The 72,089-nt window shown below is 45.2% G+C and overlaps 1 protein-coding gene across 2 annotated transcripts; it reads right to left on the bottom strand.

Moving 5' to 3' along the window:
* Positions 1 to 3,278: 3,278 nt before the first annotated feature.
* Positions 3,279 to 45,904, bottom strand: LOC132394652 (butyrophilin subfamily 3 member A3-like). Of its 2 annotated transcripts, none has more exons than XM_059971010.1 (9): positions 45,191 to 45,904; positions 40,928 to 41,016; positions 27,821 to 28,168; positions 23,080 to 23,364; positions 20,626 to 20,745; positions 15,497 to 15,529; positions 11,307 to 11,333; positions 9,580 to 9,606; positions 3,279 to 3,898 (listed from the first exon to the last, which is right to left on the bottom strand). In XM_059971010.1, exons 2-9 carry the CDS (start codon positions 40,983 to 40,985, stop codon positions 3,342 to 3,344), a joined length of 1,455 nt encoding a protein of 484 aa, XP_059826993.1. In that variant the 5' UTR covers positions 40,986 to 41,016; positions 45,191 to 45,904; the 3' UTR covers positions 3,279 to 3,341. The 2 variants fall into 2 exon arrangements, with proteins under 2 accessions (XP_059826993.1, XP_059826992.1); XM_059971009.1 differs by lacking the exon at positions 45,191 to 45,904 and adding an exon at positions 44,895 to 45,031.
* Positions 45,905 to 72,089: the final 26,185 nt, after the last annotated feature.

Genomic DNA, 72,089 nt, shown 5'->3' on the forward strand with positions numbered 1-72,089 from the left:
ACCCCATCTTTTATTCTGTCTTCCTCCCTCCTTTCTATTCCTGATGATGATTTAGTCCAAAATGTCACCCATCTACTCCCATCCACAGATGGTGCCAGCATTTTGTGTGTATTGCTCAACGAACTCCCATATTTACATATTTATAAGACCATAAAGCTATAAGACATAGGAACAGAAGTAGGCCATTTGGCCCATTGAGTCTACTCCACCATTCAATCAAGGGTGATCCTTGTTTCCCCCTCCTCAGCCCTATTCCCCAGCCTTCTCCCTGTAATCTTTGATGCCATGTCCAGTCAGGAACCTATTAATCTCTGCCTTAAATACACCCAGGACCTGGCCTCCACAGATGCATGTGATAACAAATTCCACAAATTCACAAATTTCTCCGCATCTGTATCTTAAATGTACGTCCTTCTATCATGAGGCTGTGCCCTCTTGTCCTACACTCCTGAATGATGGAAAACATCCTTTTCATATCTACTGTCTAGGCCTTTCAACATTCGAAATGTTTCAATGAGATCCCCTTTCATCCTTCAAAATTCCAGCAAGTACAGACTGAGATCCATCAAATATTCCTTCTATGATAACCCTTTCATGCCTGGTATCATCCTTGTGAACATCCTCTGGACCCTGTCCAATACCAGCACATATTTTCGTTGATGAGGAGCCCAAGGCTGTTCACAATACTCAAGGTGAGGCCTTACCAGTGCCTTATAAAGTCTCAGCAACATATCCCTGCTCTTGTATTCCAGACCTCTTGAAATAAATGCTAAAATTGCAATGCCTTCCTCACTACTGACACAACCTGCAAGTTAACCTTTAGGTGTTCAGCTCAAGGACTCCCAAGTCCCTCTGCCTCTTAGATTTTTGGATTTTCCCCCCAATTAGAAAATAGTCTGCACATTTATTTCTACTACTAAAGTGCATGACCATGCATTTTCCAACATTGTATTTCATTTGCCACTTTCTTCCCCATTCTCCTAATCAGACTAAGTCCTCCTGCAGCCTATCGGTTTCCTCAACACAACCTGCTTCACCTGCAATCTTCGTATTATCTGTAAACTTGGCAGCAAGCTATCCATTCAATCATCTAAATCATTGATATACAGCATAAAAAGAAGTGGTCCTAACACCGACCCCTGTGGAATTCTGCTAGCCTCTGGCAGCCAACCAGAACAGGATCCTTTTATTCCCACTCGCTGCCTCCCACCAATCAGCCAATGCTCTAACCATGTTAGTAACTTTTCAGTAATACCATGGGCTCTTAACTTGGTAAGCAGCCTCAGGTGTGGCAACATGCCAAAGACTTTCTGAAAGTCCAAAAATACAACATCCACTGCATTCCTTTATCCATCCTACTTGCAATCTCCTCCACGAATTCCAACAGGTTCGTCAGGCAAGATTTTTGTCCTATCTTGCCCTGTGTCACAAAATACTCCATAAACTCATCCTTAACATTGAGTCCAACATCTTCCCAACCGCTGAGGTCAGGTTTACTGCTGCCTTCCTCCTTTCGTAAAGAGTGGAGTGACATTTGTAATTTTCCAGCCATCTGGCACCACGCAAGAGTCCAATGATTTATGAAAGGTCATTGCTAATGCCTCCACAATCTCTAACACTACCTCTTTCAGAACCCTAGGGTGCAATTCATCTGCTCCAGGTGACTCATGTACCCTCAGGTATTCCAGAATTTGACCATATTCTTCCTTGTAATAGTAACTGCACTGACTTCTCTTCCTTCACACACTACAACACCTGGCACACTGCCAGTGTGTTCCACAGTGATGATTGATGCAAAATCCTCAATTAGTTCATCTGACATTTCCTTGTCCCCCGTAATTATTTCTATGGCCTCATTTTCCAGCAGTCCTATACCCTCTCTCATTTCTCTTTTATTTTTTTACATACTTGACAAAGCTTTTACTACCAACTTTGATATTGTTTGCTGGCCTGCTTTCACATTTCATCTTTCCACTTCTAATGATTCTTTTAGTTACACTGTAGGTTTTTAAAAGATTCCCAATCTATCTTCTGGCTAATTTTTGCTTTGTGGTATGCCCCTTCTTTTGATTTTACATTAGCTTTGACTTCCCATGTCAGCCACGGTTGTACAATTTTGCAATTTGTGTATCTCTTTGTTTTTGGAATACATCTGTCCTGCACCTTCCTCATTTTTCCCATAAACTCAAGCTATGCTATGCCGTCATCCCTGCCAGCAGCTCCTTCTAATTTACTTTGGCCAACACCTCACTCATACCACTGGAATTTCCCTTACTCCACAGAAATACTGCTACATCAGACTTTACTTTCTCCCTATCAAATTTCAAGTTGAACTTAATCATATTTTGATCACTGGCTCCTAACGGTTCTTTTACCTTAAGCTCCCTAACTGCCTCTGGTTCATTACATAGCACCCAATCCAGTATGTCTGATCCCTTCATAGGCTCAATGACAAACTGCTCTAAAAAGCCATCTTGTAAGCATTCAACAACCTCACTCTCTTGAGATCCATTACCAACCTAATTTTCCCAGTACACCTGCAGGTTTAAATCTCTCATGACTATCATAATATTGTCCTTTTGACATGCCTTTTTTTAATTTCCCGTTGAAATCTGTATTCAACATCCCAGCTACTGTTGGAAGGCCTGCATAGAATTGTCGTCAGGGTCCTTTAACCCTTGCAGTTTCTCAACTCATCCCACAAGGATTCAACATCTTCCAATCCTTTGTCACATCTTTCTACTGATTTGATGCCATTCTTTACCAGAAGAGCCACACCATCCCCTCTGCCTACCTTCCTATCCCTCTGATGCAGCGTGTAACCTTGGACATTCAGCTCCCAACTGCAACCACGATTCAGTCATGGCCACAACTTCATACCCGACAACCTGTAATAGTGCAACAAGATCATTCACCCTATTTCTTACTCTCGCTTCATTAAGATCTAACACTTTGAGTACCGTATTTGCTACCCTTTTTGATTCTGCTCCCCTAATGCACTGATACTCACCCTGCTGACTGCAGTTTTGTCCTATCATCTGCCTGCCCTTCCTGACAGTCTGACTGCATGTTATCTTTGCTTTCTTACCATCTGTCCTAACCTGAGTCCCTTCATTCTGGTTCCCACCCCCTTGCTAAATCAGTTTAAACCCTCCCCAACAGCTCTAACAAACCCACCCACGAAAATATTGCCCCCCTCTCAGGTTCATGTGCAACCCATCACTTCTGATCAGGTCATACCTCCCCCAGAAGAGATCCCAATGATCCAAGAACCCGAGCCCTGCCCCTGCCCCAGCTTCTCAGCCAAACATACTTGATCCATATTGCACAGACCTGCTGTGTTAAATGACATTATTTTTAGAATGATTACTGGGTTTTGTTTCCTGCTTGGAACAGATTTTCAGCCATCTCTTCTGATGTGTTGTGTGAAAGAAAGGATAAAGCTTCTCAGAGAATTTCTCATTGAATGTGTAGAGGAAAGACTTGGTGTTTGCATCGTAAAATGAAACTACCCCTGTATCATAATCAAGATAAACTCCTATCTTCCTGGGAATCTCTTGATAAGAGATATTCGATTTATCATTATCGTTTGCATGGATTTCTTTCTCATTTTGCCCAATGGTCCAGAATTTATTCTTTGGTTTTAATGTAAGGTCACCCTTTCTATTTGCACTCTCTCCAGCAATTCCCAGAGACCACTTGTGATTTCCCGCAACTTCTACCTCCCAATAATGTTTCCCTGACGTGAATCCATCTGATCCCAACACACATTCCCAGGCTGTAAACCTCTCCTCATTTTCAGGAACATCTGTCTGGGAGTTCGTCAGTCTCACACTCTTCTGATCCTTTGATATCTCCAGTTGTCGATGTGCTGTTTCTGTGTCCAGTTTTATAGAGGCTGCAAGAAATAGGAAAAGTTGATAACAGTTATAATGTAGGTTCTAAGCTGAGAGTAACCAGCATCAACATTCAATTAAAATATCAAATTCAAAGCAAATTTATTATCAAATTACATATTTGTCACAGTAGTATAGCAATTAGTTCACCACTATGACAGCTCAGGGCATTACGGAGTTCAGCGTTCAATTCCAGCGCCATCTGGGAGCAGTTTGTACGTTCTCCCCATTAACCAGTTAGTAGCTTAATTGGTCGTCTTAAAAGTTGTCCTGTAATTAGGCTAGAGTACTAGATGGATGGGTTGCACCTGTACTGAAATGGGAATATCCTGGCCAGGTTTGCTAATGCTACTCAGGATGATTTATACCAGTTGTGCAGGGGGCTGGGAACCAGAGCACCAGGTCAGTAAGTGAAGGATCAGACAGGAAACTCGATGTCAGGGAAGCAAGAACATGATAGGTGAAGTCAGTGGGTAGGGGAGTAGCAGGAAATAAGGAGGTGGGAGGTGATAGGTGATAATGGTAAATGGCTGGAGAAGAAGGAATCTGATAGAGAATAGAGCGGAACTTGTGAGAAAGGGAAGGAAGAGGGAACCCAGGAGGAGTGAAAGGCAGGTGAGGAGAATAAATGAATAATTTAAATCTATTTATGTGGCCAGCATAGGAAATTGACGATGAGGGAAGGGGAATGGGGAACAAATTACCAGAAGTTGGAGAAATTGATAATCATGCCATCAGGTTGGAGCTAAATCGATGGAATATGAGGTGTTGCTCCTTCAACCTGAGAGCGATTGATCTCATCGGAGCAGAAGAGGAGGCCATGGACTGACATGTGGGAATAGGAATTAAAACAGTTGGCCACCTGGAAATCCCACTTTTGACAGATGGTGTGGACATGCTTGTTGCTTCACCTGAAAGGACTGTTTGCAGTTCCTCATTGTGATACTCAGACTGTGTCAGTCTCCAGCAGAGCAATCCAAATCAGTCCCAGTCCCCTTCATACTATTACTTTGTAGTCCTGATACATTTTTGGATTAAAATATACTTTATTCATATTGAAAATGACTTACAAAAATAAAATATACTGACTTTCTAGGGTTGTTTAGAGAGACTTTTGCAAGTGAGGAAAGTGGAAGGATATGTCATTATGTTGGCTCAGGAGATTCGTTCAGTTGGTCACTCCATCACTAATTTAATTGGCTCTGCACAACATTGTGGTGGAAGCTGGTTCCTGTGCTGTACTGTTCTATGTCCTACGCAATCCTCAGAGATACAAACTACCTACGTGCAAGAGAGTGGGCGGATACTTGCCTGGTCAGCTTGGACCAGGAGAACACCTTTGCCAGGGTACACACATGAATGGGATGGGTAAATTCTCCAAAACAGGCTTGAGGAGGGAATCAGGAATTGGACCCAACTGTTCTACACTGATAGTCTGAGAAAGAGGAACCTGGAGTGATAGAAAGGCAGCGTTCTAGGATCTCACTTCTCAGGATGAGTGGCCTGACACTGACATAGATGGTCACCAACAGGAAATGATAGGAGAGGTGGGCTTAGACTGATGAGGCATTATGCATTCCTGCTCCTTGCAAGGGAAAAAATGGACACAGTCTGGCAGTTGGAGACAAAGCTCAGTAATAATTTGGAAAGAGGTGACATTTGATATGTTGCTAAGCAGCTGAGATCCAAAGAGACTGTGCAGCAACATGATCAGTGAATGAGATCAATAGAAACAAGAATGCAATCTGGAAGGAATGGAGGGCAACAAGAGTCGGGCAGAGAGAGGATGACGGATGCTGAGGCACATTTGTGGGTGGGTCTCACTCTCACTGCAGGGGAAATCCCAGAGTTATTAAGAGCTGGTGTTGCAGCTTTTCATTTCTGGCTCCCGGGCAATATTACATTCCTGCAGCTGCCATCAACTGGCCATTCATTCCAGCTGGAACATTTAGATGGTGCATATCCTGTTTCCTTTTGTACCAACTGTGTCTGAAGCCCCTTCAGCAGCACTAAATCAGAAACTACGAAGTACCCATCATGGGGGTTGAGAGGGATCTTTTCAAATACATATTCTGCTGCTTATGGATCAAAATGGATCATCAAGATGGTGCCAATATTCAGCGACTCTTTGTGTGCACCTCCAATTGGAATTGTCAAATTTTCCCATTGAAGACAGCTGAAATCCACTGCCAGAGGTACTTCAGTAATCACACCATTTTAAGACACGTAAACATTCTGTCAAGACTCATAATTGGTGGATCCCAGAATGCAGAGCCAGGTCAAGAGTGAATTTCCCCTTTCAGAAAATAGACTGCAGAAGCCGAGCAGGTCTACCCAGATAGGATTAAAATGCAGAGCTTTAGCGCTCCCCTGCTGCCTATCCTGCTGGTGAAAGTACAGTTTCTGGAAAATAAAACTGAAGACCTCAGAGCAAGGTTACTGTACCAGAGGGACATCAGGGAACGACTGCTGTGTACTCTACGTCACAGAAACATGGCTACCACTCTCCATTTTAGATGCAGCTTCACCATTCTCTGCAAAGACAGGACTGTTCTGCCATTTAAAAGCAGCGGCGGTGGAATATGCTTTATGATTAACTCATTGTGGTGCACAAAGGTGGTAGTTCTATCCCAGTACTGCTCACCCAACCTGGAACATGTGGCTGTCAAATATCATCATTTTAATCTGCTGAGGGAATTTTCTACGACAATTCTGGTAGTTGTGTACATTCCACTTCAGGCCAATGTCAGGGAATGACTGGAGGAGCTAAGCTCTATATTCCTAGTGTCCAAGAACAGCAGGGTGAACTGGTAATGACAATTTCCAAGTGGCTCTCACACCTACTGTGATGAAGTGCTTTGAGAGATTGATCATAACTGGAATCAACTCCTGCTTAAGCAGGGACCTGGACCCACTGAGAGTTGCCAATTTCCATAATCAGTCTACAGTAGATGCAATCTCACTGGTTCTCCATTCAGCCTTAGGTCATCTGAACAACAGTAGTACTTACGTCAGGCTGCTGTTTATTGATTGCAACAAAAGCATATCCTTCATTCTAATCAACAAGCTCCAAACCCTGGACCTTCCTCTGCAACTACATCCTTGACGAAAAGCCTGTGCAGATTGGAAATAACATTGTCCTCCTCGTGGACAATCAACAGCGTTGGTGCACCTTAAGGACGTGTGCTTAGCCCACTGTTCTACTCTCTCTGCAACCGTTAATGTGTATCTAGGCACAGCACAAACAACATCTGTAAATTTGCTGATGACACAACTATTTCCTATGGTGATGAGGAGAAGCACAGGAGTGAGACAGATCAGCTGGTTGAGTGGTGTTACAACAATAACCTTGCACTCATTGTCAGTAAGGCTAAGGAATTGATTTAGACTTCAGGAAGAGGAAGTTGAGAGAATACCCACCATTGAGGAATCAGTAGGGGGAAGGGTGAGCGGTTTCGAGTTCCTGTGTGTCTATTTTTCGGAAGGTCCAGCCTGGGCCTGACAGCTTGATGTAATTACAAATAAGGCAAATAAGGCCGTGCCTCAGTGGCTCCAATGACTACAGACCGGTGGCATTGACCTCCACATCACGAAGACCCTGGAGAGACTTGTTCTAGAGCAGCTCCAGCCTATGGTTAGGCCACACTTAGACCCCTCCAGTTCGCCTACCAGCCCCGACTAGGATTTGAGGATGCCATCGCCTACCTGCTGAACCGTGTCTATGCCCACCTGGACAAGCCTGCGAGCACTGTGAGGGTCATGTTTTTTGACTTCTCCAGTGCGTTCAACACCATCCGCCCTGCTCCGCTGGGTGAGAAGCTGACAGGGATGCAGGTGGATGCTTCCCTGGTGTCATGGATTATTGATTACCTGACTGGCAGACCCCAGTACGTGCGCTTGCAACACTGTGTGTCAGACAGAGTGGTCAGCAGCACTGGGGCTCCACAGGGGACTGTCCTGTCTCCCTTTCTCTTCACCATCTACACCTCGGACTTCAACTACAACACAGAGTCTTGGCATCTTCAGAAGTTTTCTGAAGACTCTGCCATAGTTGGATGCATCAGCAAGGGAGATGAGGCTGAGTACAGGGCTACGGTGGGAAACTTTGTTACATGGTGTGAGCAGAATCATCTGCAGCTTAATATGAAAAAGGCTAAGGAGCTGGTGGTGGACCTGAGGAGGTCTAAGGCACCGGTCACCCCTGTTTCCATCCAAAGTGTCAGTGTGGACATGGTGGAGGATTACAAGTACCTGGGGATACGAATTGACAATAAACTGGACTGGTCAAAGAACACTGAGGCTGTCTGTAAGAAGGGTCAGAGCCGTTTCTATTTCCTGAGGAGATGGAGGTCCTTTAACATCTGCCGGACGATGCTGAGGATGTTCTACTAGTCTGTGGTGGCCAGTGCTATCATGTTTGCTGTTGTGTGCTGGGGCAGCAGGCTGAGGGTAGCAGACATCAACAGAATCAACAAACTCATTCGCAAGGCCAGTGGTGTTGTGGGGGTGGAACTGGACTCTCTGACAGTGGTGTCTGAAAAGAGGATTTTACTTTACAACTTTACAACTCCTCCCTCGAAGTGTCAGACACTCTGAGCCAATAGGCTGCTCCTGGACTAAATTCCACTTGGAATAATTTACTTATTATTATTTAATTACTTCTGGTTTTATTTTGCTATATTTCTTCACCATTCTTGGTTGGTGCAACTATAACGAAACCCAATTTCCCTCGGGATCAATAAAGTATGTCTGTCTGTCTGTCTGACAATGACTATCTTTCTTTTGTTTGATGAGACTTGGTATGTTCCCAAAGACACTGGCAAATTTCAATAGTGGTATTGTGGAAAATATTCAGACTGGTTGCATCACTGTCTGGTAGAGGGGCCACTGCAGAGGATGGGAAAAATGCTGCAGAAATTTGTAAACTCAGTCAGCTCCATCATGGGCACCAGCCTCCTCACCATCACGGAGATATAAAGGTGATGCAGTTGTGCTGCTGAACTGGCTCCGTGGCTGTGGATTCACTTTCGGAGACTCTACCTGTGATTTGTTTACGTTTTTACTGTTTGCAGAATTTGATCTTTTCTCACACATTGGGTGTTTGATGGTCTTTGTTCTGTGCGGTTTCTTTCAGTGGGTTTCATTGTGTTTCTTCGTTTTGTGGCTGCCTGCAAGTAGTTGACTCTCAAGGTTGTATATCATGTACATACTTTGATAATAATGTACTTTGAATTTTGAAAAGGTACCATCCATCATAGGAAGCACAACGTCCCGGGACATTTCCTCTTCTCATTGCTGCCGTCAGAGGAGGAGGAGCAGGAGCCTGAAGACACACACCCAACATTCAGGGACAGCTTCTTCCCCACTGCCATCAGATTTCTGAATGGACAGTGAACCTATGAGCACAACCTCAACTATTTTCCCTCTCTGTTTGCACTACTTATTTAATTTGTCAAAATATATACATATACTTATATATATATATATATATATATATATATATATATATATGTATACATATATATATATTTATATGTTCTTTATTATGATGGATTGGAATGTACTGCTGCCACAAGACCACAGTTTCTCAACATACGCCGCAGATGTAGACAAACCTGACTCTGATTCTGATGCGACCTCAGATGGAGCCAAAATACCCATCGAAATCAATCAAAGATCTTACCTGGATTTTTACACATGATCTCCCAATCTGGAAACAAAAACAGCCAGTTAGTATGGAAAAACTTTCCCTGTACATTGAATTACCATGCAATTCTCCTCATAATGTTCAAGCTTCATTTGAATTGGAAGTTTATGATTAGCTTTATTTGTCACATGTACATCGAAACATGAAATCAAAGTGAAATGCACCTCTGCATCAGCGACCAACACAGTCTGATGTACTGGGCACAGCTCGCAAGCATCGTTATGCTCCGGTGCCAGTGTAGCATGCCCACAACTAATTCATCATTTTACATCAAAACATACAGTGAAATACATCATTTGAGTTAAGGGGCAACACTGATTCGATTTGATGTAAAGGACACATTTCATTGTGTGTTTTTGATGTACATGTGACAAGTAAAGCTAATCTTCATTTTTCTTTGAGAGAGCAACGATCAAATTTGAAATTGGATTTAGCTGGGTCGCCCCCGAGGTAGGTCATGTTGTAACTAGGTTGAAGGGTGTAGAACAGACTGCATAATTACACTAACTGGGGGCACGTAAAGTTGAAGTCTCACCCGAAGCTGATTTCCAAAGTAAACAACCCCAGCACAGACACTGTTCTAAAAAATCAGAAGTTGTATGGGTGCACAGGGACTGAAATATAATCTGATTCCAGGAATGAAAGGGTCAACACATGAGGACTGTTTGATGGCTCTGAGGCTGTATTTGCAGGAGTTTGGAAGAATGGGTGTGTTGGAGGGGGTGGGGGAGAAAGAAGCTCAATGAAATCTCTAACATCTTGAAAGGCTCACATAAAGGGCAGAAGGAGAGGATGTTTCCTATAGTGGGGGTGGGGTCTGGGACAAGTGGGCACAGTCTCAGAATAGAAGGACATCCCCCCCAGAAGAGAGACGATGAGGAATTTCTTCAGCAGGATTGTGGTGAATCTGTGGATTTCATTGCCACAGACGACTGTGGAGGCTAGGTCTTTGGGTATTTTTAAATGAAGGATCATAGAATTCCTGATCAGTCAGGGTGAAATGTTGCACAGAGATAGTAGGGTTAAAATGGATAATAAATCATCCATGATGGAGTGGTGGATCAGACCAAAGGGCCAAATGGTCTCTTTATGTTCTTACATCATATTGTTGTTATTTTCAACATTTCAGTTTTATTCACAAACATCCTCCATTACTACATTCAAATTCATTTATTTATCACATGTACATTGACACATACAGTGAAATGCTCCACTTGTGTTAACAACCAGCACTTCCTGGGGATATGTTGGGGGCACCCCACCAGTGTCACTGCACATTCCAGGGCCAACATAATTTGACCAAAATGTTCAGAAGAACACATGCAACAAGAATATTAGCACCAACACCAACTCCAGCAACACCACCTCCACTAACAACAACAACAGTAACAGTAAAGCCAGGCCATTGCTCCCTCGTTCCCATTCACCCACTCACTCACAGTCAGTCCTCCAGCCTCAGGACATGTCTGGCCTCCAGCTTCCAGAGGGCTCATTGACTCAGACATCTATCATACGATAACACTGAGATGGTCTTCCTTGGTGATATCCCTCCAATCTACTTCCCACCCTCTCTAACTATGCCCTGCCGCTGTTTGTTCTGACTCTCACCATTCTGCAGCTTAGAGGAGTTTAAACTGATGGTGCACAGGGAATCTACATTCCTCAACTTTTTCATAACATTTCTGTTAAATATTATGACTTACCTGACTCAACAAGAGGTTTCCAGTGGCCTAAAAAAATTAAGAAAAATATACTTTAATAATCTTATTGGTGCAAAGTTATTGGTCATTTTCTATGATAGCCCAAGGTCAGGGTGGGTAACCTCACTTCCCTGGCAGAGGAGGTGAACATAAGTGAAAGACTCAGGCTCAACGTTCAGACTCCATTTCAATGCAATGCCGTGGGGTGCTGGGCTGATGGAGAAGTGATCTTTTCATAGAAATGTTAAATGGAGGCCCAGACTGCACTTTCTCAGTTGGAGCGAAACATAACAGGGTCATTCTCTTTGTTTGTTGGTCAGTTGATATCCTGCAGTCGATGTCTCCACAGAGTTCTCTGTGTCTACAGCGTAGAAGCAGGCCCTTCAGCTCATCTAGTCCACAAAACGTCAGTCAGCCTAATCCCATCAACCTGCACTCCATATCCCTCCCATCCGTGTACTTACCTAAACTGCTCTATAAACTGCAATATAAAACCATAAGTAATTATATAATAATAAGTTAATCATGTCAAGCGGGAATAAGTCCAGGACCAGCCTATTGGCTCAGGGTGTCTGACCTACAAAGTTGTGCTGAACATGTCCCAACCTTAGAAATTACTGGGCTCTCTTTTTTTTTAAACACCATGTACCTATCCAAAAGTCTCTTAAAAGACCTTATGATATCCGCCTCCACCACCGTTGCTGGCAGCCCATTCCACACACTCAATACTCTCTAAGTAAAAAACTTACCCCTGACATCTCCTCTATACCTACTCCCCTGCACTTTAAACCTGTGTCCTCTTGTGGCAATCATTTCAGCCCTGGGAAAAGGCCTCTGACTATCCACATGATCAATGCCTCTCATTATCTTATACACTTCTATCAGGTCACCTCTCATCCTCTGTCGCTCCAAGGAGAAAAGGCCGAGTTCACTCAACCTGTTTTCATAAGGCATGCTCCCCAATTCAGGCAACATCCTTGTAAATCTCCTCTGCATCTTTTCTATGGCTTCCCTATCCTTCCTGTAGTGAGGCGACTAGAACTGAGCACAGTACTCCAAGTGGGGTCTTACTAGGGTCCTATATAGCTGCAACATTACCGCTTGCCAATACATCACATGCCTTCTTAACCCCAGAGTCAACCTGTGCAGCTGCTTTGAGCATCCTATGAACTCAGACCCCAAGATCCCTCTGATCCTCCACACTACTAAGAGTCTTACCATTAATACTATATTCTGCCATTATATTTGACCTACCAAAATGAACCAGTTCACACTTAGCTGGGTTGAACTCCATCTGCCACTTCTCAGTCAGTTTTGCATCCTATCATTGTCCCTCTGTAAACTCTGACAGCACTCCACACTATCCACAACACCCCCAACCTTTATGTCATCAGCAAACTTACTAACCCCTCCCTACACTTCCTCATCCAGGTCATTTATAAAAAATCATGAAGACTAAGGGTCCCAGAACAGATCCCTGAGGCATTCCACTGGTCACCAACCGCCATGCAGAATGGGACCTGTCTACAACCACTCTTTGCCTTCTGTGGGCAAGTCAATTTCGGATCCACAAAGCAATGTCCCCTTGGATCCCATGCCTCATTACTTTCTCAGTAAACCTTGCATGGGCTACCTTATGAAATGCCTTGCTGAAATCCATATACACTACATCTACAGTTTTTCCTTCATCAATGTGTTTAGTCACATCCTCAAAAAGCTTGTTGAGCTGACGCTATCAATGTCCCGCTGTATCTGTGCTGTAGTACTCTGTGATTCTTTTTATGACTCTGGAGGCATGGGAAATGAACATCAGGTTGTTCTTCCTTTATTCCCCATTTTGAAAAGTTGCAAGTCACTTATATTATGTAAATTCAAGCAAAAACAGTTTGTGTTTGCTGTGTGATTAAATTGAATGTCACATCTTTGTACAGTTGGAAAGAGCCTTTCCCCATGCAATATTTCACAAGGAAACAGATCTTGAAACCAAGGTTGGTACTTACAGATCCACACTGATGTTACAGAGTTGGATTAAATAATAATCAGGCAGCCTACAGAGAAGAAGTCATCAGCCTGACACAGTGGTATCAAGAAAACAACTTCTCCCTCAATGTTGCGGACTGCTTGAAGAATGGAGACAGGGTAAACCCTATAGACGTAAACGGATCTGGAGTTGAGAGCCTGAACAGCTTTAATTTCCTTGGCATACACCTCGGCACTGCCAGGTGTGCTGGTAGGGGCAGACATATTGGAAGCATTAAAGAAACTGTGAGATAGGCACATGGATGAAAGAAAAAAATGAGAGTTAAGTGGGAGAGAAGGGTTGTATTTATCTTGAAATAGGGAAATGGTTGGCACAACATTGTGGGCTGAATGGCCTGTACTGTTCTACCGCAGGTTCTATGTTCTAATCAAATTCAGATGATCAGAGAACTAAACGACTCACCGCTATATTTGAGGTGATGGAGAAATGCATTATTCTGGGATACAGATCTCCTTATCCTTTACAAACAGAGGCTGTGTGTTTAAGTAATCTTACGAATCTCCCTCCACTTTTTAGCTTTTCAGCAAACCTTTTAGCTAACCACCAAGCTTTTTAGCTGGATGTTGTAGGAGAATAGGGCTTTGTCATGTTTTGTTACTGTAAAGAGTTGACATTGCATGTGTGGGATTGGAGTGTAGAGCTGGTATTTTTCTTGTCATTTACCTTTCCTATGCTTGCTTATAATTTTATATAATCACCAATGTGTAATTGGAAGCCACATAATACAACAAAAATTAGTGGGAAGTTAGAGGATTTGGAAACTTTTAAAAACCAAAAGGCGGCAACTAAAAAAATCATAAAGAAGGAAACAATAGAATAAGAAGGTAAGCTAACATAATATTGAAGAGGATACTTCAGACAGATAAAGTGTAAAAGAGAAGCAAAAGTAGATATCGAACCGCTGGAAAGTGATGCTGGAGAGGTAGTAATGGGGCAAGGAAATTGTGGATGAACTGATGAAGTATTTTGCATCAGTCTTCTCTGTGGAAGACACCAGCAGTGTGCCAGAAGTTCCAGAAAGTCGGGGAACAGAAGTGTGTGAAGTTGCCATTACTGGGCAGAAGGTTCTTGGGAAACTGAAGGTAGATAAGTCGCTTAAACCGATGGTATACATCCCAGGGCTCTGAAAGGGGTGGCTGAAGATATTGTGAAGGCACATATAATGATCTTTCAAGAATCAGTAGGTGAGGCCACATTTGGAGTATTGTGAGCACTTTTGAGCCTCATAACTAAGAGATGATGTGCTGCCATTGGAAAGGGTTCAAACAGGTTCACAAAAATGATTCCGGATCGGAAAGGCTTGTCAGATGAGAAACATTTGATGGCTCTGGGCCTCTACTCACTGGAATTCAGAAAAATGAGGAAAGACCTTATTGAAACCTATCGAATTTTGAAAGGCCTGGACAGAGTGGATGTGGTGAGGATGTTTCCTATGATGGGGAGCCTAAAGACCAGAGGACACAGCCTCAGAATAGAGGGATATCCATTTAGAACAGAGATGAGGAGAAATTTCTTTAGCCAGAGAGTGGTGAATCTGTGGAATTCATTGCCACAAGTGGCTGAGGAGGCCAAGTCACTGAGAATATTTAAGACAGAGGTTGTTAGATTCCAGATTAGTCAGGGCATGAGAGAATACAGGGAGAAGACAGGAGATTTGGGCTGAGAGGGAAAATGGATCAGCCATGATGAAATGGTGGAGCAGACTTGATGGGCCAAATAGCCTAATTCTTCTCCTATATCTTATGGTCTAAATGCTTTGTCAATTTTCAGTACATCATTTAACAACCCTGTACTGCAGCTTCAGCCGCTGGTGCCTTACTGAAACCTGTCAATATTGCAAGGCTGAGGTAGACCAGATGTGTCCAATAGTGGAGGAGTCTATTTTTTGGAGGGCACAGCCTCAAAAAAATTAAGGACGTCCCTTTAGAACAGAGATGAGGAGGAATTCCTTTAGCCAGGATACAGGGAGAAGGCAGGAGAATGGGGTTGAGAAGGATAATAAAATAGCCAAGATGGAATGGTGCAGCAGACTCGATGGCCTGAATGGCCTAATGTCTTACTATACCTTATGGTCTCTTTACAAGGCACATCTACAAGAGCTGGGAGTTTATTCATTGTTATAGCGCATTTATTTCGGTTATTATACACTCACCATACTGTTTGACGGATTCGTCATCTTCTAGACCTAGAAAATTCAACAAGGGAATTGTAGTTAATATAAACACCAGCATCTCTCATTAACATCTATTTTTGCATATAATTATGAATGAATAGAGTGAATTCTGCATTTCAAAACTGAACGAGTAATTGCACCAGCGAATGCAAACTCCAGTACTACAGAAGGAATGTCAGGTCCATAACTGTTGCTGTATCCAAAGCTATCAGTCATTATTTGATATCCCATGGAGTGAATCCTATTGGCTGACAACTGACTTTTGGGATGACGGGAATCCGGGGAGGAACACAAACTAGATTAACGAGCTCTACTCCTGTTAGCCTTTAGTTCACAGGACCAGGCACCGTCTGGCAACACTGAGCATTAACTTGATCTACAGGCTTTGGGGACAGTGGGCAGAGTTTCCAGTGTGAAGGTGTCACCTTATATCCAGAAACACCACACCTGGTCAGTTTTGTAATGTGGCCAGGGACAGATCCATTTGCCATAAGGAGATGTCATTCTTGCCAATCAAGTAAGTTCGTCCCCTCACGATTGTTTGCACATTTCCACTTGCGGATCCAATTTTTTTAAACTTATTTTTATTTACTTAGAGATACAGCACAGAATAGGCTCTTCCTGCCCTTCGAGGAGTGCTGCCAGCAATCCTCAATTTAACCCGAGCCTAATCACAGGATAATTTACAACGACCAATCAATCTACTAACGGGTAATGCAGCACCGAAAGGAAACCCACACATTCCCCAGGGAGGACACAGAACACCGGACTGGACTCCGATGCCCCGAGCTGTAACAGCATTGCGCTAATCACTACTGTCCTAATATGGCATCCTGGTCCTTCGTGCCTTGACCACTTTGATCAGTGACCATGCTGCCAAGTGATTCCTGAAGGGAGAGGCCCTCTACCCAGGGTTTGTTTTGTACAATTACTATTTTCAGTGCTTCTTCCATACATATTGAACATTGAGCAGCGTAGTTCCATTGGCTGAGAAGGTCACTGATGGGTGATGTCCATGTCCACATTGAACCCAATGCTACTGGATATTACAGGATCAGTAGTCAATGCTCGGACTCCAGTACTACCTGCTCCCATAAGTATTGGTCTCATTGTTGGGGCAGTTCTGCTAGCAGGACAGTAAGTACCTAAGGACAACAGCAGTCAACTCCAGAATATTGCCTACAAGGGCTGCCTTGGTCAGTATAACAGATTAGCTTTGTTTATCACCTGTACACTAAAACACACAGTGAGATACATTGTCTATATCAATGACCAATACAGTCTGTGAAAAGCTGGGGGCAGCCCGCAAGTGATGCCGTGCTAACACAGCACGACTAGAACTCACTCATCCTGACCCTAACAGCTCATGTTTGGAATGTGGGAAAAAAATCAGAATACTGTATTTCACAGGGAGAATGTACAGAGAGTGGCAGGAACTGTACCCCAACCCTCCAATGGCATGCACTAGAATACAAAGTCGAGGATGTAATGCTGAGGTTTTACACAGCATTGCTCACACCAACCCGGGAATACTGAGAGCAGCTTTGAGCTGCTTTTCTAAGAAAAGATGTGTTGGCATTGAAGAGGGTCAAGAGGATTTTCACGAGTGATTCCAGGAATGAAAGGGTTAATGTGTGGGGATAGTTTGATGGCTCTGGGCCTGTACTGACTGGTGTTTTGAAGAATGAGGCGGGCTCTTATTGAAAGCTATTGAGTATTGCTAGATAGACCGGATGTTTCCAATAGTGGTGGAGACTAGAATGAGAGGACAGCCTCAAAATAGAAGGATGTTCCTTACAACAGAGATGAGGAGGAATTTCTTTAACTGGGAGTAGTGTCTCTGTGGAATTCATTGCCACCGATGGCTGTGGAGACTGTCATTGGGTATATTTACAGGACAGGTTGATAGATTCTTGATTAGTCAGGGCATCAAAGGGTACAGAGAGAAGGCAGGAGAACGTGGTTGAGAGGGATAATAAATTAGACATGATGGCTTGGTAGAAGGGCTATGTGGCCTAAATTTGCTTTAAGTGGCCAATAGAAAATACAAACAACTGCCCTCAAATGCCCTCTGGGAGACCTTTGCAAGGACAACTGGACTGGAACTGACGATGTCAGAATTCAGCACGTGGGTTGATATCAGGTGGAGTATCTGCTTATATCGTTCTTTTGCTTTAACACTGGATGTAGCACAGCCGAGCAGCTTGCTAGTCCACTTCAGAAACAGAATGGATTTCGATTCAGATTTATTTATCTCATTATGTCGAAACAGACAGTGAAACGTGTCCGCAACACACAAAATGCTGGGGGAGCTCAGCAGGCCAGGCAGCATCAAAGGAAAAAAGGAAACAGTCGATGTTTCAGGCTGAGAGTCGTATCAGGACTGGAGAAAAAAGATGAGAAGTCAGAGAGAGGGGAGGAAGAAATACAAGGTAGTAGGTGACAGGTGAAACCGGGAGAAGAGGCGGGTGAGGCAAAGAGCTGGGAAGTTGATTGATGAAACAGATGAAGGGTTGGAGAAGGCAGAATCTGATAGGAGAGGGCAGAAGGCCATGGAAGAAAGTGAAGTGCGAGGAGGTGATGGGCAGGTAAGGAGGGAGAGGGAAATGGGAATGAGGAATGATGAAGTGTGAGGAACACCAGAGGGAGGTGATGGGCAGGTAAGGAAGGAGAGGGAAATGGGAATGGGGAATGATGAAGTGCGAGGAACACCAGGGGGGTGATGGGCAGGTAAGGAGGGAGAGGGAAATGGGAATGGGGAATGATGAAGTGTGAGGAACACCAGAGGGAGGTGATGGGCAGGTAAGGAAGGAGAGGGAAATGGGAATGGGGAATGATGAAGTGCGAGGAACACCAGGGGGGTGATGGGCAGGTAAGGAAGGAGAGGGAAATGGGAATGGGGAATGATGAAGTGTGAGGAACACCAGAGGGAGATGATGGGCAGGTAAGGAGGGAGAGGGAAATGGGAATGGGGAATGATGAAGTGTGAGGAACACCAGAGGGAGGTGATGGGAAGGTAAGGAGAGAGAGGGAAATGGGAATGGGAAATGATGAAGTGTGAGGAACACCAGAGGGAGGTGATGGGCAGGTAAGGAAGGAGAGGGAAATGGGAATGGGGAATGATGAAGTGCGAGGAACACCAGGGGGGTGATGGGCAGGTAAGGAGGGAGAGGGAAATGGGAATGGGGAATGATGAAGTGTGAGGAACGCCAGAGGGAGGTGATGGGAAGGTAAGGAGAGAGAGGGAAATGGGAATGGGGAATGATGAAGTGTGAGGAACACCAGAGGGAGGTGATGGGCAGGTAAGGAGGGAGAGGGAAATGGGAATGGGGAATGATGAAGGAGGGTTGGAGGTGTGAATGCAAGTTTAAGAAATCAATGTTCATGCCATCAGGTTAGAGGCTACCCAGTCGGAATATAAGATGTTGCTCGTCCAACATGGGTGGCTTTGTTGTGCAGTAGAGGAGGCCATGGGCTGACATGTTGGAATGGGAATGGGAAGTGGAATTAAAACGGGTGGCCATTGGGAGCCCCGCTTTTTCTGGTGGATGGAGCGTAAGTAATTGGCGAAGTTGTTTCTTAATCTACGTCCGGTCTAACCGATATACAGGAGGCCACACCGGGAGCACCGGATACAGTAGATAAACCCAACAGACTCACGGGTGAAGTGTGGCCTCACCTGGAAGGACTGTTTGGGGTCCTGAATGGTAGTGAGGGAGGAGGTGTAGGGGCAGGTGTAACAATTGTTCTGCTTGCAAGGAGGTGCCAGGAGGGAGAGCAGTGGGGAGGGAAAGATGTGCTTGGTGGTGGGATCCCACTGGAGATGGCAGAAGTCGTGGATAATTAGCTGCTGGATGTGGAGGCTGGTGGAGTGGTAGGTGAAGTCAAGAGGAACCCAATCCCTGGTGGGGTGGCAGAAGGATGGGGTGAGAGCAGATATGTATGAGATGGAATAGATATGGTTGAGAGGAGTGTTAACGGCGGAGGAGGGGAACCCCTTTCTTTGAAAAAGGAGGACATATCCTTAGTTCTGGAATGAACAGCCTCATTCTGAGAGCAGTTGCAGAGGAGATGGAGGAATTGAGAGAACGGGATGGCATTTTTACAAGTAACAGGGTGGGAATAGGTATAGTCCAGGTAGCAGTGGGAATCAGAGAATTTATAACAGACATCAGTAGATAAACTGTCTCCAGACATAGAGGCAGAGAGATTGAGAAAGGGGAGGGAGGTGTCGGAAAGGGATTAGGTAAACTTGAGGGCATCGTGGAAGAAACTTAATAAAGGGCTTTAATAGTGCCATGCTGCATTACCGTGGCATCCATCATGTTTACTTCAAAACATACAGCAAAATGCATCATTTGTGTTAACAACCAACACAACCCAAGGATGTGATGGGGGCAGCCCGCACGTGTTACCACACATTCCATCTCCAACATATCAGACAATGTTCAGCAGAACAACAGAACACAAAAAGCAACAAAGCAAACAGCAAAGAGAGCTGCACTCCTTCCTCCCACAGTCACATTCACCGTCCTTCAACCCCAGGACAAGCATCCAGCCCTCATAGATTTGGGCCTGCAGACACCTAACCACTTCGAAGCCAATTGTTACATGGGCCTCTCTGAATCCTCTCCCACAGGAACCCCACCCCCACATCAACCAACCTCAACCCAAAATATCCGGATTTCATGGTTTGCAAAGATCCAAAAGAGTGTCAGACTTTTTCTGCACACATGCCACTTCCCTTACTTATTTCAAGCTACACAATGTGGCCACTTTATTCGGTCCACCTGCTCATTAATGCAAATAACTAATAAAGGCTTGTTATTGAGAAAGATCCGAGGAGAGTGGCCAGAGTTGTTCAAGCTGACTGTAATTCAGATAACCAAGCGAAACAACAGTGGTGTGCAGACGAGCACTTCTGAGCACATGACACATCGAACCTTGAAACAGATGGGCTGCAGCAGCAGAAGACCACACCGGGTTCCACTCCTGTACCAAATAAAGTAGCCACTGGGTGTGTTTAATTTCATTGGTAACATGAAAAATAAAGTGCGTTAAATTGTGACTCGGTGTTGCCCAATGGCTGCGTGAGACCAAGACCATACCTTTCATGTATTTACGTCTTCTTAAGGTCCAGAAAATGCCAAGACCAAGAGCTATCAACAGAAGACAGAGGAGCAGACACAAAAACACCAGCCAGCCCGAGACAACTGGGAAGAAAACATCTGAAAAGCAAAAGCCAATGATTAGACAACATCGCCTTGAAAATAACCCACAGATATCATTCATTTTCTATTTAAGAAAAATAAGGCTGAAAGTGCACGGCTGCTTTGGGAAGTGCCCTATATTTCTAAAGCCACAAGGGAAGATATAAATAAAATTGCACGGGTGCAGAGAAAGTTTACAAAGATGCTACCAGAAAGTGAGGTCCTGAGTTATACTGAAATGTTAACGAGATTAGGACTTTGTGCCCTTGAACACAGGAAAATAAAGAGGAAATTTGATGAAGATATACACAGTTATGAGGGGTATAGATAGGACAAACAGAAGCTGGCTTTTTCCACTGAAGTTGGGTGAGACTAGAACTAAAGGTCCTGGATTAAGGGTGAAAGGTGAAATATTTTTGGGAAACTTAAGAAGGAGCTCATAGGATGGTGTGAGCTGCCAGCAGAAGCAGCGAATGTGGGTTTGATTTCAACATTTGAGAGAAGTTTTAAGAAATACACAGATGAACAGCATTTAGAGGGCTATGGTCTAGGTGTAGGTTGATGGAACTATGCAGAATATCAGTTTGTTATGGACTGGGTGGATTTAAAGGGCAAACATGGGCAAATGGAACCAGCATAGATTGACATCTTGGTTGGCATGCACCAGTTGGGCAGAAGGGCCTCTGCAGTAAAGCAGAGTGATCTAGGAATAATAGTGCATAGTTCCCTGAAGGTGGAATCTCATGTGGATAGGGTGGTGAAGAAAACTTTTGGTACAATGGCCTTTATAAATCAGAGCATTGAGTATAGGAGTTGGGATGTAATGTTAAAATTGTACAAGGCATTGTTGAAGGCAAATTTGGAGTATTGTGTACAGTTCTGGTCACCAAATTATAGGAAAGATTTCAACAAAATAGGGAGACTACCGAGGAGTTTTACTAGAATGTTACCCGGGTTTCAGCATCTAAGTTACATAGAAAGATTGAACAAATTAGGTCTTTATTCTTTGGAGCATAGAAGGTTGAGGGGGGACTTGATAGAGGTATTTAAAAGGCTTTTTCCATTGAGAGTAGGGGAGATTCAAACAAGAGGAAATGAGCTTACTGTTAAGGGGCAAAAGTTTAGGGGTAACATGAGGGGGAACTTATTTACACCGAGAGTGGTAGCTGTGTGGAACGAGCTTCCAGTAGAAGTGGAAGAGGCAATTTTGGCAATAAAAAAAAATTGGATAGGTATATGGACAGGAATGGAATGGAGGGTTATGGGCTGAGTGCGAGGCAGTGGGACTAGGTGAGAGTAAGCATTTGGCACGGACGAGAAGGGCCGAGATGGCCTGTTTCCAAGCTGTAATTTTTATATGGTTATAATATAGCTTATTTGCAAAGACAGACTGTATGTCCATAAAATGATGCTAGCCATAGGAGTGTCATACAGGCGGTGACACGGTATTAAAGCAGTGGGGCCTGGAGGGGTGGGTTCCTGGGTGCTCAATGTGAATGTTCGGGTGTTTGGTTGGGCAGTTGTGTGTGAGCAGAGTGTACAGTGATGGGCTCAGTGCACAGTGCTGGGGGCTACCCCTCTTGAGGATGATGGAGAGGGAAGGAGTTGCTGTTAAGCATCCTGACTATCCAAGGTCTGTTGGTTTGGAAGTCCAATGCCCAGCTGCACAGTGGTGTAGTTAGACCAAGGAGTAAGAGTTTATGACGATCAAACAAAGGAGTAGTTTGTAAAGAAACATAAATCGAGGGATATGTGGGAGGGAAGAGTTAGATTAGTCACAGAGTGAAATGGTCAGCACAGCAATGTGGGCTGAAGGGCCTTACTGTGCTGTTCTGCTCTATGTTGCATGTTCCGTGTTCGTTGCTCCAAATGGGGAACAGCTTGTTAAAAATATTCATACAATTGCTTCAAGGACTCATCACCCCGGGATTATTCCTGCTCGGTCTGGAATGGGCACAGGAAACATTATAAAAGACACAACTGGCCACTGTCCATGTGTGAACAATCCCTCTTCAATAATCTGGAGGGATCCAAATCAAGAAATCCCACCACACCACATTTCAGCTCTGAGCTGATATCCAGGACCAACCTACTGTGGAAGACAGAACGTGGAACATTATATCACGGTACAGGCCCTTCAGCCCTCTATCAAGTCACCTCTTATCCTCCTTCACTCCAAACAGGAAAGCCCTATTTCACTCAACCTTTCCTCATTAGGCATGAGACAAAACCATCAAGATTGTTTGTAGAGTGAGATTATCTTGGCAGTGCAGTTACTTTGTTGTCTCTCGTCGTTCAATTTATTAGCTATACAAATCAATTGTGAATAACTACATTTGGTAGTTTACAAACCTGCTATCTCGATAGTTGCTTCTTGTCCTTTCTTCAGTACTTGATTCTCTAAGATACACCTGGACCTGTTGGTTGAATCTTTTGAGACAAAAATCTTGCTCTTGGCATTTATCAGGCCTTTGGAATCCTGGTTGTAATTTATTTCAGACTTTGAAGTCAAATTCTTTTTATCACCACTAATCCATTGTATTAGTGGTTTAGGATACCATCCATTAGATTCACAGACAAGTTGAATTTCATTTTTTCTATATCCTCCAATGTTGATCCAGTGCTCGTATCCCAAAGCTGCAAGAATCAACAAACAAATTTAGAAATAATATTTGTGATGAATTGCTCTTTGTGTAAAACTTGAGAAACGTTCAGCACGAGGTTGTCAGTTCAGATCCGCTCTGTGCACTCTCTGCTGTGCTTTCTCACTGCCCCAGTTTGCCAAGTTTGAACCCAAAACTATTCTTCTTTGTCTGTCTCTTCTCATTGCTGCCATCAGGAAGGAGGCACAGGAGCCTCAGGATCTACACCACCAAGTTCAGGAACATTAATTACCCCTCAAACAGTAGGCTCTTGAACCAGAAGGGCTAACTTCACTCACCCCAACACTGAACTGCTCCCACAACCAATGGATTCTCTTTCAAGGACTCTTCATCTCATTTATTGCTTACATATTTATTTATTATTATTTTGTTTGTTTTTACTTATTTTATTATTTGTGTATTGTGTTGTCTTTTGCACGTTGATTGTCTCGGTTGTGTGCAGGTTTCTTTCTACTTATTGTGAATTTCCACAAGAAGATGAATCTCAGGATGGCATATATGTAGTTTGGTAATAAATTTACTTTGAACTTTAAAACGGTCTGTGGAGCTCAGTAATGATTTTCTGTGTCGTGCACATACCTTCAACAACGTATTAGGGTGAACCTGACGCAGAACTACCAATAAAATCTCCCAGCTTTGCCAACTTTCAAGCCTATTGAATGTTTCCGAATGAATATTAAGTTGGCTGATATAAGAGGGCCTAACTTTAAGTAGCAGGAAAGTATAGGAGAGATGTCCTCAGGGGCAGTTTTTTTTTAAGAGAGTAGTGGATGTGTAGAATGCTCTGCTAGGATGGGGGTTGAGACAGATATGTTTGGGTCACCTAAGAGACTATCAGACAGACATGTAGATATTAGAAAAATGGAGGGCTACTTGAGAGGGAAGGGTTAGAGTAGTCGTAAAGAAGGTTAAAGGGTTATCACAATATAGTGGGTCAAAGAGCTTTAGTGTGTTGTAATGTTGTATGTTCTAAAACATGAGAAAAGTTTGTCCCAAGGTTGTCATTTTAGATCCACTCCCATACTCTCTGGTTTGATTTCTCATTGCCCTGATTTACCAGGTTTGGACCCAAAAGGCTGTCCTTGCTCCCAGAAACAACCTATGCAGTTGAGCAATGATTCTTTTCAAGAAAGTATTAGGGTGTAACAGGAATAACATTATTGACAAATTCCTCTGAAATCTGACAACTAATGAAAAAGCCCTATCCTCAGCTTTGCTGAATTTCACATCAATAAATGCTTCTGAATAAATACTAAAGAATAAATATATTACAAATTAAACTTAAAATCCAATGCTGATCCAATATCTGAAAACAGATGAGGATAGACCGAGATTGATAAATTTTCATTTGCTTGTCCCATCCTCATCCTCATCTCCTTTGGGTCTTCATGCCAGCAAAGATACTGTATCTGTGCCACTGAGAATATCCAGAGTTCTCTGGGTGAGTGAGGAACTACAAAGACTCACTTACGTTTGAGAGAAGAAATTGCTCCTCATCTCAATCTTAAATGGTCAACCCCTTTTTTCTGACAATCTGCACCTTTCCAAGGATCCCCACCTGTAGAAACAACCACTGACTCCAAAAGAAACTTATTTTTTTCAGTTTGCTAACCTCTCAATGGTCTAAACTCCAAAGAGTGTTGCTTCATGCCACTCAAATATTTCTCTCAGGTTAACCCTCTCGTTATGGGTATCAACCCAGTGAATCTTCTTGCCAGCAACAATGAAGGCAAGTGCAAAATCTCTGAAGATCTACACATTGACGCAGTCATGGAGGACACACCAGCAGCTGTACTTCATCAGGAGCTCGATGAGATTTGGTGTGTCACCAAAGATTCCAGCAGGTTTTCACAGATGTACTGTGGAGAGCATTCTGACTGGTTGCATCACTGCCTGGTTTGGAAGCTCCGGTGCACAGAACTGGAAAAGAAGGCTGCAGACTCAGCCAGCTCCATTATGGACACTAGCCTCCCGACCATCGAGGACATCTTCAGGAAGGCAGCATCAACCGTGAGAAGACACTCACCATTCAGGGCATGGCCACTTCTGATTACTACCATCAGAGAGGAGGTACAGGAGCCTGAAGACATGTACGCCATATTTTAGGAATAGCTTCTTCCCCTCCATCTTCAGATTTCTGACTGGTCCATGAAACCATGAACACGACATTATTTTTACTCTCCTTTTGCACTGCTTATTTTTATATTTCTTAATGTAACTGCAAATATTTTTCATGTATTGCACTGTTCTGCAGCTACATAACAACAAATTTCAATAAGACCATAAAAGCAGAATTAGGCCATTCCCCCCACTGAGTCTGCTCTACCATTCTACCAAGGTGAAATTATACCTCTCAACCCTATTCTCCCGGCTTCTCCCCGTAACCTTTGACATCCTGAATAATCAAGAATCTATCAACATCTGATAATGCCCACTATCCCACAAGGTTTTTGCTTCTTTCAGCATCTAATATTATTCCCCCACCTTGTTCAGTTACTTAGGTCTCGCAGAATAATTGAACTTTCATGCTGGTATATCACTGGAGCATGGTCTCTCTCACAGTAAACTCTTGGATATGCCTTGGACTGTTGCAAGGCATTCAAGAAACACTTCCTGATTGTGATGTAGTCTATTTGACTGCAGATCTTCTGGGCTTCTCCAAGTCCACAATCTTCTAACGTGCTGCTTGAGCCACGTGTTTATTATCTGATCATTCACACAACACCAGTCCATGAGTCTCCCACCTTCATCATTCCTGCTTCCCAAACCATATGCGCTGACAATATCTCCTTGTGTCCAGCTTTACCATTCATATCCCCTATCACCATCACGGTATCTTGTGATTTGCAGTGGTTCATTATTTCTGGCCTACGTTATATAACACAGCACATAATGTTGGTGATTATCAATATCCACCTTAAATATACCCAGTGACTTGGGCTGCACAGTCGTCGTGGCAATGAATCTCACAAATTTACTACCCTCTGGCAAAAGAAATTTTTCCTCATCTCTGTTCCAAGTGGACACCCCTCAATTCTGAGGCTGTGCCCTCTGGTCACAGACTTCTCCACCACAGAAAATATCCTTTCCACACCCACTCTCTCTAGGCCTTTCAATATTCAATACACTTCAATGAGATCCTCCCCCTCATTCTTCTGAACTCCATTCTCTGTAGCAAGGTGCAGAAGCTGGAGGTGCCACACCACTAGGTTCAAGAGCAGCTTCTTTCCTTTAGCTGTTCAGTACAGGCCTGTATACCACATGCATTCAAATCTCACACCTTCAGTCCTGAAATTCTTGACATATGTCAGTGATTATAAACCTGATTCTGATTAGTCCTTCAGTAGACAAATAAAATTGTTGGCATCACTTCATGTGTGGTCTCTCCGTGATTGCAGGGAAGGTCCTTGTTCATGTGTTCCCTACAGTTGGTTTCTTCAGACTTTCTGAATCTTCTGACTACATCAATATAATGAATACTGATGTATAAATATTATAACAGAGAATGAAGAGTAAATTTCAACATACATTAGTTTACCCATACAATGATTATTTTATTTTAACCAGACCGTGGCACAATGTGCAACCCCACAACCAAGCTTGTGTTGTTTTGGGATCAGCCTTAGTCTGCTACAGTAATCGGAATGCATGGGAGCACGTGAGGCTGCAGAGTGAACTGCACTCAGCTCGGTCCATCACCAGCACGTCTCTCCCCTCACTCAATAGTGTCTGCACCAGAAATTCACACCATCCTCCTGGTACAAAACACAAGAAGCCATCTTCTCACAGCTTCCAAAGCCTGAAGTCCACACCACGAGGTTCAAGAACAACTACTTCCTTCCAACTGTTCAGCTCTTGAAAGAAGATCAGATTTACAAAAAAAGATTAGCTTTCTTTGCCAAATTTGCATTGAAACATGCAGTGAAATGTGTTCTCTCGATTCAAATAGTGTGACGATTATGATTTGCAGCCCACATAGTGAGTGTACTGTTGTGGCACATAGTATGCCCACAATTCACTAACACTAACCTGCGCTCCTTTGGAACGTGGGTGGAAACCCACACGGTCACAGAGAGAACGTATAAACTCATTTCAGACAGCAACGGACATTGAACCTTTGAACCAGGATCTGATCATCGCGTTACACTAACCACTATGCTGCCACACTGCTCTCACCAACCTACAGGTACAACCCAAATCCCACAGTTTTACAATACGGTGAACACTTTGATCACCTTACAGTAAAATGGAGATTTATTTTGACCTAACTGTATTCTTCTTGTAAAAGTTTTGGATAATTTTTGTCCAATTGGTGTGTTACTGACAAATGCTGCTTACGTGATGCTGTGTGTCTGTGATGTTGTGATGCAAGTAAGTTTTTCATTGCTTCTGTACAGATGAGTTTTCACTTTTTAGACATGCCCACTAACCTGCAACTTGCAAGACAATAGAAGTTTCTTCAAAATCAATTCCATTATCAACTGAGCAGATGTAGGTCCCTTCCTCGGCTACTCGGATGTTCTTTATTCGAAGGGACACATTTCCTTTATCTATTTGGTCTTTGAACAGCTCAGTCCTTCCTCTGTAAGCAGGATCTTGATTAGCAGTTGCATCTCTTTCATTTCGGAACTCGTGAACCGCAGAGTGGAGGTCTGTTTTAAGCCACTGAAATGCCATGTTGCTACTCGATTCGGTTGGCACAACTTTACAGTCCATCCTCACATCTTCACCCACGATGGCTATGACAGGACGCTCTGGGCCAATAACTTGGAATTTACCTGTTACATATAAAAGAAAGACCAATTTCAGCAAATATCTTATACTGGATAACATATTATTAATTAATTATAATTATCTTTAATTTGGGGGAAAACTAAAATATGCCTTTGCTCAAAATGATTCTGGGCTCAAGCTGGTAAATATTTATACTTTAAATGCGTCATATTTAACCTGAAAGATTCTACAAGCTTGTCTGGTAAATATTTCTCTACCTATCTGAGAGACAAAGGAGGAAAGCAACTATAAACATGAAGTTCTGCAGATATTCGAAATCATGAGCAACATGCATACCATTTTGGAGGAACTCAGCAGGTCAGGCAGCATCTATGGAGGGGCATAAGCAGTTAACATCTTGTACTGAGACATTTCATCAGGAATGGAAAGGAAGGGTGAAAAAGCCAGAATGAGTAGGTGGGGTGAGGGGAAAGGGTACTGGTAAGCAGGTGATGGGTGAGATTAGGTGGCCGGGTGAGAGGGGATGAAGCAAGATGCTGGGAGAAGATACATGTAAGAGGTAAAGGCTGAAGAAGGATGAATCTGAGAGGAGAGGACAGTGGATCATGGGAGAAAGGACAGGAGAAAGAGCAAGGTATCGAGGGTTATGAGCATGTAAGAAGAAGGGGAATGAAGGGAGTCAGAATGGGGAATGGGAAAGGGAGAAAGTGGAGTGGGGAGAACTTACCAGTCATTGGAGAAATCAATGTTCATACCATCGGGCTGGAGGCTACCCAGGTGGAATATGAGGTGTTGCTAATCCAACCTGTGAGTGGCCGCACTGTGACAGTAGAGGAAGCCACGGACAGGCACGTCGGAATGGGAACAGTAAGACAAATTGCAGTACCCATGTAAAAACTAACAAGATAAAATCTGCAGATGCTGGAAGTCCAAGCAACACATACAAAATGCTGGAGGAACTCAGCAGGCCAGGTACCATCGACTGAAAAGTGTACAGTTGCCGTTTTGGACCGAGACCCTGGCCTGCTGAGTTCCTCCAGCATTTTGTGTGTGTTACACACATAATAATATAGGAAGTGGTAGTAGTAGGCCATTTGGCCCCTCATATCTTCTCTATCATTCTATAAGGTCCTGGCTGAACCTATGGCTTAAATATTCTACCAGAATATTTCCAGAGAGAGGAAAATAATTCTTTTTGCCTTTGCCAAGAATCAACTTTCCTTTAAACTGACCCGTGGTTTTAGACACCCCAGACAGAAAAAATCTGCATTTATAGAAACACAGAAAAACTCCAGCACAATACAGGCCTTTCAGCCCACAAAGCTGTGCTGAACATGTCCTTACCTTAGAAATTACCTAGGGTTACCCACAGCCCTCTGTTTATCATGTGAGTCCTATAATACTATGAGTTTCTTTAGATACATAAAGTATAGAAGAGAGGGGAGAGCAGATACTGGAATACAGGAAATCAATGCTGGGGAGGGAGTAATTGGGGACAATGAGATGGTGGAGAAACTGAATAAATATTTTGAGTCAGTCTTCTCTGTGGAAGACACTAGCAGGTTCATGTAAGTTCCAGGTGGTGGGGTGATGAAGTGTATTAAGTTACCAGAACTACAGAAGATTCTCAGGAAACTTTAAGGTCTGGAGGTAGACAAGTCATCTGCTCAGATGGTTCTGAAAGTGGTGGCTGAAGAGATTGTGGGGGCATTAGTAATAACCTTGCAAGAATGAAATGTTTCATTGGAGTAAGGGGAAATAAAGCATTAATTGGAGTAAGGGGTAATATGAGGCTATCAGGCAGGGACATGGAAGAATAAATTGGAAATAGATGTTCTCGGGGAAATGTACGGAAGAAATGTGGCAAATGTTCAGGGGATACTTGCAAGGAGTTCTGCATAGGAACGTTCCAATGAGACAGGGAAAGGACGGTAACCATGGTGCACAAAGGCTGTTGTAAATCTAGTCAAGAAGAAAAGAAGAGATCAAAAAACTAGGTTATGTTAGAGATCTAGAAGATTATAAGGCTAGCAGGAAGGAGCTTAAAAATGATGAAATTAGGCGAGCCAGAAGGGGCCATGGAAAGGCCTTGGTGGGCAGGATTAAGGAAAACCCCAAGACATTCTACAAGTATGTGAAGAGCAAGAGGATAAGACATGAGAGAATAGGACCAATAAAGTATGACAGTGGAAAAGTGTGTAAGGAACTGGAAGAGATAACAGAGGTACTTAATAAATACTTTGCTTCAGTTTTCACTATGGAAAAGGATCTTTGCAATTGTAGGGACGACTTACAGTGGACTGAAATGCTTGAACATGTAGATATTAAGGAAGAGGATGTGCTGGAACTTTTGGAAAGCATCAGGTTGGATAAGTCTCCAGGACCGGATGAGATACACCCCAGGCAGCTCTGAGAGGCAAGGGAGGAGATTGTGAAACTCGAGCTATTATCTCTGCATCATCAATGAGGATGGGAGAGGTTCTGGAGGATTAGAGAGTTACAAATGTTTATTTCCCTTTTTCAAGAAAGGGATTAGGGATAGCTCAGGAAATTATAGACCAGTGAGTCTTACTTCAGTGGTCAGTGAGTTGAAGGAGAAGATCCTGAGAGGCAGGATTTATGAACATTTGGTGAGGTATAATATGATTAGGAATAGTCAGCATGGCTTTGTCAAAAGCAGGTCATGCCTTATGAGCCTGACTGAATTTTTTGAGGATGTCACTAAACACATTGATGAAGGTAGGGCAGTAGATGTAGTGTATATGGATTTCAGCAAGGCATTTGATAAGATACCCCATGCAAGGCTTATTGAGTAAGTAGGGATGCATGGGATCCAAGGGGACATTGCTTTGTGGATCCAGAACTAGCTTGCCCACAGAAGGCAAAGAGTGGTTGTAGACGGGTCATATTCTACACGGAGGTCAGTGACCAGTTGTGTGCTTCAGGGGTCTGTTCTGGGACCCCCTACTCTTCATGATTTTTATAAATGTCCTGGATGAGGAAGTGGAAGGATGGGTTAGTAAATTTGCTGATGACACAAAGGTTGGGGTTGTTGTAAATAGTGTGGAGGGCTGTCAGAGATTGCAGCAGGACATTGATAGGATGCAAAAATGGGCTGAGAAGTGGCAGATGGAGTTCAACCCAGATAAGTGTGAGGCGGTTCATTTTGGTAGGTCAAATATGAAGGCAGAATATAGTATTAATTGTAAGACTCTTGGCAGTGTGGAGAATCAGAGGGATCTTGGGGTCCGAGTCCAAAGGACACTCAAAGCAGCTGCACAGGTTGACTGTGGTTAAGAAGGCATACGGTGCATTGGCCTTTATCAATCGTGGGATTGAGTTTAAGAGCTAAAAGGTAATGTTGCAGCTATATAGGACACTGGTCAGACCCCACTTGGAGTACTGTGCTCAGTTCTGGTCACCTCACTACAGGAAGGACATGGAAAATATACAAAGGGTGCAGAGGGGATTTACAAGGATTTTCTGGATTGGGGAGCATGCCTTGGGAGAATAGGTTGAGTGAACTCGGTCTTTCTCCTTGGGGCGATGGAGGATGAGTGGTGACCTTATAGTGGTGTATAAATTTATGAGAGGCATTGATCATGTAGATAGTCAGAGGCTTCTTCCCAAGGCTGAGATGGTTAACATGAGAGGGCACAGTTTTAAGGTGCTTGGAAGCAGATGCAGAGGAGATGTCAGGGGTAAGTTTTTTTTTTACATAGAGGGTGGTGAGTGGAATAGGCTGCCTTCGACAGTGGTGGGGGTGGATACGATAGCATCTTTTAAGAGGCTCCTGAATAGATACATGGGGTTTAGAAAAATAGAGGGTTATATGTAACCCTCGGTAATTTCTAAAGTAATTACATGTTCGGCACAGCATTAAGGGCCGAAGGGCCTGTGTTGTGCTGTAGGTTTTCTATGTTTACTTACTTGTTTGTTTATTTATATATTTTGATCGAAAGCTAATGTGAGTCAGACTAGAATGTAATTCCATGAAATTTGGGGATGTAGAGAGAATATTCTGTTGCGAGGACAGGTGTCTGCAGGACAAAGTACAGGACTGGACATTATCCATCAGTGTGGAAAAAAATTAATTTTTGGTGGTCCTGATTTCACCACCCTTCCTGTGAAAAAGCGTTCTGACTTCTCCCCGCATGCCCCCCCCCCCATATCTGTCTTGGCTCCACTGGAAGTCCAGGTCTCCCCTATACTGGACACTGCCAGCAAGTTAAACTATTTTATCAAAATGTACTTTATTCACAATAAAATATTCACAAGGATACTCTAAACCATTCCATATCTTATTTATGTGCATGACGACTCCTCAGTCCCTCTGCACCTCTGATGTTTGAACCTTCTCCCATTGAGAAACTATTGCTCCTTTTAATAAAATGCATCACCATACATTTCCCAACATCTGCCACATTTTTTGCCCATTCTTCCAATTTGTTGAAGTCTTGCTGCAACCGCATTGTTTCCTCAGCACTACCTACTCACACCTATCTACCTACCTACTACCAGCACACCTCTCTCCATATCATAATCTGCAAACTTTGCCGCAAATCCATCAACTGCATTATGCAAACCATTGACAAGCAATGTGAAAAGCGGCGGTTCCCAATACTGACCCCTGAAAAACACTATAGGTCTTAAAAGACCCTATTGGCAGATACAATAGGGTCTTTTTAGAGGCTCCTGGATAGGTACATGGAGCTTAGAAAAACAGAGGAAGATTGGTATTCCTAGGTAATTTCTAGAGTAAGTATATGTTTGGCAATGCATATATGTTTCTATGTTTTAACACCAGTAGTCACTGGCAGCCAACAAGAAAAGTCCCCTTTTACTCCACTCACTGCCTCCTGCCTGTCAGCCATTCCTCTGTCTATGCCAGTATCTTTCCTGTAACGCCACAGGATTTTATCTTAAGCAGCCTCATGTGTGGCAGCTTATCAAAAGCTTTGTGAAAGTCCAAGTAAGTGACATCCGCTGTCTCTCCTTTGTCCAGCCTGCTTGTTACTTCCTCAAAGAACTCAAATAGATTTGTTAGGCAAGACTTTCCTTCACAGAAGCCTTCGACATAATTATCATTAATCTTTAAATACCCCAAAGCCTCATCTTTAAAATTGGCCTTCAACACTTTTCCAACCACTGAGTATAGGCCAACTGGCCTGTAATTTCCTTTCTTTTGCCTTCCTCCCTTCTGAAAGAGTGGAGTGACATTTGCAATCTTCCAGTCATCTGGGACCATGCCAGAATCAGGTGATTCTTGAAAGATCATGACCAATGCATCTGTTATCTCTTCCAAGCCTCCCCCTGGACTCTGGGATGTAGTCCGTCTGGTCCAGGTGTCTCATCAACCTTAGGACCATTGAGTTTGCCCAGCACTTTTACCTTTATAATAGCAATGGCACTCACTCTTGCTCCCTGACATTCATGGACCACTGGCACACTCCTAGTGTCTTCCACAGTGAAGACAGATGCAAAGTACCCATTAAGTTCATCTGTCATTTCTTTGTCCTCCTTTACTACCTCCACAGCATCATTTTCCAGTGGTTCAATATCAACTCTCACCTCCCTTTTACTCTTTATATAACTGAAAAAAAATCAACTTTTAGTACCCTGCTTTATATTACTAGTTAGTCTGCCCTCATATTTCATCTTTTCCCCTTCTTACCACTTTTTTAATTGCCTTTTGTTGGATTTTAAAAGCTTCCCAATCATCCAACTTTTGCTACCTTGTACACCCTTTCCTTGGCATTTCTGCAGTCCTTAACTTCCCTTGTCAGCCACGGCTGCCTATCCCTGCCATTTGAGAATTTCTTCCTCTGTGGGACATATCTATCCCATGCCTTGTCAACCATTCCCAGAAACTTCAGGTACCTCTGCTCTGCTGTCATCCCCGCCAGTATCCTCGACCAATCCACCTGGGCCATCTCCTCTGTCATGCCTCAGTAATTCCCTGTATTTTATTGTGATACTATTACATGTGAGATGTGCTTCTCCCTGTCAAATTGCAGTATGAATTCAATTATATTATAATCACTGCCTCCTGAGTTTCCTTTACATGCAGCTGACTAATAACATCTGGGTTATTACACTGCACCCAGTCGAAGATAGCCTTACCCCAGTAGACTCGAGCATAAACTGCTCCAAAAAGTCGTCTCATTGGCATTCAACAAATTCCCTTTCTTGTGATCCAACACCAACCTGACTTTCCCAATCCCCTTGCATATTGAAGTCCCCCATTACAATTGTGACATTACTCTTATTCCACGCCCTTTCCAACTCCCTTTGCAATCTCAACCCCTTGGCTACTATTTGGAGACCTATATATGATTTCCATAAAGTTTTTTTACCTTTGCAGTTCCTTAACCCCACCCACTAATATTCAACATTCTCTGGCCTGACATCACCCCTTTCTAATGATGTACCAACAGAGATACACCACTGCCTTTGCCTTCCTGCCTGCTGCTTCCATACAAAGTATATGCTTTGATGTTAAGCTCCCAACTATGGTCCTCTTCCAGCCACGACTCAGTGATGCCCACAACATCATATCGACCATTGTGCCATGTGTTCGTCCACCTTATTCCAAAAGCTATGTGCATTTAAATACAGCACTTTAATGTCCTCTATTCTTCGCCCTTTTGAATTTTGCCTCTGTGGTACAACTTAACTCTTTGCTCTGCATTTGTACCCTCTCATTGGCTTGTCCTTCCTAATATCCATCATCTACTAGTAAATCTTCTGGCTCATCCTCTGCTCTAACATACTAGTTCCCATTCCCCTGCTGTATTAGATTAAATCACTCCCAACAGCTGTAATAAGTCAGCTTGCAAGAATATTGGTTCCCCTCGGATTCAAGTGCAACTCGTCCCTCTTGCACAAGTCCCACACATTTATCTGCCACCTCATTCTACTCCTATCCTCACTGTCTCATGGCACAGTCAGCAATCACGAGATTACTACCTTTGAGGTCCTGCTTCTCAGTGGAAAGCAGCCAGTGAGTGAGTGGGTCAGTGAAGGACTGGAGCTCTGAGGCTTTGACTTGAGAGATTCTGGAAGTTTTGACAGTTGGACTGTGCAATCAAGATTTGAATAGCTCAGCAGAGTCACATCTGCCAGATGTGCTTGCGGCTGGGCGATCCGGAAGACCGTGTGAGGAATCTGGAGCAGCAGCTGGATGACCTTCGACTCATAAGGGAGAATGAGACAGTCATAGATGACAGCTCCAGGGATGTAGTCACACCTAGGCTGCTGGAAGCAGGTCATTGGGTGACAGTCAGAGGGGAAAAGTGAAGGTGAGTAGACAGGTAGTGCAGAGCATCCCTGTAGCAATTCCCCTGAATAATAAGTTTGCCGTCCTGGATACAGTTGGCAGGGATGACCTACCAGGTGTGAGCCACGGTGGCAGGGCCTCTGGCACTGAGTCTGACCCTGTGGTGCAGAAGGGTGGGATGGAGAAGAGGAGAGCTGTTGTCATTGAGGAGTCTATAGTCAGGGGAGCAGACAGGAGATTTTGTGGACGTGAGAAGGACACCTGCAAGGCTTGTTGCCTTCCCGGTGCCAGGGTCTGAGATGTCTCTGACCGGGTGCACGACATCCTGGTACGAGAGGGAAAGCAACCAGAAGTCGTGATACATGTTGGGACCAATGACATAGGCAGGAAGAGGGACGAGGTTCTGAAGTGTGATTTTCGGGAACTAGGCAGAAGGCTGAAGAACAGGACCTCAAGGGTGGCGTTCTCAGGATTGCTGCCAGTACTATATGATAGTGATGGTAAGAATTGGAGGAGATGGCAGTTGAATGCGTGGCTGAGGAGTTGGTTCAGGAGGCAGGGTTTTAGACTTTTGGATCATTGGGATCTCTTCTGGGGAAGGCAGGACCTGTACAGATTGGATGGGTTGCTCCTTAACTTGAGGGGGAGCAATATCCTCGATGGTAGGTTTGCTAGCATGGTTCGGGAGGGTTTAAACTAATTTGCAAGTGGGATGGGACCCAGAGTGATACAGCAGTGGAAGAAGTGCATGGAGTAAAGCCAGCTCTAACTTATAAAGAAACATTGAGGAAAGAGAAGCAGAATAAAGGGTGTAAAGTTAGTAAGGCAGAAGGGCTAAAGTGCATGTACTTTAATGCAAGCGACATCAGGAACAAAGGTGATGAACTGAGAACTTGGATACATACATGGAATTATGATGTAGTGGCCATTACAGAGACTTGACTGGCACCGGGCAGGAATGGATTCCCAATATTCTTGGATTTCAGTGTTTTGAAAGGGATAGAGAGGGGGGAAAAGGGGAGGAGGGGTGGCATTACTGGTCAGGGATACTATTACAGCTACAGAAAGGGTGGGTAATGTAGCAGGATCCTCTCTTGAGTCATTATGGGTGGAAGTCAGGAACAGAAAGAGAGCAGTTACTCTATTGGGAGTATTCTATAAGACCCCTGGTAGCAGCAGAGATACCGAGGAGCAGATTTTGGAAAGGTGCAAAAATAACAGGGTTGTTATCATAGCTGACATTAACTTCCATAATATTGATGGGCACCGGATTAGTTCCAAGGGTTCAGATGGGGCAGAATTTGTTAAGTGTGTCCAGGATGGATTCCTGTCACAGTATGTTGACAGGTCGACTAGGGGGAATGCCATACTAGATTTAGTATTAGGTAACGAACCGGGTCAGGTCACAGATCTCTCAGTGGGTGAGCATCTGGGGACAGTGACCACCACTCCCTGGCCTTTAGCATTATCATGGAAAAGGATAGAATCAGAGAGGACAGGAAAATTTTTAATTGGGGAAGGGCAAATGATGAAGCTATAAGACTAGAACTTGCGGGTGTGAATTGAGATGATGTTTCTGCAGGGAAATGTACTATGGACATGTGGTCGATGTTTAAGGATCTCTTGCAGGATGTTAGGGATAAATTTGTCCCACTGAGGAAGATAAAGAATGGTAGGGTGAAGGAACCATGGGTGACAAGTGAGGTGGAAAATCTAGTCAGGTGGAAGAAGGCAGCATACATGAGGTTTAGGAAGCAAGGATCAGATAGGTCTATTGAGGAATATAGGGTAGCAAGAAAGGAACTTAAGAAGGGGCTGGGGAGAGCAAGAAAGGGGCATGAAAAGGCCTTGGTGAGTAGGGTAAAGGAGAACCCCCAAGGCATTCTCCAATTGTGTAAAGAACAAAAGGATGACAGGAGTGAAGGTAGGACTGATTAGAGATAAAGGTGGGAAGATGTGCCTGGAGGCTGTGGAAGTGAGCGAGCTCCTCAATTGGTATTCACCAATGAGAGGGAACTTGATGACAGTGAGGACAATATGAGTGAGGTTGATGTTCTGGAGCATGTTGATATTAAGGGAGAGGAGGTGCTGGAGTTGTTAAAATACATTAGGACGAATAAGTCCACGGGGCCTGACGGAATATTCACCAGGCTGCTCCACAAGGTAAAGGAAGAGATTGCTGAGCCTATGGCTAGGACCTTTATGTCCTCGTTGTCCACAGGAATGGTACCGGAAGATTGGAGGAAGGCAAATGTTGTCCCATTTTTCAAAAAAGGTAGTTGTGATATCCGGGTAATTATAGACCAGTGAGCATTGCATCTTGGTGGGAAAGCTGTTGGAAAAGATTCTTAGAGATAGGATCTACAGGCATTTAGAGAATCCTGGTCTGATCAGGGACAGTCGGCATGGCTTTGTGAAGGGCCGATCGTGCCTAACAAGCCTGATAGAGTTCTTTGAGGAGGTGACTAGGCATATAGATGAGGTTAGTGTAGTGGATGTGATCTACATGGATTTTAGTAAGGCATTTGACAAGGTTCCAAATGGTAGACTTATTCAGAAGGTCAGAAGGCATGGGATCCAGGGGAGTTTGGCCAGGTGGATTCAGAACTGGCTTACCTGCTGAAAGCAGAGGGTCATGGTGGAGGGAATACACCCAGATTGGGGGGTTGTGACTAGTGGTGTCGCACAAGGATCGGTTCTGGGACCTCTGCTTTTGTGATTTTTATTAACGACCTGGATGTGGGGGTAGAAGGGTAGAGTTTGCTGACAACACAAAGGTTGGTGATGTTGTGGATAGTGTAGAGGATTGTTGAAGATGCACAGAGACATTGATAGGATGCAGAAGTGGGCTGAGAAGTGGCAGATGGAGTTCAACCCGGAGAAGTGTGAGGTGGTACACTTTGGAAGGACAAACTCCAAGGCAGAGTACAAAGTAATTGGCAGGATACTTGGTAGTGTGGACAAGCCGAGGGATCTGGGGGTACATGCCCACAGATCCCTGAAAGGTGCCTTACAGGTAGATAGGGTAGTTAAGAAATTTTATGGGGTGTTAGCTTTCATAAGTCAAGGGGTAAAGTTTAATAGTCATGAGGTAATAATGCAGCTCTATAAAACTCTAGTTAGGCCACCCTTGGAGTACTGTGTCCAGTTCTGGTCGCCTCACTACAGGAAGGATGTGGAAGCATTTGAAAGGGGACAGGGGAGATTTACCAGGATGCTAACACGAGGAAATCTGCAGATGCTGGAAATTCAAACAACACACACAAAATGCTGGTGGAACACAGCAGGCCAAGCAGCATCTATAAGGAGAAGCACTGTTGACGTTTCAGGCCGAAACCCTTCATCAGGACTAACTGAAAGGAAAGATAGTAAGCCTCCGGGTCCAACGTATAATTCTCCGAAACTTCTGCCACCTCCAACAGGATGCTACTACCAAGCACATCTTTCCCTCGCTCCCTTTTTCTGCTTTCCGCAGGGATCGCTCCCTTGTCGACTCCTTTGTCCACTCGTCCCCCCCATCCCTTCCCACCGATCTCCCTCCTGGCACTTATCCTTGTAAGCGGAACAAGTGCTACATCTGCCCTTACACTTCCTCCCTCACCACCATTCGGGGTCCCAGACAGTCCTTCCAGGTGAGGTGACACTTCACCTGTGAGTCGGCTGGTGTGGTATATTGCGTCCGGTGCTCCCAGTGTGGCCTTTTATATATTGGTGAGACCCGACGCAGACTGGGAGACCCTTTCGCTGAACACCTACGCTCAGTCTGCCAGAGAAAGCAGGATCTCCCAGTGGCCACACATTTTAATTCCATGTTCCCATTCTGATATGTCTATCCATGGCCTCCTCTACTGTCAAAATGAATCCAAACTCAGGTTGGAGGAACAACACCTTATATACTGGCTAGGTAGCCTCCAACCTGATGGCATGAACATTGACTTCTCTAACTTCCGTTAATGCCCCTCCTCTCCCCTTCTTACTCCATCCCTGACATATTTAGTTGTTTGCCTGTTCTCCATCTCCCTGTGGTGCTTCCCCCCACTTTCTTTCTCCCAAGGCCTCCCGTCCCATGATCCTTTCCCTTCTCCAGCTCTGTATCACTTTCGCCAATCACCTTCCCAGCTCTTAGCTTCAACCCACCCCCTCCGGTCTACTCCTATCATTTCTCATTTCCCCCTCTCCCCACTACTTTCAAATCTCTTACTATCTTTCCTTTCAGTTAGCCCTGATGAAGGGTCTCAGCCCGAAATGTTGACAGTGCTTCTCCCTATAGATGCTGCCTGGCCTGCTGTGTTCCACCAGCATTTTGTGTGTGTTGTTTACCAGGATGCTGCCTGGTTTAGAGAGTATGCATTATGATCAGAGATTAAGGGAGCTAGGGTTTTACTCTCTGGAGAGAAGGAGGATGAGAGGAGACACGATAGAGGTATACAAGTTATTAAGCAGAATAGATAGAGTGTACAGCCAATGCCTCTTCCCCAGGGTACCACTGCTCAGTACAAGAGGACATGGCTTTAAGGTAAGGGGTGGGAAGTTCAAGGGGGATATTAGAGGAAGGTTTTTCACTCAGAGAGTGGTTGGTGCGTGGAATGCACTGCCTGAGTCAGTGATGATGGCAAATACACTAGTGAAATTTAAGAGACTACTAGACAGATATATGTTGGAATTTAAGGTGGAGGACTATATGGAAGGCAGGGTTTAAGGGTTGGCACAACATTGTGGGCCGAAGGGCCTATACAGTGCTGTACTATATGTTCCTTCCGAACTTCCTGTATTCTTTTTTCAGGATCTCCTTCCTTTTTCTACTTATGTCATTAGTACCAACATGTACCACAAATTCTGGCAGCTCCACCTCCCTTTTCAGGATATTGTGGATGCGTCAGAAACGTGGCAGACTCTGGCACCTGGCAGGCAACCTACCATCCGAGTGTCCTTTTTGCATCCACAGAATCACCGATCTGTCTCCCTGACTATCGAGCCCGCTATTATTGCTGCCATTCTCTTTGGTTCCCTATCCTTCTGAGCCAGGACTCAAGGCAATGAGTTAGAGATAGAGTGAATAGGTTTGGACTTATTTTCATGGAACAGATGAGAATGATTGGAGATTTGACAGGGGTATACAAAATTGTGACGTACATGGAGGGTAAATGCAAGTTGGCTTTTTCCACTGAGGTGTAGTGAGGCTAGAATTAGATGTCATCTGCTAAGGGTGAACGGTGAAATATTTAAGTGGAAACTACTTCTTCACTCAGAGGGTGGCGCGAGTGTGGAATGAGCTACCAGAGAAGTGGTGGATGCAGGTTGGATTGTAATATTTTTACAATTTGGACACATAAATGGATGGGAGGGGTATAGAGGGTTTTGCTCCATGTGCAGTCAATGGGACTAGGCAGCATAACTGTGGCAGAGATCAGATGGGTCGAAGGGTCTGTTTCTCTGCTGCAGTGTTCTGTAACACTATGACTCAATTATTCGTTAGACTTTGAAACACTGTCCACTAATAATGTAAAATAAATCAGGTGCTTACCATGTGCAGAATTGAGAACCACAGGAAGTAAACACACAGCGAGATATATTTGTTCCATGTTTGTGAGATGGGTGGAAAACAAAGATCCCCTTGTAAAAAAAATTGCATGGTTTTTGAATATGAATCATTATATTTTGCATACATTAACATACAGATATTACCATTATTTTATCTTGTGCAATGTTTAATTGAATGACAACATCCTTTAGAAACCTTGTTCAATAATATTCACAAACATTCCAAATTTTGTCTGTGTTAATGTTCTGCATTTGTTTTTCTAACTTTACAAATCCATCGCCATTCACTTTCTATCACAGCATGTTTGCTGAAAACAAAAGGCATTATTTTTATCAAGGGGAAGAGATGGGCGACAGTAATATCATAGAGGGAGGGCAAAAGGCTAGGAAACAGCAAAGGTCCAAAAATTAGCAGCCTCATCACGACAGTGTAGGAGGCCACGGATGGTCATACCGGAACTGAAATGGGAAGTGGAATGGAAATGGGTGGCTGTTGGGAGATCCCGCTCCCCGAAACAGTCTCCCTCTCTGTGTTAGGTGTCACTGATATACAGAAGGCCACACTGAGTGTACTGGACAAAGTATATGACCCTGATGGACTCACAGGTGAAGTGTGGCCTCACCTGGAAGGACTGTTTGGGGCCCTCAAGGGTAGTGAGGGAGCAGGTGTAGCACTTGTTCTGCTTGCAAGGATCAGTACCAGGAGGGATAGCAGTGGGGAGGGACAAATAGGTAAGGGAGTCTCGTAATAGATAAGTGATCCCTGCGGAGAGCAGAAATTGTGGGAGAGGGGGTAGGGAAAGATGTGTTTTGTGGTGCGATCTCGTTGGAGATGGTGGAAGTTATGGAGAATTATATGCTGGTTGCAGTGGCTGGTGGGGTGGTAGGTGTGGACAAAAGGAACCCTATCCCTGATACGGTGGCGGCAGGATGGAGGGAGAGCAGACGTGTGTGAAATAAATGAGATGCGGTTGATGGCAGCATTGATGGCGAGAAAGAAAATCCCAGTTCTTTTAAGATGGAGGACATCTCCTTTGTTACGAAATATAGAAACATGGAAAACCAACAGCACAATACAGTCCCTTCGGCCCACAAAGCTGTGCCAAACATGTCCTTACATTAGAATTACCCAGGGTTACCCATAGCCCTCTATTTTTCTGAGCTGCATGTAGCTATCCAGGAGTCTCTTAAAAGACCCTATCGTATCCGCCTCCACCACCAGCAGCCCATTCCACGCAGTCACCTCTCTCTGCATAAAAACCCTTACCCCTGACATCTCCTCCGAACCCGCTCCTAAGAACCTTAAAACTGTGCCCTCTTGTGCTAGCAATTTCAGCACTGGGAAAAAGCCTCTGACTATCTACATGATCAATGCCTCTCATCATCTTGAACACCTCTATCAGGACACCTCTCATCCTCCATCGCTCTGAGGAGAAAAGGCCAAGTTCACTCAACCTATTCTCATAAAGCAGCTCCCCAATCCAGGCAACATCCTTGTAAATCTCCTCTGCACCCTTTCTATGGTTTTCACATCCTTCCTGTAGTGATGTGACCAGAACTGAGCACCGTGGGGTCTGACCAGGGTCCTATATAGCTGCAACATTCTTAAACTCAATCCCTTAATTGATGAAGGCCAATGCACTGTATGCCTTCTTAACCACAGAGTCAAGCTGAGTAGCAGCTTTGAGTGTCCTATGGACTCAGACACCAAGATCCCTCTGATCCCCCACACTGCCAGGAGTCTCACTGTTAATACTGTATTCTGTCATCACATTTGACCTACCAAAATGAACCACCTCACTCTTATCTGGGTTGAACTCCATCTGCCACTTCTCAGCCCAGTTTTGCATCCTATCATTGTCCCATTGTAACCTCTGACAGCCCTCCATACTATCCACAACAACCCAACCTTTGTGTCATCAGCAAATTTACTAGCCCATCCCTCTACTTCCTCATCCAGATCATTTATAAAAATCACTAAGAGTAGGGGTCCCAGAACAGATCCCTGAGGCATTCCACTGGTCACTGACCTCCATGCAGAATATGACCCATCTAGAACCACTCTTTGCCTTCTGTGGGCAAGCCAGTTCTGGATCCACAAAGCAACGGCCTCTTGGATCTCATACCTCTTTACTTTCTCAATTAGCCTTGGATGGGGTACTTTATCAAATCCCTTGCTGAAATCCATATACACTACTTTTCCTGATCAACCCTCATCAATGTGTTCAGTCACATCCTCAAAAAATTCACCCAGGCTCATAAGGCACGACCTGCCTTTCACAAAGCTATACTGACTATTACTAATCATGTTATGCCTCTCCAAATGTTCAAAAATCCTGCCTCTCAATATCTTCTCCATCAATTTACCAACTACTGAAGTAAAACTCACTAGTGTATAATTTCCTAGGCTATCTCTACTCCCTTTCTTGAATAAGGGAACAACATCCACAACTCTCCAATCCTCCAGAACCTCTCCCCTCCCCATTGATGATGCAAAGATCATTGCCAGAGGCTCAGCAATCTCCTCGCTCGCCTCCCACAGTAGCCTGGGGTACATCTCATCTGGTCCTAGTGACTTATCCAACTTGATGCTTTGCAAATGCTCCAGTACATCCTCTTCCTGAATATCAACATGCTCAAGCTTTTCAGTCCACTGTAAGTCATCCCCACAGTCTCCAATATTGCTTTCCGTAGTGAATACTAAAGCAAAGTATTCATTAAGTACCTCCACCACCTCCTCCAGTTCCATAGACACTTTTCCACTGTCACACTTGATTGGTCCTATTCTCTCACGTTTTATTCTCCAGCTCTTCACAAACTTGTAGAATGCCTTGGGGTTTTCCTTAATCCTGTTTGCCAAGGCCTTCTCATGGCCCCTTCTGGCTCTCCTAATTTCATTCTTAAGCTCCTTCCTGCTAGCCTTATAATCTTCTAGATCTCCATAATTACCTAGTTTTTTGAACCTTTTGTAAGCTCTTCTTTTCTTCTTGACTAGATTTACAACAGCCTTTGAACACCATGGTTCCTGTACCCTACCATCCTTTCCCTGTCTCATTGGAAAGTACATGTGCAGAACTCCATGCAAATAACCCCTGAACATTTGCCACATTTCTTCGTACATTTCCCAGAGAACATCTGTTTCCAAGTTATACTTCCAAGTTCATGCCTGGTAGCCTCATATTTCCCTTTATTCCAATTAAATGCTTTCCTAACTTGTCTCTTCTTGTCCCTTTCTGAATCTATGGTAAAGGAGATAGAATTGTAATCACTATCTCCAAAATGCTCTCTCACTGAGAGATCTGACACCTGAGCAAGTTCAGTTGTTCTGGAATGAAAAGCCTCATCCTGAGAGCAGATACTGCGGGGAGACAGAGGGAAGGGGACAGCATTTTTACAATAGGGTGGGAGGAGGTACGGTCCAGGGAGCGATGAGAGTCCGTGTGTTTGTAATAGATCAGTAGGTAATCTGTCCCCAGGGACAGACAGAGATATCAAGGAAGAGCAGGGGTATCGGAAATGGTCCAATCATCTCGTAGTTTCTTATTTCGTCCCGTCTCCCTCCCTAACCCACACATCCACCTTTCCTCCCACCTGCTAGCTTGTACTCCTCACTCTCCCCACACCCCACTTATATATTCGGGCTTCTGGTCTCTTCTATTCCCGCCCTGATGAAGGGTATCGGCCCCGAATCGACGACTTTGTACTCTTCTTCCTGACTTCCTCAATTTCCTGCGGCATTTTGTGTGTGCGCTCTAAAATCTTTGCACTGTTTCTTTCTTTTATATTTGATTTAAATAAACTTTCTTTTTATGTTCATTAAAAAAACAACTTTGTTCCCACTCTCTCGCCAGCCCGTCTGATTTTTTTTACTGCGGTGCTCCCGAACCGAAACGTTGGAGTCTGCGCAGTATCACCACCCTCCCCACTCACTACAACTCCTCAACTCTTACCACTTTACGGGTTAAAAGCCCTTCCACCCGCTCTTCCCAGTCACCGAGTGGATCAGCGCCATCGCGGCTTCTCAGCGAAAATCCTCCCGGCCCAGACTGAAACACTGCGCGGCGAATGCACGATACTTCCGCCTCCCTGACACTGGGCGGCTCCCAGCCCTGGGAACGAAGCGAAGTCTCGGCCAGAGCCGCCTTCGGAGGGAGGAAAGGGGGAGACCGGTCTCCCTTTCACGGAGCCCCGCTAGGAAACTTGAAGGTGACCCTCTTTGCCCAGGCGCCTCCCCAGCCCCACTCACCCGATCAAACCCGGGAGCGGCCGCTTCTCCACTTGCCAGGGCGTGTCGGGGAAAGTGAAAGCATACTAGTGATAGGGACGGAGCAGGGTCCACAGACACGCAAACTTTGTTTCTTCCAGTTAAACATGTTAATTTATCAACATTTCAAGAACATCCTCCTTTTCAGATTAGTTAGAATCGAAGTTCCAATCCCCTTGTCTAAAGGGAACATTAGGGGGGGCTTCATCACACAGAGAGCGGTGGGACTGTGGAATGAGCTGCCAGCTGAAGTGGTGAACCCAGGCTCACTTTTAACATTTAAGAAAAAATTGGACAGGTATATGGATGAGAGGGGTATGGAGGGATATGGTCCAGGTGCATGTCAGTGGGACTAGGCAGAAAAATGGTTCGGTACAGCCAAGAAGGGCCAAAAGGCCTGTTTCTGTGCTGTAATGTTCTGTGAAACAAAACCAGAGATTCTGCAGATTCTGGAAATCCAGAGTAACACACAAAGTGCTGGATGCCAGGCAGAATCTAAGGAAATGATAAACAGTCGATGTTTCGTGCCACATCAGGACTGGGAATAGTGCGCAGGTAAATGGTAGAATCTGTTTCGCTCACAGAACAGCTCACCACAGGTACAGGTTCACAGCCACATTGTTTATCTCCCTTTGATTTCCTGTATTCTGATGGCCTTCTCCCAGCACATGACCTGCTTATCTCCTCCCCCTGGTTTCACACTTCTTTCCCTTTCTTCCAAGGTCCACTGTCCTCTCCTGTCAGAGTCCTTCCTCAGCCTCCTCTGCCCGTCAAATCCCAGCTTCTCACCCCACCCCACCCCACCCCATCCGGGGGTAAGAAGATCACACACCGGCTCGTCACCGAGGGTTCAGCAGTGGAAAGGGTGAGCAGTTTCAAATTCCATTCATCGTCATTCAGCCTCACACAAGAATACAGCCGATCGAAATGGCGTTCTCTGTAAAACGGTACATACAGTCACACACAGCACAATGCACATGTCAATACACTAGCAGGAAAACACAGTCACAACAAATAATTCACCCCAGGTCTGTGAGTGGCATGGCCTGTTGGTGCATGGGATGCTGGCCTCGAGCCATGTGTCTCCAAAAACAAGCACTCAACAGTTCCTCATCCCACACCGGTTCAGCAGACGAACGCAAATCAGCTCACCTCGCACCGGCGGAGAGCAGAGCCAATGGGAGGGGTCATCTCCCAACCCAGCATGGACACCTGCTGTTTCCTACACTGCCTTTGGCGTCCCATCCTGGGAGGTTGTCACACCATGTGGGCCTCATCCACACGTGTTGAACCAGACTGGCGGTATTTCCTATAATGTTAGTCTAGGCCCAAAAGGGCACAGCCTCAGAATAGAGGGGCATCAATTCAAAACATAGATGAGAAGGAATTCCTTTAGCCAGAGGGTAGTGAATCTGAGAAATTCATTGCCGGAGATGGCTGTGGAAGGCAAGTCACTGAGTTTATTTAAAGCAGAGGTTGGTAGGTTCTTGAATAGTCAGGGTGTCAAAGATTACTGGGAGAAGGCAGGAGAATGAGGTTGAGAGGGGTAATAAATCAGCCAGAATTGAATGACTGGGTAGACTTGGTGGGCCAAATGATCTAATTTTGTTCTTGTATCTTATAGCATCATGGGGCCAGTATTTATTGCACATCCCAATGCCCCAAAGAAATGCTGACACCTTTTGTGAAAGGAGAGGGATAAGGGGGATGTCAGATGGTCCCTGCCACCTGTAGAAGCTGTGTTTTGAAAGGATATTGTCAAGGCAAGAAAGGAAGTGAGAATGAGAATCACAATCAACTGTATTATCATTGTTAGGCTGCGAAATGTTTTAGTGACAGCAGTACAGTGCAAGGTTTTAAAAAGACCTGTAAGTTACAATACGAGAAGCACTCTGTTGGTCGAGGTCGACCATGGAATTTGCTTCCTATCTTTCACATGCCGGTGTGCAAGATGGGGCTGTACGATACGGTACACGAGCTGTTGTCTGTGTATCCTATCTTTCACATGCCGGTGTGCAAGACGGGGTTGTACGATACGGTACACAAGCTGTTGCCTGTGTATCCTATCTTTCACATGCCAGTGTGCAAGACGGGGCTGTACGATACGGTACACAAGCTGTTGCCTGTGTATCCTATCTTTCACATGCCGGTGTGCAAGACGGGGCTGTATGATACGGTACACGAGCTGTTGCCTGTGTATCCTATCTTTCACATGCCGGTGTGCAAGACGGGGCTGTACGATACTGTACACGAGCTGTTGCCTGTTTATCCTATCTTTCACATGCCGGTGTGCAAGATGGGGCTGTATGATACTGTACACAAGCTGTTGTCTGTGTATCCTATCTTTCACATGCCGGTGTGCAAGACGGGGCTGTACGATACAGTACACGAGCTGTTGCCTGTGTATCCTATCTTTCACATGCCGGTGTGCAAGACGGGGCTGTACGATACGGTACACAAGCTGTTGTCTGTGTATCCTATCTTTCACATGCTGGTGTGCAAGACGGGGCTGTACGATACGGTACACAAGCTGTTGCCTGTGTATCCTATCTTTCACATGCCGGTGTGCAAGATGGGGCTGTACGATACGGTACACGAGCTGTTGCCTGTGTATCCTATCTTTCACATGCCGGTGTGCAGGACGAGGCTGTATGATACTGTACACAAGCTGTTGCCTGTGTATCCTATCTTTCACATGCCGGTGTGCAAGATGGGTCTGTATGATACGGTACACGAGCTGTTGCCTGTGTATCCTATCTTTCACATGCCGGTGTGCAAGACGGGGCTGTACGATACTGTACACGAGCTGTTGCCTGTTTATCCTATCTTTCACATGCCGGTGTGCAAGATGGGGCTGTATGATACGGTACACGAGCTGTTGCCTGTGTATCCTATCTTTCACATGCCGGTGTGCAAGATGGGGCTGTATGATACGGTACACGAGCTGCTGCCTGTGTATCCTATCTTTCACATGCCGGTGTGCTAGACAGGGCTGTGTGATACGGTACACGAGCTGTTGCCTGTGTATCCTACCTTTCACATGCCGGTGTGCAAGACGGGGCTGTATGATATGGTACACAAGCTGTTGTCTGTGCAGCAGGCTCCCGCCACGCTGCTCATGATGAATTCAAAGGAAAAGCAGAGACTGATTGCCATAGGTGGCATTGCGAGAGGCCCCTGTCGATTGATCAAACCTGTGACCAAGCCACAGACAAAACTCCACAAAGGATGTACCCTCTTAACACCATTTAAAATTCCTTCAAATCATAACATAATCATCAGCACACACACAAGATGCTGGTGGAGCGCAGCAGGCCAGGCAGAATCCATAGGGAGAAGTACAATCGACATTTCGGGCCGAGCCCCTTCATCAGAACTAACTGAAAGAAGAGTTAGTAAGAGATTTGGGAAGGGGAGGGGCAGGGGGGAGATCCAAAATGATAGAAGACCGGAGGGGGTGGGGTGAAGCTACGAGCTGGAAAGGTGATTGGCAAAAGGGATACAGAGCTGGAGAAGGGAAAGGATTATGGGATGGGAGGCCTCGGGAGAGAAAAGGGGGAAGGGAGCACCAGACGGAGATGGAGAGCAGGCAGAGTGATGGGCAGAAAGGGAGAACAAAAGGAGGGGAAAAAACTAAATATATCAGGGATGGGGTAAGAAGGGGAGGAGGGGCATTAACAGAATTAGAGAAGTCAATGTTCATGCCATCAGGTTGGAGGCTATCCAGCCGGTATATAAGGTGTTGTTCCTCCAACCTGAGTGTGGCTTCATCTTGACAGCAGAGGAGGCCATGGATAGACATATCCGAATGTGATTGCAACGTGGAATTAAAATGTGTGGCCACTGGGAGATCCTGCTTTCTCTAGTGGACAGAGCATAGTTGTTCAGCGAAATGGTCTCCCGGTCTGCGTCGGGTCTCACCAATATATAGAAGGCCACACCGGGAGCATCGGACGCAGAATATCACACCAGTCGACTCACAGGTGAAGTGTTGCCTCTCCTGGAAGGACTGTCTGGGGCCCTGAGTCCCTCTCACAAGCAGTCCTTGCCTGCTCTCCATCTCCCTCTAGAGCTCCCCTCCCCTTTTCTTTCTCCGTAAGCCTCCCGTCCCAGGATCCTTTCCCTTCTCCAGCTCTGTATCCCTTTTGCCAATCAATTTCGAGCTCTTAGCTTCATCCCTCCCCCTCCTGTCTTCTATCATTTCGGATCTCCCCCCTCCCCTCCCACTTTCAAATTTCTTACTATCTCTTCTTTCAGTTAGTCCTGACGAAGGGTCTCAGCCCGAAACGTCGACTGTACTTCTTCCTATAGATGCTGCCTGGCCTGCTGTGTTCCACCAGCATTTTGTGTGTGTGCTTGAATTTCCAGCATCTGCAGATTTCCTCGTGTTTGTGTTTTTAAATAATTATCAGCCCAGTATTTTTCCATACCTTGGTGGGACCTGCTGCACCCTCTTATCTCTTACAACCTTTAGCCCAGACACATAATTTTGGAAGAAGACAACAACAGGTATGTAAAGAGGAAAACTTTCTTTGTCAGTATTTCATCTTAATAATGTGCGTTCAACATTGAGGCAAGACACTGGTCAATATGAGGGAAAATAGGCCATTATCACATTCTAACCTGATGCCATTTTGTCTTCAAACTTCCATTTTATTTTGGCTTGTACCAGGGAGGAATCACAATTAACTCTTTCCTTACACAGGGAAATGCGCCTTCTCCAGCAGCCTCCCGGTGTTGAGGATGACTGGATTCCACTCCAGAAATGAGGTGACGGATGAGGCCAATGTGGGATCTGCAGTGTGGGATTAGTACATGTGTGTGGTTTATGGTTGATGAGACTCGGTGGCCAAAGGTCCTGTATCTGAGCTTTATTCGTAATAAAAGTATTAAACCTGATGTGAAAACTGTTTTACATTCTGAGTGCCATCTGGTCAAAACATTCAATCATATTTATACAGTTGTATAAGATGATGAGAGGCATTGATCGTGTGGATAGTCAGGCCCAGGGCTGAAATGGCTAGCGTGAGAGGGCGCAGTTTTAAGGTGCTCGGAAGCAGATACAGAGGAGATGTCGGGTGAGTTTTTTACGCAGAGAGTGGTGAGTGCGTGGAACGGGCTGCCAGCGATGGTGGTGGAGCCGGATACAACAGGGTCTTTTAAGAGCCTCCTGGATAGGTACATGGAGCGTAGAAAAATACAGAGTTATGGATAACCCTAGGTAATTTCTAAGGTAAGGAAGTTTGGCACAGCTTTGTGGGCCAAAGGGCCTGTACTGTGCTGTAGGTTTTTCTGTGTTCCTGACTCACTGCACCATTGTCACTCAGGTTGCCTCAGAGGTGATTCAACTTTTCAATGCTTGTGGAGTTTCGCCACTTGAATTAACCCCTCCATGTCTGGTAGCAGAAGGAGCCTCAATTAAGGTCTTTTTCCACAGAGTTTTTGCTTTGGCTACACTGAGATTTAGTTCATCCCTCAGCACGTCCTTCTGTCGCCTGGACTGTGCCAGCTGGCGGCATTCCCTTATGGACATCTCGCTGTGCTGAGAGACCAACAGGTTTCGGGCAGACCAAAGATCGTCCCTCTCTGAGTTGATGATCTTGCAGCAGCAGTTTCCATGCTGAATGTCTCAATGACACTGAGATCACCGGAAACAGGAACATCAGCACTGAGGGCGGCAGGTCAAATGTCTCGTTTTGAGAGGGAGGCTGAAATGTTACACCCCGTAGGACCCCTGATCTCACTTGAGGGTCCTGTCTTCGGTAATACCCCACTGTTGTGGAGGAGATGTGTTGTGCAGGGGCTGGGGTGATCTGACGGACAGATGGACAGATTATCGGGGTGTTGGGAGGGGTTCACACACTTGGTTGGGAGAGGTCAGCTCAGACATGTCACTGGGCCTGACGAATCTGCAGAAACAGAATCAGAATCGGGTTTGTTATCTCTGTTTTATATGATGTGAAATGAGTCTCTTTGAAGCTGCAGTGCAGTGCAAAGACATACTTTGTTGGCATTCGTCTGTCTGGAAGGACCATGGGTGATGGTGATGATCATCACAAGTCTGGAGATCCTCTGAGTCCAGTTGTTCAGATCCCCTCTCGGCCTCACCAAGGAAGAGCTTATGAAGCAATCCGTTTGGCACCAGCTTGGCTGCAGGAGCTGCCGGAAGGATGTTCAATGACGTCCAGCCGCAATACGGGCTCCACTCCAGATGTTCTTCGTTTTTCCCGAGGCTGCCCACAAGGCTGGGGATCTGGTTCATGAGCACCAGGACGTGTCCAGCCACCGGGCAGCCTGCGAGCTACGTTTGCAGGGGCCAGGCCTCCTCCCTGTTAGTCAGCCTTAGTCTGAAAGGAGTTTAGTTTCTGTGTGTCACCAGCGAGGGGCACTACATGAGACTTAAACACAAAGTACACCGCAGATGCTGGGGTCAAAGCAACACATAAAACAAGCTGGAGGAACTCAGCAGGTCAGGCAGCATCCGTGGAAATGAGCAGTCAACATTTTGGGCCGAGACCCTTCGTCAGGACTGAAGAGGGAGGGGGCAGGGGCCTATAAAGAAGGTGGGGGCGGGTGGGAAGGAGAAGGCTGGTAGGTGCCAGGTGAAAACCCAGTAAGGGGAAAGATCAAGGGGTGGGGGAGGGGATAGGCAGGAGATAGCACTGTGGGTAGTAGAAGAAGGCAGAGTCATGAGAGAGGTGATTGGCAGCTAGAAGAGGAGGCAGAGTGAAGGTGGGATGGGGGAAGGGAGAGGGAGGGAATTACGGTAAGTTGGAGAATTCGATGTTCATGCCAAGGGGCTGGAGACTACCCAGACGGTAAACGAGATGTTGTTCCTCTAGCCGAAGTTTGGCCTCATCACGGCAGTAGAGGAGGCCATGTATGAACATATCCGAATGGGAATGTGGAGCAGAGTTGAAGTGGGTGGCAACCGGGAGATCCTGTCTGTTGTGGCGGATGGAGCGGAGGTGTTCGACGAAGCGATCCCCCAATCTGCGTCGGGTCTCGCTGATGTAGAGGAGGCCACACCGGGAGCAATAGACGACCTCAACAGACTCACAAGTGAAGTGTTGCCTCACCTGGAAGGACTGTTTGGGGCCCTGAATAGTGATAAGAAAAGAAGTGTAGGATCAGGTGTAGCCCTTGCGCTTGCAGGGATAAGTGCCCGGTGGGAGATCTGTGGGGAGGGACGTGTGGACCAGGCAGTGTGGAGGGAATGAACCCTGCAGAAAGCAGAGAGGGGTAGAGAGGGAAAGATGTGCTTTGTGGTGGGGTCCTGTTGAAGGTGGCGGAAGTTGCGGAGGATAATGTGCTGGATCCGGAGGCTGGTGGGGTGGTAGGTGAGGAAAAGGGGAACTCAGTCCCGTTGTGGTTACGGGAGGATGGGGTGAGGGCCGAAGTGCGAGAAATGGAGGAGATGTGATTGAGGGCATCATTGATGATGGCAGAAGGGAAGCCACGATCCTTAAAGAAAGAGGACATTTGAGATGTCCTGGAATGGAAAGCCTCATCCTGGGAGCAGATGCGGCAGAGACAGAGGAACTGGGAATAGAGAATAGCATTTTTACATTTGGCAGGGTGTGAAGAAATATTGTCGAGGTAGTTATGAGAGTTAGTAAGTTTATAGAAGATATCAGTGGATGGTCTGTCTCCAGAGATGGAGACCGAGAGATCGAGAAAGAGGAGAGAAGTGTCCGAGATGAACCAAGTGAATTTGAGGGCTGGCTGGAAGTTAGAGGCAAAGTCGATGAAATTGACGAGCTCAGCATGGGTGCAGGAAGCAGCACCAATGTAGTCGTCAATGTAGCGAAGGAAAAGTTGGGGAGCAGTACCAGTATAGATTTGGAGCGTAGACTGTTCCACATAACCAACGAAGAGGCAGGCATAGCTGGGGCCCATGCGAGTGCCCAGAGCTACACCTTTGGTCTGAAGAAAGTGGGAAGAGCCAAAAGAGAAGTTATTAAGTGTGAGTACCAGTTCCGCAAACCGGAGGAGTGTGTTGGCGTTGGGGAACTGGTGAGGTCTATTGTCAAGAAAGTAGTGGAGGGTTGTGAGGCCTTCTTGATGGGGAATTGAGTGTCTAAGGATTGGACATCCATAGTGAAAATGAAGCGGTCAGGACTGGGGAGCTGGAAGTTATTGAAGAGGTGGAGGACACCCAGATGTAGGTGGGGAAGGACTGAACTATGGGTGACAAAATGGAGTCCAGGTAGGCAGATACAAGTTTAGTGGGGCAGGAGCAGTCCGAAACGATGGGTCTACCGAGACAGTCAGGCTTGTGGATCTTAGGGAGGAGGTAAAACCGAGCAGTGTGGGGTGCAGTAATTATGAGTTTTTTTGGCTGAGGATGGAATGTCTCCGGAGTTGATAAGGACGGTGATGGACTTGCTACATAAGACTTGCTGTTGGAGAGGCTCTGTATTGGCAGGGAGAAACTTACACATTCAGCTCTCCTTTTCACACAACTGCCAGCCCGTGGTGGAAGCTGAAAGTGAGAGCTAAAAGCACTACCACCACACTACCACACTAAGCTCATCACAATGACCACTTTGACACCAAAGGCATAACATCACTATGAATTATAAAATAAATAGTGCAAGTGAAGGAATAATGGGGGAATCTGTGGGAATCTGTGTGTCATCCCCGGCACAAAGGAGATGGTTGTGGTGTTTGGAGCCGATCATCTCAGCCACAGGACATCTCTGCAGGAACTCCTCAGGACAGAGTCCTCGGCCCAAACACCCTCAGCTGCTTCCTCAACGACCTTCCATCCATCGTAAGGTCAGAGGTCGGGATGGTCACTGATGACGACACAATGTTCAGCACCATCTGCCACCCCTCGGGTAATGAAGCAGCCCACAACACAAATGCAGCAAGACCCGGACAATATCCAGGCCTGGGCTGATAGGTGGCAAGTGACAATCACACCACACAGTGTCAGGCAGTGATGTCTGAGGGAGGGATCTCTGGGAATCATGAGAACTGGGAAAGTTTGTAATATGTTTAAACTAGGTGCTTATATTTTGGGAAATTATGGTAAAGTTAGACCAAGGGAGAAGGTCACTGAGAGGTGACAGTCGGTGCAGTGATTAGACTGTGGACGTGTTCAGTCAGCAAGGTGAAGCTCACTGGATCAAAGGTAACATAGAAAACATAGAAAATAGGTGCAGGAGTAGGCCATTCGGCCCTTCGAGCCTGTACCGCCATTCAGTATGATCATGGCTGATCATCCAACTCAGAACCCTATACCTGCTTTCTCTCCATACCCACTGATCCCGTTAGCCACAAGGGCCATATCTAACTTCCTCTTAAATATAGCCAATGAACTGGCCTCAACTGTTTCCTGTGGCAGAGAATTCCACAGATTCACCACTCTCTGTGTGAAGAAGTTTTTCCTCATCTCGGTCCTAAAAGGCTTCCCCTTTATCCTTAAACTGTGACCTCTCGTTCTGGACTTCCCCAACATTGGAAACAACCTTCCTGCATCTAGCCTGTCCAATCCCTTTATAATTTTATATGTTTCAATAAGATCCCCCCTCAATCTTCTAAATTCCTGTGAGTATAAGCCTAGTTGATCCAGTCTTTCTTCATATGAAAGTCCTGCCATCCCAGGAATCAATCTGGTGAACCTTCTCTGTACTCCCTTCTATGGCAAGAATGTCTTTCCTCAGATTAGCGGACCAAAACTGCACACAATACTCTATGTGCGGTCTCACCAAGGCCTTGTACAACTGCAATTGTACTCAAATCCTGCTCCTGTACTCAAATCCTTTTGCTATGAATGCCAACATACCATTTGCCTTTTTCACCGCCTGCTGTACCTGCATGCCCACCTTCAATGACTGGTGTACAATGACACCCAAGTCTCGTTGCACCTCCCCATTTCCTAATCGGCCACCGTTCAGATCATAATCTGTTTTCCTGTTCTCTCAACCAAAGTGGATAACCTCACATTTATCCACATTAAATTGCATTTGCCATGAATTTGCCCACTGACCTTACCTATCCAAGTCACCCTGCACCCTCTTGGCATCCTCCTCACAGCTAACACCGCCGCCCAGCTTCGTGTCATCGGCAAACTTGGAGATGCTGCATTTAATTCCCTCGTCTAAATCATTAATATATATTGTAAACAACTGGGGTCCCAGCACTGAGCCTTGCGGTACCCCACTAGTCACTGCCTGCCATTCTGAAAAGGTCCCGTTTACTCCCACTCTTTGTTTCCTGTCTGCCAACCAATTCTCTATCCACATCAGTACCATACCCCCAATACCGTGTGCTTTAAATTTGCACACTAATCTCCTGTGTGGGACCTTGTCAAAAGCCTTTTGAAAATCTAAATATACCACATCCACTGGCTCTCCACTATCCACTCTACTAGTCACAACTTCAAAAAATTCTATAAGGTTTGTCAGAACCTTATGATTTTCCTTTCACAAATCCATGCTGACTTTGTCCAATGATTTCACCTCTTTCCAAATATGCTGTTATCACGTCTTTGATAACTGACTGTAGCATTTTCCCCACCACTGATGTCAGACTCACCAGTCTCTAATTCCCCAGGTTTTCTCTCCCTCCTTTTTTAAAAAGTGGGGTTACATTAGCCACCCTCCAATCCTCAGGAACTAATCCAGAATCTAAGGAGTTTTGAAAAATTATCACTAATGCATCCACTATTTCTTGGACTACTTCCTTAAGCACTCTGAGATGCAGACCATCTGGCCCTGGGGATTTCTCTGCCTTTAATCCCTTCAATTTACCTAACATCACTTCCCTACTAACATGTATTTCCCTCAGTTCCTCCATCTCACTAGACCCTCGGTCCCCTACTATTTCCAGAAGATTATTTATGTCCTTAGTGGAGACAGAACCAAAGTAGTTATTCAACTGGTCTGCCATGTCCTTGCTCCCTATGATCAATTCACCTGTTTCTGACTGTAAGGGACCTACATTTGTCTTGACCAATCTTCTTCTTTTCACATATCTATAAAAGCTTTTACAGTCAGTTTTTATGTTCCCTGCCAGCTTTCTCTCATAATCATTTTTCCCTTTCCTAATTAAGCCCTTTATCCACATCTGCCAGTCTCTGAATTTCTCTGAATAAACAGGTGGAGTTTGGATTGCAGACCGGCAGGAGAGTTTATCATCAGATAAGGAGACTCACGGCAGAAAAACAGGATCAGAAGTGAAAACAGTAAATTACAGAGAGCATTGAGAAATGGTTGTCAGTCAGATTGAGATAGTTTAGTTCAGGTGCCTTGTCCTTCGGCATGGGTGATCATGTCTCTCCAACCATCACGGTCCCTGACCCTCCGAATTGTAGCTGTTTCTAACCGTGATGTTAATCCTTCTGTCATTCTCATTCTCTGTCTGCCTCTGCTTCTTTTTCCTTCCAGCTTTCCAGTTGTAACTAAATATTCTATTGTCTCTCTTTGCATGATGTGTCCAAAGAGTTTTGATTGCTGTTTTCTGATTTTCTTAAGTAACGTACGTTTTGTTTTCGTTCTTTGTAGAATTTCTTCATTGTTTATCCTGTCCATCTATGATGTGCATAGCATTCTTCTGAGGAACCACATCTCTGCTGCATCGACTCTCTTTTCCACTGGATTTGTGATGGTCCTTGACTCACAGACATACATCAATACAGGAAGAATGTAGCAGCAGATGTCAATTATGAGTTTGAAGAGATTTGGTATGCCAAGAAATACACACAAAATCTTCTGTAGATGCATCAGGTAGGAGGTACAGAAGCACACTCAGCAATTCAGGAACAGCTTCTTCCCCTCTGCCATCTGATTCCTAAATATCATGACACATGCTAGTGATAATAAACCTGATTCTGATTCTGAGGTCAAATACTACAGAGAAATGTAGGTTCCTGATGAATTTTTATGACTGTTAAGTGAACCACAGTAGCCATCCCATTGGTGCTGGACAAACGTGCCATTGCGTGAGTTTGAATCCTAATACAGTAGTTCTGCAATTAATGCCATTAAAGGGGATAAAAACTGGCATCACGATGGTGACAGGGGTTGTCACCATCCTTCCTGCCACGCTCACCCTGTCTGATCTCTGTGACTGAGGTCTGCCCCCTGCTGGGGTTGCAAGCTTCACTGTTTTCAAACCACCACATTAAAGCATTCATTGTAAGATGTGATAGAGCAACTAATCAAAAAATCCAGTGAACACAGGCCCAGGGCCATCAGATGCACTTCATGTGACAAGGCATTCAATCTTGGAATCATTTTCATGAGCCTTCTTTGACACTCTCCTGTTCGCTACAACAGATAATAAAAGGTCCCCAACATCCCGTTGCACACAATGAAGGATCGCAGGATTCTTAGGAAATAGAATCTGTTCATTCCTTCCTTGTAAACAGTCGTCTACCAACGACCTGCCCCTCCGCCTGTCTTCATATCAGCTGCAGACCTTACAACAAAGCTATCAATTCCATCATCTGAATCACTGACATATAATTTGAAAAGAATCGGTCCCAACACTGACCCCAGTGGAACACCACTAGTCACTGGCAGACAACCGGAAAAGGCTCCCTTTATTCCCACTCTTTGCCTCCTGCCAATCAGCCACTGCTTTATCCATGCCAGAATCTTCCATGTAATACCATGGGCTTTTCCTTGTTAAGCAGGCTTATATATGGCATCTTGTCAAAGGCCTGAAAATCCAAGTTCACAACATCAACCAATTCTTCTTTGTCTATCCTGCTTGTTATTTCTTCAAAGACTTCCAGCAGGTTTGTCAGGCAAGATTTTCCCTTGAGGAAACCATGCTGACTATGGCCTATTTTATCATGTGCCTCCAATTATACCAAGACCTCAACCTTAATAATTGACTCCAACATTTTCCCAACCATGAAGGTCAGACCAACTGGTCTTTCTTCTACCTCTCTCCCTTCTTGAAGAGTGGAGTGACATTTGAAATTTTCCAGTCTTCTGGAACCATTCCAAAATCTAGTGATTTTTGAAGGTCATTATTAATGCCTTTACAATCTCTGCAGCCACGTATTTCAGAACCCCGAGGCGTACACTATCTGCTCCAGGTGACTTATCTACCTTCAGACTTTTCAGTTTCCCAAGACCCTTCTCTGTAGTTATGGTAACTTCACACACTTCATGACCTGATAGCTGGAACTTCCACCACCCTGCCAGTGTCTTCCACAGTGAAGACTGATGTGAAATATTTAATTCAGTTCCTCCACTGTTTGTTTGCCCCACATTATTACCTCTCCATCATTTTCAATTGGTCCGATATCCACTGACACCTCTCTTTTATAATTTATATATCTGAAGTAACTCTTGTCATCCTTCAATACTATTGGCTAGCTTACTTTTGTATTCCATCTTTATCTTTTTTATGATGTTTTAGATGTCATCTGTTGTTTTCAAAAAGCTTCCAATCCTCTAACTTCCCACTGTTTTCTGCTCTATTATATACCCTCTCTTTGGCTTTTATGTTGGCTTTGACTTCTCCTGTTAGCCACTGTTGTGTCATCTTTCCTTTGAATACTTCTTCCTCTTTGGGATGTATCAATCCTGTGCCTTCCGAATTGCTTCCAGAAATTCCAGCCATTGCTGCTCTGCTGTCCTCCTTGTCAATGTTCTCTTTCAATCAATTCTGGCCAGCTCCTCCCTCATGCCTCTGTAATTCTCTTTACTCCACGGTGATACTGATACATCTGACTTCAGCTTCTCCTTCTCAGAATTCAGGGTAAATTCAATCATATTATGATCACTTTCCCTTGAGGGATCTGTTTCCTTAAGATCTATAATCAATTCCGATTCATTGCACAACACCTGCTCCAGAAGAGTTGATCCCCTATTGGGCTCAACCATGAGCTGCTCTAAAAAACCATCTTGCAAGCACTCTTGAAAATCCCCCTCCTGGAATCCAGCACCAACCCGATTTTGCCAATCTACCTGCATATTGAAATCCCCCATACACCATCAGCTAAAGAGAAAATAGTAAGGTATGAACCCGGATGGATAACCCAGCATTGACCTAGGCACTAGAAATGACAACTGTAAAACCAGCCCTGTTGACCCTGCAAAGTCCACCTTAGTAAGATCTGGGGACTTGTGCCAAAGTTGGGAGAGCTGTCTCACAGACCAGTCAACCAACAGCCTGACATAGTTGTACTGACAGAATCAGACCTTACATTCTGAACTCCACCATCCCCATTCCTGGGTATGTCCCATCTCACTGGCAGGACAGTCCTAGCAGAGGTGGTGGCACAGTGGTATACGGTGGAGAGCAAATTTCCCTGGCAGCTCTCAACATCGACTCTAGACCCCATGAAGTCTCACAGCACCAGGTTAAACATGGGCAAGGAAACCTCCAGTGATTACCAGGTACCATCCTCCCTCAGCTGATGAATAAGTACTTGGTCAAGTTGAGCAGCACTTGGAAGAGGCATTGCGGGTGGCAACGGTATAGAAGCTACTCTGGGTAGGGGACGTCGATGTCCATCACCAAGACTGCTTTGGTAGTACCAGCACAGACCGAGCTGGTTGGGTCCTAATGGACATAGCTACTAGACTGGGACTACAGCAGGAGCTGATGGAAAAACACACTCGACCTCATTCTCACCAACCTGCCTGCCGTGGAAGCATCTGTCCATGACAGCATTGGAACAAGTGACCACCGCACAGTATTTGTGGAGACTAAATCCTGTCTGCATAATGAAGAAACCCTCCACCGTGCCGTGTGGCACTACCACTAATGGGATAGACTTCGAACAGATCTAACAGCCCAAGACCGGCACCTGTGAGGCACTGTGGGCCATCAGCAGCAGCAAAATTGTACTCAACTACAATCTGTAACCTCATGGCCCAGCATATTCCCCACTCTATCATTACCTGCAGGCCAGGGGATCAGCCCTGGTTCAATGAAGAGTGCAGGAGGGCATGCCAAGAACAATACTAGGCATACATCAGTATGAGGCAACACCCAGGTGAAGGTACAATACAGGACTACTTGCATGCCAAGCACCGTAAGCAGCAAGTAACAGATAGGGGTTTGTCCATCGTCGTCGATGAAGACCTCGACACCATTATGATGGTGTAGAGACTAGCGCTTGATTTGGATTTAAGTGAGGGAGAGTTGTGCGGCATCAGCCTCACTGTCTCTTCCCAATTCCATCTGGATCCAGTGGCAAGATGAGTCGAGACGGCTGGAGATGGGACCAGGTGCAATGGATGACCAGGACATCTTCTGTGTCTTGTCCTGCTCCACACATTCCACGATGCTTGCAGAGACGGCCTTCTCGATAGTTGGAACTTCCATTGGTCCCATCCGCTCAATCCGCCGGAGTCTGTCTTCACATGCTGGGATAGACAACTCCCTATCTCACTGAGGGTTTGAGACCCCTCGGCTACCCTCACCTGGTTTAGCTGGCTTGTCGAAGCCGTTGCCCGGGGTGTGGCTGCTGTCCCATGTAAACAGCTACAGGGAGCCACAGGTGAGAGCTGAGAGCCAGGTGGGGACCAAAGGTGGACAGACCGCCCTGAAAAGGACATAACATGTTCCTCCATCAGAGGTGCTACCTCTCCCTGACACCCCATGCACCCCAAATGATAGATAGAGCTAAGTGGTCCCACAGCCAAGGGATCAGATCTAAGCTCTAGTCCTGCCACGTCCTCACTGGAGAAGGAGGCTCTACAAATATCCTCAATGACAGAAGAGCCAGGCAAACCTGTGTAAGAGACAAGGCTGAGGCATTTGCACCAATCTTCTGCCAGAAGGGCCGAGTAGATGATCCAGCTCGGCCTCCTCCAGAAGTCCCCAGCGTCTCTGATGTCAGGATGCAGCCAATCCGATTCACTCCATGTAATATCGAGAAATGGCTGAGAGCAGTGGATACTGCAAAAGCTGTGGGCCCAGATAAAATCCCTGGCAATAGTCCTACAGATAGACACACACACACACACACACACACACACACACACACACACACACACACACACACACACACACACACACACACACACACACACTCCATCAGAGTGGGACACACCGTCCAGCCTTATCCAGTCTCTCTCTACCATGAACTTCCCTCCGACCTGACATCACATCAACAGTTCACAGCCAGGCTCCAGGGTGAGATTGCTCAGGAGGATGATCTGGGAAGGGGTTTGGTAGATGTTTAATCCACAGCCCAACTCATCCATCCGGACTAAGATGTCTTCTTGAGGAAGTTCTGTTTCCATGGGTTTGTTCCATTTTCCCTTGAACCATTTTCTATCTGTGTACCTAGAAAAATTTATTACATATTTTGTTAATTATGCCTGTTTCTACAACTTCTTCTGGCAGCAAATTCTACATATACCCACCTTCCTAACAGTGAGAAGGTTGCCCTGCAGATCTCTTGTTAAACATTCCCCACTCACCTCTAATATATGATCTCTGGTTGGACTCCCATGTTTTGGGACAAAGACCATGAGTTTACACCTAACCTATATACCTCGAAAAGGGATATTGCCTCAACATTCTACTCTCTGAGGAAATAGCCTCAGCTTATCCAGATCCTTTTGACCCAATCCCTCCAGTCCTGGTAACTTCCTCCTGAAGCTCCCTGTCCAGTGTAATGGCATTCTTCTCATAGTTGGGGAAGCAGAAATGCACACAATACTCCAAGTGTGGTCCACATTCAACGTCAACAGAATTAGTGAAGTTCATGTGGATAATTACTACACCCTGTGCTGATCAATCCTCACTGTCACCTCTTCAAACAACTTCAATTTGTGAGACATGATTTCCCATGCATAACAGTCCCTAATCAGTTTGATCGTAACTGTCAGAAACTTTCCCCCCACTGATGACAGCTTGGAGTTCCCTGGTAGGACCTTCCATCCCTTCTTAGCTAAGGCCTCAAACTGAGCCACCCTCCAAACCATTGGTGGTGCATAGATTAAAGGAAGGTATTCTGAGAGATGGGATCTACAGTCATTTGGAAAGGCAAGGACTAATTAGGGACACCCAGTTTGGCTTTCAGCATGCAGAGTCATGTCTCATGAAGTTGATGGAGTTTCCTGAAGATGTAACAAAGATGATGGATAATGGGAGTGCAGTAGACATTGTCTGCATGGACTTCAGTGAAGTACTTAATGAGGTATCTCATGGTAGGCTACCCCACAGAGTAAGATCACATGGGATACAGTATGAACTGGCTCATTGGATACAGAATTAGCTAGGTGGAGATCTCCGAACAGTGGTGTACTGCAGGAATTGGTGCAGTATCCACTGATTTTCATCATTCATATAAATGATTTGAAGGAGATTGTAGGTGGCATATTTAGTAGGTTTGTGGAGGACTCTAAAATTGCTGATATAGTGGACAGTGAAGAGGGTTATTTCAAAGTTCAAATCAAATGTTATTATCGAAGTACATAAATGTCACTGCATACAACCCTGAAATTAATTTGCTTCTGGGAATACTCAACAAATCTACGGAATTGTAACTATAACTATAGGAAATAGAAAAGGTGAGCCAAAAGGGCAATGTTATGGTAGTCATGGGAGATTTTAACATGCAGGTCAATTGGGAAAATCAGGTAGGTAATGGATCTGAAGAGAGTGAGTTTATTGGATACATAAGAGATGGCTTTTTAAAGCTGTTTGTCGTTGAGCCTACTAGTGGATCAGCTATACTAGATTGGGTGTTATGTAATGAAGCAGAGGCGATTAGGGAGCTTAAGGTAATAGAACCTTTAGGAACCGATGATCACATTATGATTGAGTTCAACTTGAAACTTGATAGGGAGAAAATAAATTCTGTTGTAGCAGTACTTCAGTGGAGTAAGGGAAATTACAGTGGTATGTTGGGGAAGTCCAGAAAAAGGAGTAACATTTTAAGGATAAAGGAGAAGCCTTCTAGGACCGAGATGAGGAAAAACTTCTTCACACAGAGAGTGGTGAATCTGTGGAATTCTCTGCCACAGGAAACAGTTGAGGCTGGTTCATTGGCTATATTTAAGAGGAAGTTAGATATGGCCCTTGTGGCTAAAGGGATCAGGGGGTATGGAGAGAAAGCAGGTACAGGGTTCTGAGTTGGATGATCAGCCATGATCATACTGAATGGCGGTGCAGGCTCGAAGGGCCGAATGGCCTACTCCTGCACCTATTTTCTATGTTTCTATGTTTCTATGAGAGAGGAGTTGATCAAAGAAAATTGGAAGGAGCTGTTGGCAGGGATGTCAGCAGAGCGCAATGGTGTGTGTTTCTGGGGAAATGAGGAAGCTGCAGGACATGTGTATTCCAAATGGTAAAATAGCACAACAATGGCTGGCAAGGGAAGTCAAAGCTATGGGAAAAATGAGGAAGGTGCAGGACATGAGTGTTTCTTCATTTCTTCCAAAAATGAAGAAATACTCAAATGGTAAAATCATACAACCAACAAGGGAAGTCAAAGCTATTGTAAAAGCAAAAGAAAGGGCATACAACAAAGCAAAAATTAGTGGGAAGATAGAGGATTGGGAAGTTTTAAAAAACCTACAGAGAACAACTTAAAAAATCATTTGCAGGGAAAGATGAAATGTGAAAGCATCTAGCAAATAATATCAAAGTGGATGGTATAAGTTTTCTCAAGTATATTAAAAATAAAAGAGAAATGAGAGAGGATATAGGACCACTAGAAAATGAGGCAGGGGAAATTATAACAAGGGACAAGGAGATGGCTGGTGAACTAAATAACTATTTTGCATCAGTCTTCACTATGGAAGACATTAACAGTATGCCTGACGTTGCAGTGTGTGAAGGAAGAGAAGTGGGTGCAGTTACTGTTACAAGAGAGAAGGTGCTCAAAATGCTGAAAGACCTAAAGGTACATAAGTCACACGGACCAGAGGAACTGCACCCTCGGGTTCAGAAAGAAGTGTTGTTGTTGATTGTGCTGGCATTAGAAATTATCTTTCAGAAATCATTGGACTGTGGCATGGTGCCAGAGGACTGGAAAACTGCAAATGTCACTCCACACTTTAAGAAAGGAAATCATAGAACAGTTAGCCTGACCTCAGTGGTTGGGAAGATGTTTGAGTTAATAGTTAAGGATGAGGTGATGGAGTTCTTGGTGACACAGGACAAGATAGTATAAAGTCAGCATGGTTTCCATCAGGGAAAATCCTGCCTGATGAACCTGTTGGATTTCTTTGAGGAGATTACAAGTAGGATAGATAAAGAGGATGTAGTGGATGTTGTATATTTGGACTTTCAGAAGGCCTTTGACATGAAGCTGCCTACCAAGCTAAGAGCCTATGGTATTACTGGAAAAGGACTCGTGTTTAGCTCATTGGCTGATTGGTACGAGGCGGTGAGTGGGAATAAAAGGATACTTTTCTGGTTGCCTGCCAGTGACTAGTGGTGTTCCACAGGGGTCAGTGCTGGGACCATTTATTTCTGTGCTGTATATAAATTATTTGGATGATGAAATACAAGTGTTTGTAGATGGCTTTGTGGCAAGTTTGCAGATGATACAAAGATTTGTGGAGGTGCAGGTAGTGTTGAGGAAATGGGTAGGATGTAGAAGGACTTATACAGATTAAGAGAATGGGCAAGAAAGTTGCAAATGAAATACAATGTTGGAAAATGCATGGTCATGCACTTTGGTAGTAGAAATAAATGTGTGGAGTATTTTCTAAATGGGGAGAAAATACAGGAATCTGTGATGCAGAGGGACTTGGGAGTCCTTGTGGAGAACACCCTGAAGGTTAATTTGCAGGTTGAGTCAGTGGTGAGGAGGGCAAATGCAATGTTGGCATTCATTTCAAGTGGTCTAGAGTACAAGAGCAGGGATGTGATGCTGAGGCTTTATACGGCACTACTGAGGCCTCACCTTAAGTATTGTAAACAATTTTGGGCCCCTCATCTTAGAAAAGATGTGCTGGCATTGGAGAGGGTCCAGAGGAGGTTCACAAGGATGATTCCAGGAATGAAGGGTTATCATATGAAGAACATTTGATGGTTCTGGGTTTGTCCTCACTGGAATTCAGAAGGATTTGGAGGTTCTCATCGAAACCTTTCATGTGTTGAAAGGCCTAGAGAGAGTAGATGTTGAAAGGACGTTTCCCATGGTGGGACAGTCTAGGACAAGAGGGCACAACTTCAAGATAGAGAGACACCCTTTCAAGACAGAGATGCAGAGAAATTTCTCTTTCCAAAGAGTGGTGAGTTTGTGGAATTTGTTGCCACATGCAGCTGTGGAGGCTGGGTCATTGGGTGTATTTAAGGAAGAGATTGATAGATTCTTGATTGGACATGGCATCAAAGGCTATGGGGAGAAGGACGGGAACTGGGGTTGAGGAAGAGAAAAAAAAGTACAGCTATGATTGAATGGCAGAGCAGACTTGATATGCCAGATGGGCTAATTCTGCTCCGATATCTTATGGTCTTATAACAGAATCAATGGAAGACCACCAAACTAAGGTGTTCAACCAGAGTACAGAAGACAACAAGCTGTGCAAAAGAAATTATAAATAAATAGCAATAAATAAGGAGAACACGAGGAAAAAGTCATTGAATGCCAGTACATTCATTGTGGAACATTTCAATGGTGGGGCAAGTGAAGTTGAGTGAAATTATCCCCTTTTGTTCAAAAGCCTGATGATTGAGGTGTAACAGCTGTTCCTGAATCTGATGATGCAAGTCCTAGGACTTTTGTACCCTCCTGTGATGCAGCCAGGCAATATACTCTCTATTTCGCATCTATAGAAATCTGTCAAAGCTTTAAATATCATGCAGAAACAACACAAACTCCTAAGGAATTTGAGGCACTCCTGTGCTTTCTTTGTAATTACAATTACATGCTGGGCCTAAGACAAGTTCACTGAAAAAGTAATACCTAGGAATTTAGAGTTGCTAACCCTCCCCACCTCTGATCCCATGGTGAGGACTGTCTCATTCCAACACGTGAGCAGCACCAAACAGCAGCCTACACATTTAACCAATTCATCACAGAACAATTTACTGTGGACTATTAACCATTTGACTTTGTACTGTGGGAGGGATCTGGAGCCCCCAGAATAAAATCACACAGTCACATGGGAGAACATTCAACCTCCTTACAGACAGGCGCTGGAATCGATCTCTGATCTCCGGAATTCCCTGAGTTGTAATCGTGTTGTGCTGTCTGCGATATTACCATGATGCCAATGGTTTATCCAAGATTACAACGGGATCTTGACCAACTGGGCCAGTGGAATGTTGAATAGCAAATGAATTCTAATTCAGGAAAATGTGGTTGTTGCATTTTGGGAAGGCAACACAGAATGGGATTTACACAGCAAATGTTGGGGCCCTTGGGAGCATCGTAGAACAGAGGGACCAGGAGGTGATTGTCTTCATTGGTCAGAATACTGAGTAAAAGGTGGGATGTCAAGTTACGTTTGTATAAGATGTTGTTAAGGCCCCATTTGGGGCACAGTTCTTGTTACAGTTCTTTGGGAAGAATGTCATCAAACTGAGAGGGTATAAAACAGATTTGCAAGGATGCTACCAGGACTGGAGGCCTTGGGTGAAAAGGAGAGGTTGGACCAGCTGGGACTTCTTTCCTGCAGCTTTCAAGGCTGCCAGATGAAGTTGTCGAGGTGGGTGCAGTTACAATGATTTAAAAGACATCTGGTCAAGTAGGAAAGGTTTAGAGGAATAATGGGCAAATGGGAATATGCGGAGATATTCCTCTTTAAATGCCTCCAATATTCACTCACTCCCATCCTCATCTGGATCCAGTTGTTACTCCAAACCTTCCACTGACCTTCTTCCACTGGCTATCTCATTTTTTTCATTCTTGAGGAAACTTACAAGGGGTGATTGATAAGTTCGTGGCCTAAGTTAGAAGGGGTCAATTTTAGAAAACCTAGCACATTTATTTTTCAACATAGTTCCCACCTACATTTACACCCTTAGTCCAGCGGTTGTGGAGCATACTCCTTTGTAGATTTTGGTGTCTTGGACCTCCAGAGGTGGTCGACAGCAGGGCTGATTGATATGTTCGTGGCCTAAGGTAGAAGGAGATGAGTTATACGTCTCTCGTTACATGCACGTGCAGCTCAACTCTTTGAGTGATTATGCAGAAAGTTTGAAGTTAATAACTCAGAGGTAGGGGGCTGAATCAGTGGGACTTTAGGATGGTGTGTGTCCTTGTTTCGCAGAATCCTGGTTAACCCCTTTCATACAGGGTGGAGCAATTCAGATCGACAGGTTTACAATACACCGTCAGGATAGATCTAAAAGTCTCTCAAAAGCAGAGGTGGAGGAGTATGCCTCATGATCAACTCTTCTTGGTGCACAGATGTACCTGTGCTGTCCCAAATCTGCTCAGCTGAAGTGGAATATCTCGCAGTTAAATGCCATGCGTTTTACCTAGCACGGGAGATTTCCGTGATCATTATCATCCCGAATCAACCCTAATGCATGATCATTTTGGTAACGTACCAACTTCAAGAAAGCCCAGCAGTGTCTCTACTTTTTGCGAAGGCTGAGAAAAGTCCATCTCCCACTCCCCATCCTCATCACATTCTACAGGGGTTGCGTTGAGAGCATCCTGAGCAGCTGCATCACTGCCTGGTTCGGGAATTGCACCATCTCGGATCGCAAGACTCTGCAGCGGATAGTAAGGTTCCCACCATTACAGGCATTTACACCACATGCTGCATCCACAAAACAAACAGCATTATGAAGAACCCCATGCACCCCTCATACAAACTCCTCTCCCTCCTGCCACCTGGCAAAAGGCACGGAAGCATTCAGGCTCACACGACCAGACTATGTAACAGTTTCTTCCCCCAAGCCATCAGACTCCTCAGTACCCAGAGTCTAGACTGACACAAACTCCATGTCCTCTACTGTGCCTATTGCCTTTATTGTACTGCCTATTATTTATTGTACTGTCTGCACTGTTTTGTGCACTTTACGCAGTCCTGTGTAGGTCTGTAGTCCAGTGTAGTGTTTGTGTTGTTTTATGTAGTTCAGTGTTGGTTTTGTACTGTTTCATGTAGCACCATGGTCCTGAAAAAAGTTGTCTTCTTTTTACTATGTACTGTACCAGCAGTTATGATCAAAATGACAAATGAAAAGTGACTTGACTTGAGAATGTCTGAGCAATGGGATCACCAGGCACGAAACAGTACACCCTAACGCCTTCACCATTGTTTTGGACAATTTTAACCAGGCAACTCTGAAAAAATCACTGAGCAATTACCATCAACAGATCACTTGCAATACTAGAGGAAACACCACACTGGACCATTGATACACCATTATGAAGAAGGCCTTTGTTCTCTTCCACGCCCTCACTTCAGGAAGTCTGATCACCTGGCTGTTCCTCTGCTCCCTGGGTAAAGGCAGAGACTGAAGTTTGCAGCACCAGTCTCCCCCCACCACCAAATCCCGGGCACTCACTAATTATCTGCTCCCCTCCCCCCCCAGTCTCTGTCACCCTGGATGTGGAAAAAATGAATCCCGAGCCCGAGGTGTCTGAGGATTGGAAGAGTGTGAGATGGACTGAGATCCAGAGGGATCTCCCTGACACCGGGAAAAGGTTCAGTATCTGGTTTTGTGTGCTGGATCGGAGGGGTTCACATTGGGGAGACATTACTGGATTACTGGGAGTTGGACGTGGTGTGGAATCGGTACTGGTGTCTGGGAGTTGCCGCAGAGTTTATGCAGAGGAAGGAAAGGTTGGGCTGAGTCCGGAGACCGGATTCTGTATTATCCAGCAGTTTAATGACATGATGGGTGTCCTCGCTTCCCCGAATTCTGTCTTCCTGACGGTCCCGTTCATATCAGCTCCTCCCTGAGGAGTGGCTGCTGTCCAGTTTGCCCACTGTTACAATAGCAGATACCATTTCACTGGCTCTTCACAGCCATACAACATCTGGATAGTGAAGATGCATTCATCAGGATGCTCTTCATTCAACACTGTCATCCTCTGAAAACTATTCCCGCATTCCAACAACGTATGGAATCTTGAGCATGGAGAATGGGCTGATTCCGATGCCTGATGCCTTCATCGACCTGGGAGGAGCGGCCACGATGAGAGTTCCATCCAGGATTCCGAGGGAAAACAACAAGAGAGCAAACTTATTGGTCGGTGGAAATTGTCAGGCTGATTGGTGTTGAAGTTGGGATAGTAAATTGCACTAATAGTCTTGCTAATTATGTAATGACTTCTACCGTTAATGGAACACTAACTCCAGTAAGCCCTATTATTGAGGTATTGACCACAAGATATAGGAGCAGAAGCAGACCATTCGGCCCATCGAGTCGAGGATCTGATCTAACTAGATGACACAGCACTGGCTGCAGCAGTTGAGGTCGCTCATTTCCACTTCTCAAGGGCAGTCGGTGGGCAGTAACTGTTGGTCCTGTTGCCGATGCCCACATTCCATAATCAAATTCCCACTCCTGTTCCAGCGGAGTTGCGACATTTTTTCGGCTCTGTACCGGTTTCCAGCAGCTATCGGGGATTGTCAACACAAAATACTCTGCAGATGCTGGGGTCAAAGCAACACGTACAACACGCTGGAGAAACTCAGCAGGTCAGCAGCATCCGTGGAAACAAGCAGACAATGTCTCAGCCGAGACCATTCGTCAGGGCTGGAGGGGGAGGGGCAGGGGCCTAGAAAGAAGGTGAGGGGAGGGTGGGAAGGAGAAGGCCGGTAGGTGCCAGGTGAAAACCCAGTAAGAGGAAAGATCAAGGGGTGGGGCAGGGGAAGCAGGGAGGGGATAGGCAGGAGAGGTGAAGGAGGAATGTAAGGGAAAGCACTATGGGTAGTAGAAGAAGACGGAACCATGAGAGAGGTGATAGGCAGCTGGAAGAGGGAGCTGAGTGAAACTGGGATGGGGGAAGGGAGGGGGAGGAAATTACCGGAAGTTTGAGAACTCAAGTGTTCATGCCAAGGGGCTGGAGACTACCCAGACAGTATATGAGGTGTTGCTCCTCCAACCTGAGTTTGGCCTCATCATGGCAGTAGAGGAGGCCATGTATGGACATATCCGAATGGGAAGGTGAAGCAGAGTTGAAGTGAGTGGCAACCGGGAGATCCTGTCTATTGTGACGGACGGAGCGGAGGTGTTCGACGAAGCGGTCCCCCAATCTGCGGCGGGTCTCGCTGATGTAGGGGAGGCCACACAGGGAGCACCGGATGCAATAGCTGACCCCAACAGACTCACGAGTGAAGTGTTGCCTCACCTGGGAGGATTGTTTGGGGCCCTGAATGGTGGTAAGAGAGGAGGTGTAGGGTCAGGTGTAGCACTTACACTTGCAGGGATAAGTGCCCGGTGGGAGATCTGTGGGGAGGGACGTGTAGACCAGGCAGTCGCGGAAGGAACGATCCCTGCAAAAAGCAGAAAGGGGTAGAGAAGGAAAGACGTGCTTAGTGGTGGGGTCCTGTTGAAGGTGGCGGAAGTTGCGGAGGATAATATGCTGGATCTGGAGGCTGGTGGGGTGATAGGTGAGGACAAGGGGAACACGGTCCCTGTTGTGGTGATGGGAGGATGGGGTGAGGGCCGAAGTGTGGGAAATGGAGGAGATGCGGGTGAGGGCATCATTGATGATGGCAGAAGGGAAACCATGATTCTTAATGAAAGAGGTCATTTGGGATGTCCTGGAACGGAAAGCCTCATCCTGGGAGCAGATGCGGCAGAGACAGAGGAACTGGGAATAGAGAATAGCATTTTTACATTTGGCAGGGTGTGAAGAAGTATAGTCGAGGTAGTTATGAGAGTCAGTAAGTTTATAGAAGATATCAGTGGACGGTCTGTCTCCAGAGATGGAGACCGAGAGATCGAGAAAGGGGAGAGAATTGTCCGAGATGAATTTGAGAGCTGGGTGGAAGTTAGAGGGAAAGTCGATGAAATTGACGAGCTCAGCATGGGTGCAGGAAGCAGCACCAATGTAGTCATCAATGTAGCAAAGGAAAAGTTGGGGAGCAGTACCAGTATAGATTTGGAGCATAGGCTGTTCTACATAACCAGCTAAGAGGCAGGCATAACTGGGGCCCATGCGAGTGCCCAGAGCTACACCCTTGGTCTGAAGAAAGTGGGAAGGGCCAAGAGAGAAGTTATTAAGTGTGAGTACCTGTTCCGCCAACCGGAGGAGTGTGGTGGCGTTGGGGAACTGGTAAGGTCTATTGTCAGGAAAGTAGCGGAGGGCTTTGAGGCCTTCTTGATGGGGAATGGAAGTGTATAAGGATTGGACATCCATTGTGAAAATGAAGCGGTCAGGACCAGGGAACTGGAAGTTATTGAAGAGCTGGAGGGCATGGGATGTATCCCAGATGTAGGTGGGGAAGGACTGAACTATGGGTGACAAAATGGAGTCCAGGTAGGCAGATACAAGTTTAGTGGGCAGGAGCAGGCTGAAACTATGGGTCTACCAGGACAGTCAGACTTGTGAATCTTGGGGAGGAGGTAAAACCGAGCAGTGCTGGGTGTGGGAATTCTGAGGATGGCCGGTCTCCGGAGTTGATGGTACGGAAAACAATGGTTTGATGTTTTTTGGTGGTGTCCTTGTCAGAGAGCAGTTGTTTGGCCTCAGTGAGGTCGAGGTCCGTCTGCCAGACTACTACGGCACCTCCTTTGTCTGCAGATTTAATGGTGAGGTTAGGATTATTGTGGAGAGGGCAGAGGGCAGAGCAGCGGGAGTGAGGTTGGAATAGGAGGGAGGAGTGGTGAAGTTGAGATGATTGATGTCTCAGCGATGGTTACAGTTAGAGATGAAAATATCGAGTGCAGGAAGAAGGCCTATCCACAGTGCTTTCCCCTTACATTCCTTCTTCACCTTTCCTGCCTATTCACTCCCTGCTCCCCTCCCCCACCGCTTGATCTTTCCCCTTACTGGTTTTTCACCTGGCACCTACTAGCTTTCTCCTTC

Source organism: Hypanus sabinus, chromosome 5 (assembly GCF_030144855.1).
Source record: "Hypanus sabinus isolate sHypSab1 chromosome 5, sHypSab1.hap1, whole genome shotgun sequence".
Lineage (NCBI taxonomy): Eukaryota > Metazoa > Chordata > Chondrichthyes > Myliobatiformes > Dasyatidae > Hypanus > Hypanus sabinus.

Excerpts from the sequence above, each read along its gene's own strand:
- LOC132394652 (XM_059971010.1), bottom strand. The coding sequence starts at position 40,985 with ATGGAACAAATATATCTCGCTGTGTGTTTACTTCCTGTGGTTCTCAAT. Across the intron at positions 20,746-23,079 it reads AGCAACTATCGAGATAGCAG|ATGTTTTCTTCCCAGTTGTC; the intron begins GTTTGTAAACTA and ends TTTGCTTTTCAG. Across the intron at positions 11,334-15,496 it reads CGAATCCGTCAAACAGTATG|GCCACTGGAAACCTCTTGTT; the intron begins GTGAGTGTATAA and ends TAATTTTTTTAG.